The sequence below is a fragment of the Paroedura picta genome, chromosome 6, assembly GCF_049243985.1.
Source record: "Paroedura picta isolate Pp20150507F chromosome 6, Ppicta_v3.0, whole genome shotgun sequence".
Taxonomy (NCBI): Eukaryota; Metazoa; Chordata; class Lepidosauria; order Squamata; family Gekkonidae; genus Paroedura; species Paroedura picta.
Window position 1 is genome coordinate 21,634,746 of NC_135374.1, and position 72,089 is coordinate 21,706,834.

At 43.6% G+C, this 72,089-nt stretch overlaps 1 protein-coding gene across 2 annotated transcripts; it reads left to right on the forward strand.

Annotated features, from left to right (window-relative positions):
- The first annotated feature begins 8,182 nt into the window (after positions 1-8,182).
- On the forward strand, positions 8,183-49,686 carry FGF9 (fibroblast growth factor 9). 2 transcript variants are annotated; one of them, XM_077341694.1, is made up of 4 exons: positions 8,183-8,694; positions 9,164-10,077; positions 26,525-26,628; positions 45,189-49,686. In XM_077341694.1, exons 2-4 carry the CDS (start codon positions 9,801-9,803, stop codon positions 45,432-45,434), a joined length of 627 nt encoding a protein of 208 aa, XP_077197809.1. In that variant the 5' UTR covers positions 8,183-8,694; positions 9,164-9,800; the 3' UTR covers positions 45,435-49,686. The 2 variants fall into 2 exon arrangements, with proteins under 2 accessions (XP_077197809.1, XP_077197808.1); XM_077341693.1 differs by having other exon boundaries at positions 8,183-10,077.
- Positions 49,687-72,089: the final 22,403 nt, after the last annotated feature.

Genomic DNA, 72,089 nt, shown 5'->3' on the forward strand with positions numbered 1-72,089 from the left:
GCCCTGGTAGGGCCCCTCCGTTAGCTCCCCCTTCCCAAGGCAAGATTCCCTCAGTGGATCCGGGCATCCTATCTAGCCCCTATCTAACTGCACTAAGAAATTTTTACCCACTCCCCTCCCAACCCACTCCACCCACCCTACCCAGACCACCCACCCTACTCCACCCACCCTACCCAGACTACCCCCTCCCTTCCCAACTATACTATAGCCTAATTAATTAGTCCAGGGAGAACTGCTCCTAAGATCCCCCTCTCAGAGGTGCTGTCTCGGGATAGGTTTTCCCCTGGACCACCTCACGGCTATCTACCTACAGTACATTCTGCATCCAATTCGATCTTCATTGTGAAGCTTCATAGCCCACCAGGAGCCAGCCACTGTTCCTCCGCTCACCACTAGATGGCCATTTGGCTCCTCCAGTCAACACAACTTCCTTCCTCAGGAAATCCTGCAGTAATTCTTTGGGGGGGGGGGATAACCCTCTCTTATCTCAGGCATCCCTCTGGTGGGGGAATCCTCCCCCTCATCTCAATCCCTCCAACTCCTGATGGATGTTGTCCTGTGGGCATCCAACCCCGCCACCCCCCCACCTCGCCTCTCCAAGGTGATGTCAGCCAGTGATTCCTTGCTGGTACCACACTGCCATGAAAATATCCAGGACCCTCCTCTCCTACTCCTGGATTGCTGTTGTTAAATGCACATCAGTGGCTGGGCTCGCCGTGCTGCTCAATCCTCCCACGGGGGAGTGTTTTGTACTTTGAAATAATAACCAAGAAAACACAGGACATAATCCAACCTTCCATGTAATTCAATAAACCTTGGATACTCTTAACTTTAGTTGGGATCTACACACATCATATAAGCCAGGGATTCCCAGCTGGAAAACCCAGGGGTAACATGGCCTTTCCCAGAAGTTTGGGTGGTCGCTGAACTCAGTAGATATCACTGGAGCCCACTCGCCATTTCTCTACAGGTCTTTTCCCATAATGGCTGGTTCTCACATCTTACTTTTGTGCCCACTTCTCTGAAGGGGCTTGTCCCCACTTCCGGGGTTCCTCAAAACCTGAAAAATATTTCAGGGGTTCCTCCACAATCAAAAGGTTGAAAATGGTTGGTATAAACTAAGAATTATGGTCAACAACTTGACATTTCTTGCACTGAAGTATCCTTTGTTCCTCATCATAGTGCAAAATGTACAAAGTGAAGACAGATTCTTACGAAGTTCATAATTGGTGTTAATAAGTGGGATGTGTTGTCTAGTTTTCAAACACAATGGGCAATGGTGGAAGAAGAAATCAAAATCTAGACACAACATAAACCACAGATCCCTATATCATTATAGTGTCATGTACAACATGAAGGCACACAATAAAAGTGCATTCCTACATTGAGTTAATCTAGTCTAAATGCATACATTTTGTCTTGCAGTGTAGTGCTCTGCTATAATTGTGACAGGCACATTGAAAAATGCATTTTTCCCTCCCTGAGCCCCCAGGGAGGGCGGTATATAAATATAATAAATAAATAAATAAATAAATAAATAAATAATAGTATTTTAAAGGTACAATGTGTTAAGGTAGCTAGTATTTTTCTCAAGGCCCTAACTGAAGCTGCCAGGTCATTTAGGATCATCTACTCTTGATAGGGGTGTGCATTTTAAAAATAATTAAGATCTGACCCCAATCATGCCTTCTTTAAACAGTTAAAATAACTAATCCATTATTTTTTGCCACACTGAGTTTCAATTTCTTTCAGTGGGACGGACAGAATGGGGAATGAATGACTCAACGTATATGAGCCTGACAGGGATAATATCCAACCAGAACACTTTGCCAAAGTTCATGTTGAACAGGACAATCCCAATTGCTATTTCATAACAATTTTCCACCAGTCATTGCAGCTTCTCAGTCGCTTTCAGAGACCTTGCTGATTCTGTCTAAGCATAGTCTTCTCCTGGATTTCTGCTTGCTACGGAGTGGTGAAACTTTGCTTCTCTAACTTGTGACAGGCAGCATGGCTTTGCAGACTGCAGGAGAAAAGATGCAGTGGCTGAAAGGAATACAGGAAGAAACTTGTCTTTGCTCTTCCCAAGGATAAACATACTTTCAGCTGAATGAGATGCAGGATATTAGTGTTGAGGAAGGATCAGTTGTATTTTATATGAACGAGACCATTGAGTCACTATGAGATTTTTCAGCATCTTTATTACATATAAAATAAATTGTGCCTTTTGAAAAAATACAAATTGCCTCTCTCTGCAATTGGTTTGATTACGGTGAAGGACAGATATCCTCCTGTGAAAAGAAAACAGAGTGTAGTGAGGGTCTATTTCCAAATCAGAGGTAATGCTGGATAGTGGTTAGACTCAGACTAAGATGTGAATTTAGACCAAGGTGTGAATTTCTATTCTGCCATGGAAGCTTGCTGGGTGACCTTGGGTCAGTCACACACTGTCAGAGTAACCTACCGCACAGGACTGCTGTTGAGGATAAAATGGAAGAGTAAGTTGCTTTGGGGACATATACTTGAAATAATTTTTTTAAAGCACATATAAAGACTATTTTTTATTGGAAATCTGCCAGGCTGTTAGGAAAATCTTTAAATCTGTATAATGAAGGAGCGTATGAAAGTAGGCAGAATTCCCCTCCCCACAACCATGTCCTTAACTTTGTTTAAGAATATGCCAGTTAATGCCTCTTTGTGCTCAGTGTGCAAGAACTTCGTCGATTATAAAACAGGGATACAGTGTGGCATAGTGGTTAAAAGCAGTGGACTCTAATCTGGAGAACCAGTTTTGATTTCCTACTCCTCCACATGCAGCTGGGCTAGTCACAGTTCTCTCAGAGCTCTCTCAGCCTCACCTACCACACATGATGTCTATTGTGGGGAGAGGAAGGGAAGGGTGTTTGAAAGGCGCTTTGGGACTCCTTCAGGTAGTGAAAAGCAGGGTATAAAAAACAGCCCTTCTTCTCTTGTCTGCCTGGAAATGGGCAAAATTACCCCTTGGGTGACATGGAAATAAGAATTTCCTTTGACTTTGAAAGCAAAGGAAAAAAAGAAAGAAAAAAGCTATAGCTGCACATACATGCTCATGCTTTGATGTAATGAGATTTGTTTCATTCATATATGCATATCTAATGCATAGGAAAATGTAGCTGTTATTAAAAAATAGTCCATGCGTGTAACAAGTGGGCTGGTCAAACAGATAGGTATTTCTGAGAAGAAATAACTCTCGAAATAACACCCTTCCCCTCCCTGTTCCTCCCTATAGATTTTGCTTTGCTGTATTTTTTTTTTGTTCTTTACATCGCCATCTTACACGTTTTATCTCTCACTGCATGCCTTTCCTCCATATGTCTCTTTCCATTTGTATTGAATTGCATAACCATCTACAGCATTTACATGCATTATAATTAGGAAATGTCATTGCATTTGAATGCTACACGTGGGAAGCTTATGGGACGGGTGAAGCAGAGCCGAGGGAACCAAAGGGGCCTGGCTGGAAGACAAGTTTCTGCTGCTGACTCACTGTCGGTCCGAGTTAAGATTTCTATACAAGGGTGATAATTAAATTTTGATGACCCTGTTGCAAGAGACGCAGCTCTTAAATGGCGTTGCTGTTCAGAAAAGCACGCCACCCGTCTGATCAAAGGGAAACCCAGGTGGGAATAGGAAATGCTACAGGGTTGTGCTTCTGTTGCGAAACTCAGCTTTAATGGTTGCGAGACTGATCAAGGATGTGACAACTTAGAATGGCGGAAGGCCTGCTATTTTATAGAAAATGCTATTATATCGTTAACGTAGATTTTACACAAGCTTTGGCAGGAACGCTGCCCACTCGCAGATGATTAATGAGAGCTTCCCATTCCTTTTTGGAGCTTGAAATTCATGAGGAATGACAACATCAAAGTCCATGGTTAGTGGTGCTGAAGTGTCTTCATTTGAGAAGGGGGCAATAGAATTTTGTTTTCGTTTTGCGATCTGTGTATCTTCCTACTGACTTTGAATTAAGCTCCTTCTTAGCCCCTCTTGCCTCAGCCGAGGCTGCTGAACCACCCACAATGCATCTGACCTCTGCCAGTTTCTGAAATGACAGTAGTGTGATGCAGCCGATAAGTGTTTTGAATTTGAGATTAGGACAGAATCGCTTGACAGTTCCTGGGTGGTTGAGCAAATAATTAGGGAAATAGGGGTATAAATGATGTTTACTAATTTAAGATCTCATATGAACAGCAATGCCTAAATTGAACGTCTACATTCAAAAACAATCATTCCATGTAACATATTTCATGGGAACAAAAACGGAAGAATGTCCTCTTCTACATAAAAGACAGAGCAACTCAGAAAGCAAGGCAGGTCTGTTGGAATTACCTAATGCGCTTTGCCTTTGTTCAGGTGAATGCAACCATAGAGTCAGAAATAACCAGAGGGATCATCAGTCCAACCCCTTGCCCTGGGGCAGGAAAGTGGAGTTAAACGTCTTGACAGATGACTATCCAGCCACTTCTTACAAGTTTCCGGTTAGGGCAATGTCGTTTGAAAGAAGTCTATTATTTTTGTAGGTATACAGTGGGGGGTGGGGAGAAAGTCATGGGATCAAAACAGAACCTGGTCTTTAATAATTGAAGGCCATATAACAGTGCAATCCTAAGCAGAGCTACACTGTTCTAACTTCATTAAAGTCAGTGGGCTTGGAACAATGCAACTTTGGTAATGATTTGCTTGCTGTTGTTGCAGTTTTCCCCTTGAATATAATATGGAACAGGAACTTCTGCTGTAGAGATTCTGACTGGGTTGTTACAGAAGATTCAGTGCCAGGAACTGCCTTTGCTTGGTGCTGTGTTTTTTGTTTTTTTTTTGTCGTTTTGTTCAAATTAAATATAACCATTGCATATAGAATACATTTCCTAGTTGTATATATTTTTATTTGTCATTCATGTTTTTATTTTTGCTATTTTAGGATGCTTAGGGCTGATCCTGCGTTGACCAGGGGGTTGGACTAGATGGCCTGTATGGCCCCTTCCAACTCTATGATTCTATGATTTTCTGGGTTGTCCCTTGAGCTAGTGTGGTGTAGTTGTTAAGAGTATCAGGCTAGAATATGAGAGACCCCACTTCAGTTCCCTGGTCTGACACAGAAGCTTGCTGGGTTACTGTGGGCCAGTCACACACTCTTGGCTTAACCTACCTCACAGGGTTGTTGTGAGAATAAAATGGAGGAGAACCATGTAAGTTGCTTTTGGGTCCTGAATGGGGAGAAAGGTGGGGTATAAATGAAATAAAATTACATACATTTCTTAACTGTTTGTTCCAAATTAATAAATCAACATTAATAACAATATTCAGAAATGATATTGTTATGTGCATGCTTGTTTCCTCCCACTTAAGTGTGCAAACATATCTTGCACGTTTGTAACTCTACCTGGTATGTTGCTTGAGAAAAGCATCCCAGCATATCCTTTGTGAATGCTGCAGAAGGTAGAAAACAGGCATTGCTACTGTACTCTCTTAATCAGATTTACATACCACTATGAAATGCAAGCACCAGTATTAAGGGTCTTTTGAGAAAGTTGTCATCCTGCTAGTAAACTGGAGTTTAGGTTTAAACAGATGCCACACTGAAGCCTTCAATGTGCTGAAGCAGTGGTTCTCAACCTTCCTAATGCCGCGACCCTTTAATACACTTCCTCATGTTGTGGTGATCCCCAACCATACAATTATGCAAGTGTCCTTTCACAGCAATTAAACGGAAACTGAACAATGGTGCGAAGATCCATTGTTCATGATTGTATATAAATTGTTTTTTCCCCCGGGGTTTCTCAGTTCAGTTCTGCCTCTTGCCCCACCATGCCAATCTCGCTCTTTTCCGCTGCTCCAGACAAATGCTCTATCTCGATCTGCCCTGCAAGGCTGTTGTGTGAATGGCGCCCCCCCAGCCCAGCTGCTTGCCTTGCCGCAACCCCTGTGAAAGGGTTGTTTGACCCCCAAAGGGGTCCCGACCCCCAGGTTGAGAACCACTGTGCTAAGGGCTCTAAGCTGGAATCTTCAACTGTTGGTGGGGGACAGTCTAAAAGTGGTTTAACCATTGCTGGTAATTAACACAAAAAGAATGGGGTGCAGGCCAGTGGGCAGTTCAGAAAGTAGCAAATCGGGAGGCCCTGTCACTTACAATGCAATTCTAACTAGAGATAAACCTTTCTAAATTAATTTAGAAGGATTTAACTGCATTCAGGATTCGAATGTAAATCAGATGCATCTGTATTGTGATTATTTCATATTTATTTATTTAAAACATTTATTGGCTGCCTTTCTACCTTCCAGAAACTCAAGGCAGTTTACAATACAAACACAATAAAATATACAAAAATAAAATTTTAAAAATTAAAATCAACAATTAAAAACTGCCAGTTGGCAGAAAAACTAAAACAAATCATAAGACATCCTAAATAAAAATGTGTTCAGCTGCCTCCTAAAGTGCCACTGAAAAGGCCCTATCTAGTGTATCTCCCAGATGAGATTCTTTGGTTGAAGGGATAGTCAAGAGGGCCATCATCCCATGATCTTAGCTCCAGGGCAGGAATGTTTGGGAGAAGATGGTCCTTCAGATACTCCAGTCCCAAGGCATGTAAGGTGCAAACCAGCTGCTTTAAAATGACTCTGGAGCAAATTGGAAGCCAGTCTGTTGTGATATTGGGGTAAGGTGACCAGATTTTAACATTGGTAAAGCGGGACACCATTGCCCAGGGGGGTTCTTGAATAAAAATTTGGTCTATATGGAGCAACAAAAAGTTTCATAGAACGCAAAAATAGTATTGTAATATATATTTTTACATTCCAACATAAGTACAATTTGCCAGGTATCCCCAGATGTCCCTCTGAAAGTGGGACAATCTGGTCACCTTAGGTCACACGATCCTGGCAACTGGCCATGACCAGCAGTCTCGCCACAGTATTCTGCAGCAGCCGCAGCCTCCAAAATTCTTCAAGGGTGGAGTGCACTCCTGTTGTCCGTTCTAGATAGAACAAAGGTATGGATGGCAATGGCTAGATCAGACTGAGCCAGGAATGGGTGCAGCCAGCACACCAATCAAACCTCAGTGAAAGCATTTGCTGGCAGGGGCTCATGGGAATTGTAGTCCATGGACATCTGGAGGACCACAGGTTGACTACCCCTGCTCTAAACCACAAGAAACCATCTATTTAACTACAGTGACCTCTGTATCCATCAGCAACTGCAACCCTGACTGTCCCATCCAAGACAGGAGAGATCCCAAATCCTTGATCAGCCTTTCTGTTTACCCAGACCACCTCTGTATTGTCAGGGCTAAGCATTGAGGGCGAAGGGACCCTGCCTGTAAAAAGCCCTAGTAATCTTTGTCATTCACAATTTCATTCTGAAAAGGAGTATTGAAGGGGGTTCTGGGGCCCTTTTTCAAACACCCCCCCCTCCCAGATTCAGCCATGGGGTTGCAGTGGCATATGTGTAAACCACATCTCGTGCCCCCAGAGGGAGGCAGCAGCCATTTTTTCCCGCCCTTGCGCGAGGCGTAAATAAACCCCTCCCCCAACTCGGCAGCGCTGATCACGTGGCCTCAGGAAACCCGCGGGGACCGTCTGGCCACGTGCTGGCGCAACTGGGCCACGCCGACCTTGTTCCCAGTTGCTCGCCCTCTCGGCCCCGTTTCCATTCACCGCCGCAGAGGCGGCCCCAGGAAGAAAACTCGGCTGTCCGCCTGAACCTATTTGGGAGCCAGTCCCGTTGACTGCGAACGTGGCAACCCGGTCCCCTAGACCAGGGGTCGTCAACCTGTGGTCCTCCAGATGTTCATGGACTACAATTCCCATGAGCCCCTGCCAGCAAATGCTGGCAGGGGCTCATGGGAATTGTAGTCCATGAACATCTGGAGGACCACAGGTTGACGACCCCTGCCCTAGACCCCGGCAGACCTGCCCAGGGTGGGCTGAGGAACGGCGCCCTGCAGAATTCCCGCCACCCCTGGGCACCGCGCGCTCCTCCAAGCCCCGCCCGGGAGTTTGCTGGCCATGGCACTCCTGCAGCGGTCGGGTCCGAAAGGCTCCGACCCTTCCCACCGCACGCTGGAGCGCGCCGCGGGAATCCCTCGCCGTCAAGTGGGCCTGCCTCGCCAGCCAGCCCTCCCCCTCGGAGGCGCGAATCCCACTGAGCCCCGCGGGGCTGAGTTTTCGATGGCCAAGCTGTGAGCCCGCGAGTTCCGCGCCGCCTGAAGCTGGGCGGAGAAGCGCGCGGCGTCGAGCGCGGCGGCAGGAGCCAGTTTCGCCTCTGCCCAGGGGCCTGATTGGGACACGGACGCTGAAACGGCCGCCCGTGGCCAAGCACCAGATCCCCCGCATAAAAGCGGCCGGCCGCCACGCCACGCTGCCAGCCGCCGAGCCCTTTCGCTTTATGTAATCCCCGCCCCTCCAGCCCCCTTCCTCGGCGGCTGCTTCCGAGCGGGTCGCTTGCAGCCGCTGCCTCAAAGTTTCTGGTCCCCGCGATTTCTTCGGCGTCTCTGTCTTGCTCGCCGCCTGTGCGGGAGTGTCGCAGAGCAGTATATATATATATATATTTTAAAGAGGGGGTGCGGAGAAATCCTTGCTTCGCAGAGGCGATTCGATTGCCTGGAGGCCGGGATGAAAAGGCGCTTGGCTGCCGCTCTCGCCGCCGCTCCATTGCAGCAGGTAAGGATGAGCGCTAGGACCCGGGGGACTCCTCGCCGCCAGCCAACTGGACTACCTTAAACCCAGCCCAATGCCTCTTCCTGCGCCACTTTCCTTGCGTGCTGGATGGAAGAGCCACAGTCAAGAGCCGCAGCTCGGGGCTGGAGTACAACATTGCAACGGGAGTCCTGCGGGCGCAACACCTGTCTCGAGGCGAGCCAGCGAGGAGACCCCGGCAGCGCGCGGACGTTTCTGCTCTGCTCGCTGCAAGGGGTGGAACGGCAGCCGGGCTAAAGCCGGGGGCATCTGGGGAGCCTCCTAAGCATTCTGGATAATAGATCTGGACGCCAAAAGTTTTTTTTAGAAAAACATCCTTATTTTTTTTCTTTTTTTGGGGGGGGGATTTGTCTCAGCCTGCAAATGTGAGATTTTCCCTTTTTCTTTGTGTGTGTCTTCCCCCCCCCGCGACTCCCCCCCTCCCGCTTTGCAGGATTCATGCTGATGTATGCAGTCTGTTATAGAGTAAAAACAGCGCATGCCTTTCCAGAAATCCATAAAAACCCTGGCGTCGCCGTGCATCTTTAAATGTATATAACAATCTATATGTACCTACCGCCCTCGGCAATGGCGAGACAGTGAAGTTGCTATGGTCATTCTGCTCCGGAGCCCGATGGAGAAACTACGGATTTTTATCCTCATTACAGTCGGATGGGCAGAAGATCTCACCGCTTGCTAAGAGCCGGGGAATTATAGATGATCTCTCCCTTGATATACCTCTAGACCTCTCTCTCTGTCTCTCTCTCTCGTGCTTATAAAGATGTCAGTGTGTGAGTCCAACCTGGTGGTTTCTTAAGACTAACAGTGGTTTGACCTTGAACCTGAAGCTGTCAAAACAGATTACTTTATTATTATTATTATTGATGGATTAAAGCGAGGACCTCCCCCCCCTCCCCTCGATGTAAGTGGAACCGGGAGGGGAGCGTGGAGTGGCAACCCATTTTAAAAAAGGAAAAGGAGCCAGAGAGGGGGGAAAGAACAGCATATTGGGCTTGAGCACCGGCGTTACAGTCTTGCTGCAAGAGAAGCGAAGCTTCCCCCCTCCCTCCCTCCCTCCCCCCTCTCTCCTGATGGCTCCCTTAGGTGAAGTTGGGAACTATTTTGGCGTGCAAGATGCGGTGCCCTTTGGGAACGTGCCCGTGTTGCCGGCGGACAGCCCGGTGTTGTTAAGCGACCACCTGGGGCAGTCTGAAGCAGGTGGGCTCCCCAGGGGGCCTGCGGTGACGGACCTGGATCATTTAAAAGGGATCCTCAGGCGGAGGCAACTCTACTGCAGGACTGGATTTCATTTAGAAATTTTCCCCAATGGTACGATCCAAGGAACCAGGCAAGACCACAGCAGATTTGGTAGGTATGGGCAATTAACCCTTTGGTGGCTGTGGGATGGCAAAAAAAAAAAAGACAGTCGATGGGTTTACTTTTCCTTTTCTGGGGAGGGGGGATACAGGAGGGAGGAAGCTTGTTGTGGAACAATGGGATAGCTCAAAATGCCTCTGGAGTTTGCAGCCCCCCTTGCCCCCCCTGTTTTTGTGCAATTGCCCAAGTTGGGATTTTTTAAAAAAAACTCAGAAGCTGCAAGTACAGAAAGGTTAAGATGTGGAACAACCCCTCCCCCACTTTTGGTTGAGAGGAAAGTGCAGGTTTATCCCTGCCCCGAGTCCTTGAACCTGTTTCCCATATAGAAATACACTTTCCTGGAAAGAGTTCTAGAAGGCTAATAAAGGACACACCTTCCTCCTCTTCTGGTTCTTCCCTACCTGAACTGCAGAATTCACCAGGTTGAGGGGAATCCCCACCACCACCCCCAGCCAGTGGCTCCAGCCCTGCCCCAATAACTCCCAGCCCACAGCCCCTCTGGCTGTTGCTGCCAGCATCACCAACTTGATGAAATAATCTAGCCACTCTGGGAGAAGGACAAACCATCCTCATGCCATCCCTGCATGCCTCAGTGCAGGTATCTCAGGAAAGAACTGTTCCCCAGTGGCAGCATTCAGGTGTCCTTTCCTCACTCTATCAAAGCTCATTTTTAAGAGTCTTGCGTCTGTATTCCTGGGGATCCTATTTGTGACTCTGTGTCAAGGACTGGTGCCTAGAATAAGGTGACCAAATGTTAACATTGGTAAAGTGGGACTCCATTGGGGGGTTCTTGATTTTAAAATTTGGTCTATATGGAGCAACAAAAAGTTTCATAGAATGCAAAAATAGTATTGTAATATATATATATTTAAATTTCAACACAAGTCCAATTTGCCAGGTACCCCCAGATGTTCCTCCAAAAGTGGGACAATCTGGTCACCTTAGCCTAGAAAGGTTTATGGTTCAGGGTCCTCAGACCTGTAAGCTTTCAGCCACCCTCACCCCCCCCCCCAAAGTATGAAATGGGTCCACTAGTGCTCAAGATTGGGCTCCAGTACAACCCCCCCCCCCAGCTTTGGAATGGTGCAGTGTTAGCCACATAATTAGATTGAAAGATAGGATAAAAGAATGCCCCTTTAGGGAGCCAGGCACCGAGTGCTGCTGGGAGGAGTTAACTTCAGAGAATGCACCTGACAGCACTGAAGCAGAGTGCTAGGCTGAGCCTTTGCACATGCACACAATATGCCAGTCATGCTTCAGCACCAGATGTCCCACAAGCTCTACATTATTCTCTCCCCGCCCCCCTCCCCCCCCAAATTGCTGCAATACCAGTGCTGTAGGCAAGAGATGAGCTTCAAAGAATTCAGGACTGAAAGGGAAGGTCCCAACTGGGAATGACCGGGCAGAGTCATGCCTTGTCCAGTTTTTTTCGTCACGGCCTTGCAGTGCCATCCTAAGCAGTCACACCCTCCCACGGGTGCCAGCGATGGGGTGGACGCACATCCTCCTTGGTGCATCACCTTTGCAATGCCAGGCGAGGAATAATTGGGTCTCTGTGCCGATTTTGAAAAGGGGAGGCGGCCCTCTTTGGGCGCCCAAGCAGCGCGTCTTGAGAAGAGTACCGCGCGGAACATTGACTCGGCAATTCCCAAGCAGAGAAAGAAAGTTGGAGGCTTATTTTAAATATATATATATATATATATATATATATATATATATATATATATATATATATATATATATATATATATATATATATATATATATATATATACATATATTTCTTTAAAGAGTAGCTCTGGTTTATGCGGGTTTGTGTCACACGCCCCTCACTCCGGAGCGGCGCGAGGGCGCAATGCGATGCAGCGGGGTGGGCGCGCGCCGAAGGGCGGGCGTGCGGTTTTGACGGCGCATTTGGCCGGGCGAGATCAAAAGCCGGAAGCTCTGGCGCGTTAAGAGGCGAGATTTGCACGCTGCGGTGGAGCCCAGCGGCAGCCCGCGGGCTCACGCCGCTAGCAGGTGTACGGCGGCCCAGCGGCTGCTCCGGCTACCTCGCACATTGGCTCGGGCCTCTGCAGGGTCCTACGCTCCGCTCGTTCCTCTCCGCTACTCGCCTAAACTGGGCCGCACCAGCTGCTGCTGCTGCTGCCGCTTTTCAGCGATGGAGGAACCACAGACGGGGGCGGCGACTAATTTTATAACGGGCGAAGGGGCGGGAATGGATTTCCCAGTGTATTGATGGGGGCGGAGAGGAAAAGGAGCTGGCAGTACACTGCAGTATTTTTAAAAAATAAAAATCACTTTGCAGTTGGAAACAAAAGTGCGTTTGTTAAGGGCTGTCCCTCCCAAATTGTTTTAGAGAAGGAAGGGGGGAAGGAGGTCCCCTGATTGTGTAGCCCTTTGCACCTGCCAATCAACTCCTTGTGACTAGTCCCTTGGAAGATGGGGTTGGTTTTGGTCTGTAGGTGTGATTGCAAACCTAGGAATGCTAAGCCCCATTGACTACTGTGAAATTGACCTCTGAGTTTATATGAGTAGGTGCTTTATATATATATAAATTTGATTAAGCTGCATAGAAGCTACCTGTGCAGAATCAGTGGCTACCATCTGCTTTCATGTCAAACCTTCCTATGGGGCCTTGAATATCTCCTTTTGTGATTTATGCTTGTGTAAAGTGCTGTCAGGTTGCAGCTGCCTAGAGTGACCCCAGCAAAGGCGAGTGAAAAGCAGAGGTGGTTTGTGGTTTGCCTTCCTCTGCAGAGCCTCCCTTGGTGGTCTCCCTTCCAAGTATTGATCCTGCTTAGCTTCCAAGAGTTTGACGAGATTGGACTGTACCATGCTGCCTTCCCTCCCCCTTTCCAGATAGATGCCATTTTATTAATACAACTATAAGCTTGGAAAGGCCAAAAGATTTATAGCTTATAACTTCCCCTTGCCACATCCTCAGGACAATCCAGAGATCTGTAAGTTCTGACTCATGAAAGCTTATGTGGGAATGACTTATGTTAGTCTTCCAGGTGTCACTGGGTTCCTGTTTTATTTTGAGGCCCTGATATGGTGTCTGCAGGGAGCAAGTGAGCCAAACAGTGTTGCAGCCTAGGGACATCTTGTGTCATTTCCTTGCAGGCTTTAGGAAATGTCTGAATAGTTCTTACTTTGTACAGACTTTTTTACGGGAGGGGGCAGAGGGTTGCACCCTTCTAAAAATGTGTTTGGCCAAGTAATTCAGACCTTTGTCACCCAGAGACAGTTTAGCCATGTAAAATTCTCAAGTATGCTAGACTCTACTTCTTTAGGTGGAACTAATGTAGCCCCTCTTCCGAAAGGACACACCGTGTAAATTTCCCAAAAGGGGAACAGACAAGAACAGGTCTGTAATGAAGATGGTGGGAATAAGCAAAAGGCAGCAGTCTACAAATATGACTTTGGCATCTTAAAAAATTGGCATTTAGACTATTTCTAGCAGTGTTTCCATTTATTTCTACTTGATGATAATCACTTTATAATGGCTGAGCTTCGGATTGGGATAGAGGAGAGAGAAGAGAGAAAGGATTAGAGAGAGGCAACTTGATAGTTAGAAAGTACAACTCCAAAATGTTTCATTCTCTGGATGTGCAAACCTGTTGTGTAGTATATTGGTTTCCAGATGAGCAATTCACAAGTTCAGATAGTTAGGGAAACACTCTCTGGCCCTGGTCTGTGGGTTGATTGTGGTGGTAAAAAAACTTTTCTTCAGTATAATAAAGAAAAATTAGACAGTATAGTTACTGTTCTCACTGAGCAAAGTTAGCAGTTTTCCTCCAACTTAACTGGCTCTTCCTCCAGAGTAGTAGCTGGCCAGAAAGAATTCAGGGACTTGCAGTTGTGTGGTGACAATGGGAATCTCTAAGAGAGGCTCTTGGGCATCTCAGCACCCTCCCAGTCAGGGTTGGCCTAATCACATGGGCATCCCAGCAGCATTGCCAAGAGGCCTGGAGAAGCAGCTCCTGTTTCTTTAAGAGAGGCTTAGTGTACAGAAATAGGCAGGTGAAGCTTTTCATGGCATGAAGATAAAAAAAAAAGTACAACACAATATGTATCTCTTCCCATTAAGTCTGCATTAAAGGGATAGGACCCTTCCCCACCAGGTTTTTTGGTAACCCTATATAAGAGGCAGCTGTTGAAAGTGCCAGGTTTCAAGAAATACATAATTACAAGCAAATGTCTTTTAAAAAAGTAATTGTTACCAACAAATGGAAGGGGAGGGGACACTGTCATAGTTTGCCTAGGTCACTGGAAACACTTAGGCCGACCTTGCTCACAGTTGTAGTGCTTTGACAATCTCCTGGGCACGTTGATTTAGCCATAAGTTAGATTTACTTTTTAAAACCACTGGAAGCTTAATTTTAACTCCCAAGAATGTACAGAAGGGATTGTGGCATGGAAGTGTGCCTAATTGTGCCTAAGGCCCTGTGCCCTCCAGCTAACCTATCTTCACCTACCAGCTGCCTGAGGGATAAGCTGATGGGATCCTGCTTCCAAAAGAAGGGGAGCTGTCCATGCCTCTGAGTCCCAAGAAAGCCAGCCCACCATAACTCTGTTGCTCTTTAAGGCTGCCACACAACTACTTACCTACAGGAGGTCTTGGGGGTGGTGGTGGTTTAAAGCCAGACTCAGAGGACAAAATGAGTGGGGGAGCCGGCTGCGCAGTACCCTCCCTCCGAGGACACAAGGCAGCGCCCCCCCCCCCAAGCTCTGCACCTGCTCAGGAAGAATGTTAAGTTTCAGTTTTTGCAAAGAGCGTCTTTTACACGTGAACCCCCTTTCACGTGTCATCTTGTGATCTCAACCGGGCAGCGCGCCTGCCTTCTCTTTGTTGGGTCACGGGATTTTTTTTTAATTATTATTTTTTTTCATGCAGTCTCCTTTCCGCCGAGGACATTTGCTCAGACAGTAGAGTCATTGTGAATTCGGCCACTCCAGGAGAGTGGGGCCGAGGCGTGCCCCTTCTGCGCCAGCGATGCACGGACAGGCTTTTAAATTGCCGCTTCACATCGTAAAAGAAAGCCTAGAAGCTTGTCGGGGAAGGAGATTCCCCCCCCCCCCTGCTTAGACTCCCGCCAACGCCGGGAGAGAGCGGGCTGCATGTTGGCTTCCAGCACCGGCTCGCCGCGCACCCACCCCGGGCTCACGAGCGAGTGTGGCTGGCTTGGCTAGGAAAAGGGGGAGTGGGGTGGGATTTGCACCCGCTCTCTTCTGGGAGGAGAAACGAAACCAATCGGAACGCTCCGGAATCGAGGTGCGTTTGGAGGACCACGGCTTCCCAAGCGCCATCGGCGAGGGGGGAAGAGCCGCAAAGCGCTCCGTGCCTTTGAGCGTCCTAGAGCGGCGTGCTGCTGCAGAGGTCCTCGGCGCTCCCGGGTGGGTTGGGGGGCACGTGACCGAGCTGCAATCGCGAGCCCCCCTCCCCCCCGGCTGCAGAGGGGGGCTGGCCTGCGCGCGCAGGAGCGGCTTCGAGCGCCGCGCGTCGCCTGCCCTGCTTCGCCCGCTCGGGGCCATAAAGACGCGCTGCCGCATCTCGTGGCTGTGGCAAAGCGGGAGAGAAGTCCTGCAGTCTCCTGGGGCGGATGATGCAGGGGATGGGCCGGCCTTCCCGCTTGGCTCCGTGTTTCCTCTTCCCCACCTGGCCGCTGCCCTTGAAACAGCATCGCGTTGCCGTTTCGCTTTAGAGGGCGAGCCTAAACCAGTCATTCCCTCCCCCCTCGTTGATTTCAGTGGCACGAAAAGGGCATAAGGGTTTGGGATTGCGGTATAAAGGGCCGATCGGAAAGGAGGGCGAGGTGAAGGCAGGGGAGCCCCGCCCGCCCGCTGAAGAGCGACCACGCCTCATTGCACAATTCGATGGTCCCCTGAGAAGGCGCTGCACGCCCGGCACCTGGAGGCCTATTTTTGGGCTGCCTTGCCATCTTTAGAACACCCGCGGTGGAGGCATTGAAATGCACCTTGCACTCCTGGGCAGTGGCCTGGATAAGTTCGTGCAGAGTTTGCAGGTGTAGCATTGCCTCTCTTCCCTTCATACCGGGAGAGGGTTAAGCAGGATGGTTCTGCAGTTCTCTTGGTCCCCTGTGAGGCGAGATCAGAGCTGCCATTGGACGGGAGGCTTGCTCAGGATTCTGTGGCATTATATACCCCATTGAGGTTCCCTCCCCACATGCCATCTCTAGCAGGTAGGCACATACACAGGATGGCTCACTTCTTTGGGGGAGGGCCCTGTGGCAGTGAGGCAAACCCCTTCCTCTGTCATAGATTGATCGAGCGCTGAACACTGGGTTCGGGTGCATCTAGGTGCTCAGGCTAAGAGCCCTTGCCAGTTGCAAGTCTTTCCAGTTGTGTGTCCTAATGATGAGCACTTTAAAAGTCAGACATACCAGCTTTCCCCTTACAGAGTTTTGTATTTTTGGGAGACCCAGGTTCGAATCCCTATTCTGCCACGGAAGCTTACTTGGGCCAGTCTCTGCCCAGCCCACCTCACAGGGTGATGGTCATTAGGGTAAAATGGAGGAGGAGGGACAGCCATGCTACAGAGTGCTTTGACTCGCTGGGGGATGACAAGTAGGAACATAAATATATAAAGCTATCTGTTCTGTACTAAAGTTGAATCCTTTGGAATAGGTGTGCCAGCAGGTACGGCAGCTGTATCTCCCATCAGTTGCAGAGGCTAGTTTGCTTTACCTGCCTCTCCAGGCAAAGCCTCTGGCCCAGAGCTGACTAAGCCCAGAGAGTGGTAGAAAAGGAAAAGGGCACACACCCTGCCTCCCTCTCCCCCCCCCCCCCATTCTTCTGCAGTCCGTGACCTTCCGTGCATAGCTCGTGACTCCAGCTCTCTGTGCACGTAGGTGATGATGCAGCAGCAGAATCTTTGCAAAGGCTGAGAAAAAGGCCGGGAGTTGCTGCAACCCAGCTGGGCATCTCCAGAACTGCAGATGAATTGCAGTGGCTGCTCTATACCCTCAACCAATTTGCCAGCTGTTTCCTTGGAAGTGGGCAGGCGCTCTCTTAAACCAGGCAAAAAGTGCTGAGGAGGCAGAATTGATGACCCTTGTCAAGGACCGGCAGGGTATTTTTGGTTCAGCTGATTGAGTATGCCTGATTACTGATTTTCCTAAAAACTGGGCAGCAGAAGTGGCTTGATGCATGTAATACTTAAAAATTTCTTTAACGCTGTGCGAAATTATGGGAGTACGTGTGGTGTGGTACGGAAAAGTAGAAAATCAACGGTACCCTCTAGGCTTTTGAATGAGAAGTGGGAGAAATCACCAAATAATAGATTCACAATAGCGTTTGAAGGGCAGGTTTCCTGCATTGTGCCCCTTATTTTAGCAATTTAAGCAAAATGTGAAAATGACCTAGAATATAAGAGGGAAAGCGACTCGGTGACCATGATAATCAGAGACAGAAAAGGAAGGGGATTTGTGGCCTTTTGCCTTTCCTCCTTTCAATCTCTTGCTGAACAAGCTATCCTTGTGAGAGCTTCCAGACTTCTGTGACTACAGTGCCTGGAACTGCATTTATTTGACTTTGGTCTGTTCCTCCTATACCAGCAGGGATGGCTGTCTAATTTTGCATGCAAAAGGCATATGTGTGGAAAGCAGGGTCCAACACATTTAATAATATTCACCTGGCCAAAGCTCACATGACTGATGCCTAATTCTACATCGGCTCGTGCCTCTTGTACCTTTTCTCTCCTTCCCAGAAGACCTACGCTTGTTTTGTCTAGGTTTCCTGCAGCAAAAGTATTTTGTTTTTAAAAAGAATGGCAACAGATGCCCTTTCGGCCTAATGAGATCCCAGTGCCCAGCTCTTCCTGGCATCTCTTCTAGTCCCTGGAATATCATCCTGACAGGCTGGGAAGTGAATACTTAAAAAGTAAAATGCAGAAGGATTAAAAACAAATATTGCAAGAGTTCTCTAGAGAGTTTCAATCTAATGTTTCATAAGAGGAAAGTACATATAAGAAATACATTCTAAAAAAAATTACCGTTGTGCCCCACTGCCCTGCTTATAATATTTGTAATGAGACGTATTTAAACTGCATTGAGGAGGGGCCATGCTCAGTGGCAGAGCATCTGCTTGGCCTGAAGAAGGTCCCAGGTTTGATCCTTGGCATCTCCAGTTAAAGGATATGGCCATAGGTGATGTGAAACAGAGGTCCCCAACCCCCGGTTCGGGGACTGGTACCGGTCCGTGGATCAGTCGGTACCGGGCCGCGGCTCCTCCTTGTCCTCCTCCCTGGCTGCTGCTTCGGGGACTGCCCTGCCACTCTGCCACTGGCTCACCTTTGGTGCTCTCCAGCGGCCGCCATGGCTGGGGCTCCCCCTTGGCATGTCAGTGCGCAGCTGCTGCTGGCAACACCCCTCAGCAGGTGGCAAGAAGTCAGGGGCACCGGTGGGAAAGCAAGTGGAGCAGGGGCTCAGGCAGCGGCAGCGATGTCCCTTGGCAAAAAACTACTCCCCCCAGGCCTCAGTAAAATTGTCAAGCATTGACCAGTCCCCGGTGGTAAAAAGGTTGGGGACCACTCATGTGAAAGACTTCTGCCCAAGACCCAGAAGAACCTCAGACTGAGGAAGAGTGCACGCACTCAAAAACTCACGCCTTGAATAAATCTTTGCTGGTCTTAAAGGTGCTACTGGACTCTGATTTTGTTGTGCTACTTCAACATGGATACCTACTTGAATCTAGTTAGTTTACCCAAGTTGTCTTTAATCTTGCCTTTAACAGAAAGGAATGAGTTGGCCTCAAGCATGTTGGATTATCTTCAAGAGGTGTGTGTGCTAATATTTGAGTATCGGTGCATTTGCAGGAAACGTCACATAGATCACCAGTTTTAATCCACCTGTGTAACGTATGGTGGTCATCTCTCTAGGGTTCTGATTGGCTGGGGAGAAGCATCTATTGGTTGCATGTGGTTTCCTGGCCCAGTAAAAGTACAGGCTGGGCAGGGTGAAGGTAGAACTCTCTTTTCTTCCTAAGGGAACCCCACTATACATTTCAGGGAGGTACTGAAAGGCAGCAAAGCCACATTCTTTTAGTAAATTTTTGTTGTCTCACCAGTAATACCAGTGGGATCTTGGGAGATCAGTAGTCTACCCCAAAGATTTATCACAATTGGGTGCTTACAGAGTCCTGGGTTTCTTGTGCAGTGACCCCACTGGTTAGAACTGATGAGTGTTTGTCATTTTTGTTTAAGTTCTCATGCTTGTATTCAGGAAGTACAACTCTTCTGGCTTGGGACATTCCAGGATATATGGGGTCAGTGCTTGGAGAGGATGTTATTTGGGGAGAGGAGGAAACAAGGATGTAGTGCCACCCTCCAGAACTGCCATTTCTACCAGGGGAATTGTCTGGACAGCTGCTGTGGTTCTAAGAGAATTCCAGGCCCCACCTGGGGTCTGGTGACCCTACTACAGCTTCTCACACCATTCAGGGACCCAATACTGGCAGGTCCACTCTCCTCAATAGCCACTACAAGTGGTGTCAAGGGATTTATAGATGAACTCAACACAATTTTCATGGAGGAATAAACAATTAGACACCATTGTCTGGCCAGAGGTGTAATCCTGTGATCGTTGCCTGTCTTATTAAAGCAGGCTTTCTCAACCAGGTTTTTTTGACGGCCATGGAAGCATTTCCCAAATGGGTGGGAATTGATTCATTTTTAATATATTTTTGAAATTTGTTAAACATTTATCGGGTGGCATGACTATGTCCACCTGCCCTTCCCCCAATGGCCAGTGATGGGCCTTAAGGGGATGGGAATGGGAGGGGCCCCAGGTGGGCATGTACACAGCTATGCTTCTCAACTGTATTCTACACGATTCTCAAAGCCTGAAGAATGTTTCAGGGGTTTCTCAATGGTAAAAAAGTTGAGAAAGGCTGTATTAACGTGATAGTGAGTCATACTGGTATGCTCAAGTTAAATCATACCTATCTGCACCATATCATTACTAATATTTCAGGGAGTTGTTTAATTCCTGCTTTGCTTGACTGACTCTCCTTTGCTCATCCATCTTTTCCATTTGCTTGCTTTAGTTTTATCTCTGCCCCATTCGCTCACCTGTTGCTAAGGCACTCCAGTCTTGGCCATTACTACACATTCACATGTGTTTCACAGCTATGGAGGGAGCTGGCTGGGATGCTGTCTCAGTTTTGTCTTCAGGCAGCAGTATGCCTTTGGACACCCCCTGCACACATGCCATTAAGAGCCAGCAGAACATGGCTGCTTTTAACTGCACATGTGGATTGGGAAGTTTTGTTCCTTGGGTACTCACCCCAAAGTCCTTGTTACTCATCCCAGGAAAACAGACAAGCAAATTGCGATCCTTTGAGCTTTGCTTCTCTATTGCCCATACAGCCATTCCAGTGGAGATGAATCACAGAATCACAGAATCATAGAATTGGAAGGGGCCATACAGGCCATCTAGTCCAACCCCCTGCTCAATGCAGGATCAGCCCTAAGCATCCTAAAGCATCCAAGAAAAGTGTGTATCCAACCTTTGCTTGAAGACTGCCAGTGAGGGGGAGCTCACCACCTCCTTAGGCAGCCTATACCACTGCTGAACTACTCTGACTGTGAATTCCCCCCCACTGATATCTAGCCTATATCGTTTCCCCCCCTGATATCTAGCCTATATGTAGGCTATATTTGTAGCCTACAAATACTTGTAGTTTAAACCCATTACTGCGTGTCCTTTCCTCTGTAGCCAAAACTGCAAACTGCAGCTGTTCCTCTCATTCTGATGGGGAACATAGGAGTTTCTCCATATTGCCTTGTAGTGAATGATAGATTATGGAAGATGCTGCCTTTGGGGGGGGGGGAGGCACTTTACCTAATTATTTGTGTTTGAAATGGAAAAATTAGTTTGCCCTAACCCTTTCAACCATCCTTGCGGGAAATGGCAGCCAATTACCCGAATTTAATTCTGGAATACTATTAGTGAAATGCAAACCTTGGAGGGATAGTGACATCCAGCAAAAAAGATGGCCAATTCTGAACCTACCTACCCTCACCAGAAATGAAATAGCATTAATGGTATGATGACCCACCTTCTGATGTTGCAATTTTATGCTTGCTGATTTGAGACTAAGCTGTACTCGTGTGATGATGGGGCCAGGCTATAAAAACTCATCCAGACTAGGATTTGGGAGACTCTGGTTTGAATCTCTAGTTTACCATGATAGCTCACTGGGTGACCTTGGGCCAGTCACTCTCTCCCAACTGCACAGGGATGTTGTTCTGAGGATAAGATTGAGGAGAGAGTGATGATGTGAGCCACTTTTGGTGGGGAGGAAAGGGGGGGGGGGTAAGAAAAGCAAGGTATAAATGTCTAAATGAATACATGAAATAAAATAGAAGGATTTAAGTCTAGTAGCACTTACGAGTCCTTTCTCAGCCACCTGACCCGAAACTCTGAAAGGAAAATGTATCTCTGCCCAGGAAGACTCATTTTACTGATGCAAAACTGGATATGTATTCTAATAGCAACTCAGCAGGGTATAAAAGAACAGTAGCAATTTTATTCCCGCATACTACTTTGGATACTGGGAGTCATTCAGAGAGTAAGGTGTAAGCAAGCTGGTGTATTAATGTTTTGTTAGAAATAATGATGTCCGTTTGAGTAAATTCCTTGTTGCCTTGACCTCAATGCCCAAAGTTATCTTTGATCTCTGGAAAAGAGTGACCTCTGAAAACATCATCTAGAATCACATCATTGTAGATTTTGGGGAGTTTGCTATCGTTTTTTGAAATATATGGAATAATATCTTACGCTGTATGCATCCATTATTCTGACCGAGCAGTAATATCAGGGCTCTCTCAGCCTCACCCACCTCACAGGGTGTCTGTTGTGGGGAGAGGAAAGGGAAGGAGACCGTAAGCCGCTTTGAGACTCCTCCTGGTAGAGAAGAGCGGCATATAAGAACCAACCTCTCCTCCTCCTCCTATTGTGTTTGGGATATTTAATTTCCAGAATGAGGAGACGGGTTCTTTTTAAAGACTCTGATTTGCATGATACAGTTTTTAACCCAGAAATAACACCAATTGTTAAGAGTGAGCCTAGTCCTGCATCACTGAGGCGCACCTGTGCTTTGATTTCAATAGGGCACGAGTGTGTCTAACTTGCTCTGCATTATTTTGCCTGAGGAAAGAGTTGCAGCACAAATAGCAATATAACTGAAGAATTTTCCATTGTAATATATACGGTTTGCCATAAATGGATTTCACAGACTTTTCAGCCACACATAGTCAACTGACTTGAAAAATTTGTTATAGGGCTTCTGGTAACAATATGCTGCAGTGCTTTTTATATTCAGATAGTCAATTGTGTGCACCCAGCCACCTGAAATTAGACCAGCGATTTCACTCCCAATTTACTTTTACACCACCATGAGAGATACCAGGTTTATAAGCTTGGAGCTGCAACATTGGACAGTAGACACAATAGCCTAAGAATGGACCTTAGTTAAAACCGCTCAGTGACGTATGTACATATGGGTAATACGATAGTTTGGTGAAAGGTTTACGGAACAAGTCTCATTAACAAGATTTGGAACCACTTATTATGTAGCCCCAATCAAGGTTGGAGTTTAGATAGTTTAAATGGGTTGTTTGTATGAGGGATTCCACCGTAAATATTGCACCTAGTATAATTCTGACTCTTTTTTTACTGCTTGGGCAATATAATTCCATCATTACTCTATTCTCCCCATAATATTTATGAGTCTCTATCCTCTATATGTACCCATATGCAGAATAATTTAAAATGTATAGAGCTTAGTAGGTCAGGGTTATCAAAACAAAACATCTGGCTTTCATAGCACTGAATGGTATTTATGGTAGTAATCAAAAAAGTCTCCTACAGAAGGTACAGCAGTATTTGTCCCATCAATGTCACCTTGATTGCAGACTTTTCTGATTGTTCGGTTTCTGTTGCTCGGATTGACTCGTTTTTAGAGATGCAAAATTAATTGTTCCCCAAACTTTCGTGAGTTTTTAAAGGTTACATCAGACTCATTGGACATCACATCATCATTATTTTCTCTGTCAGTGAATATAATTCTTACCAACAGCCCCCTGCCCCAGCTTGTTCTCTTTGTGTTTAGTGTCATGATACTAATTATGGTATTTTAAACACGAACATTATCTTTCAAGAGAACTATAGTTTTGTGAGCTGGAGTTTCTGACAGAATTCACCCATCCCAGAATTTTTGTGGATTTGTAGAGCTAATTATGTCTGCCGCTGCATTAGCGGGTTTCATTTGCAAACATACCTGCTGACCAATTGGCTGATTTAGTGCATCTATGTATCAAGTACATCTATGGTGACAATCACACATGCACAATAAAGCCCAGGGAGTTTGGCATGCAGCTTGTGGCAAAGCCCTTAGTTGGTTCAGAATCTTGATAGCACATTGAAAATTGCCTCTGTATAGTTCACATATGCACAGCACCAGCCAGAGAGAGGCTGAAAAGCAGTTTGAGTGGCACATGTGTGTTCCCTCTGAGTATTTCATTTCCCATCTGAATGCTTCTTCCTCCTTTTCCCCCTTCCCTTATACTGGGCAGTTAAAAAGGCCCAGCTGAGCAGCTCCTGTAGCCCAAAGGGAGTCACTCAGTTGAGGACCAGCCAGCAGTGCTAAATATGCTCAACTGTGGTGGTGCTGGAGGAGGCAACTGGTGAACTGATGCCAATCTGTATTGGCACAGAAGGGTCTGAGCCAGGTGCCCAGCTGGCAGAGTTGCTGGTTCTCATTGGATCTCCAAGGCACTGGTCAACTGGAAACATCTCCTGTAAGTCAAAAAGCCAGTTCCCCTTCACTTGTATTCAATAATTGCAGTTTCTGATTCCACTTGGGCCAGTTATCTTCTCTCTCCTTTTTCAGAAGAGAAGCTTGCTCTCTTCCAGTCTAGTTTCTTGCCATTTTTTCATTTACAGTTTGTTAATATATCTAGAATTTGTATATTTCTTACCCAGGATGCTGCTAAAAATGCATTCTCTTGTAGATTCTCATGCACTGATTGTTTTAACTCTCTCCTACCTAATCTTCTTGTTTCAGTTTTGGAGTTCTTTTCTTCTGCTTTTCCTTCTCTTGTTCATTTAGGCTTCACTGTTCACCACCCTCTTCACCAAACTTCTTTCTTTCATTTTCACTATTGACTTCCTCTCTCTGCTTGAGTCTGTTCAAATTCCTTTTCATTTTAAAACATATCACTTCTTTATTCCCTTTTTATTGATTGGTCTCTGTGTCACGTCCTTTGGTCAAAACCTCCTTGTAAAGTCTAGAATTAATTTTTTAATCTCTCCGTTCTACCCTTTCCCTGCAACCGAGATGCCCTTCTTCCCTTCTGATTGCTATCTTTTCACTTATGCTCTGCTTAAACAATAGTAAAAATTCCATCTTTCCTATCCCTATTCCTCCTTATATCACTTGTGCATTCTTCTTATATAAACTTGTGAACTTGTGACCACTGGCTATGCTAAATTTTAGTGTTGGACAGCATCTATCCCATTAAATGTCACTCAGTGGCTCAGGAACCACATGAGGCTCTTCTTGAACACCATTCCCCATAGTATCCACCCCTTGTTCCAAGAAAGTAAGCAATTTCTTTAGAAATTGGAATAAGTTTATGGTTACTGTAGACCCAAGATGAGGGAAGGTGGCATGGTATAGCCTTTCATTAAATCTTGGAAGCAAAGCTGGGCTTATATTTGGATGGGAGACTAAGGAAGACTCTGCAGAGATGACAATAACAAACTACCTCTGGTTCTCACTTGCCTTGAAGGCCCTTTGCTGGGGTCACCATAAGTGTCTGCCCTTGACAGCACTTTACACAAATGTGGGCCCAAGATAAAACACAGCACAACTTGCCAGTCACTTATTTTTAAAACAAAGCACAACCTGCCAGTCACTATTTTACCAAGGTTGTGCAGACAGGCATGAATACAAACATATAGTATAACCCTTTTAATTACAGGAATACCTTTGAACATGTAGGCCTGTCTTTCCCCACTACTGGGAGTTGGGTTTTCTGAGTACTGCCTTTTCCAACAGTGCTGTGCTTTTCTACTGCCTCATTCTCCTGTGTACGTTGGCCTATTGAGGGAGAAAGTTTAGACATGTACAGTAATATTGAAAGAGTTCAGTTACTTGTGAGTGAAATGGATGATGGGTTTGATTAGAAGGGAAGGTGTCTAAGGTTGAGGACGATTGAAGAGATTGTGTGCTTTGGGGGTTTTTAAGAGAGGAGAGTCACAAAACACCTAGGAGTTAAAGTGAGAGGCAAAGAATGCTCTTCAGGGTAGGGAATACCGCACGTTGGACTTATGGTGAGATGAATGGTAAACTGAAGGCGAGCTCTGAAGGGAAGGTTTAGCAGGAAAAATAGGTCATGAGATAGAGGAAAGGTGAAAAAGGAGTGGGATTGGGAAGAGACTCAAAGAAGGCCTAGGACAAAACTGGCTGCTGTAGCCACTGAGAAACAGTAATCTGGGAACCTGAAGGCTGGTGAGATAGTAAACTGCCAAATTATGGAGTTTTGTTGGGAGCAGTTTTACTATTTGAATTTACTGACAACTACTATACTATGGTGAGATGGCTGAGTTTTTGAATGCAAAAGTATGAAATAAAATGGAGACGACTCTTTGTTTTCAGGCAGATACTTGGAAGGCGAGGGGCAATTTTGAGGGGGAAGCAGGGGGGAAGGGGGTGTTTAATCTTTCCCCTGCCTCCTGAGTGTCCATTCTAAATTACTGCTTCCCTTCCAACAGAGTTCCTAGCCCAGCCCAGTTTATCCTGACAAATAGTTTGGAAAACATCTGAAGGAAAAAAAGTGTATATTGGAGCTATGGGGAACGATAAAATATAGAGCAAGGAAAAGGTACCTTCTGTCCCTCTGTTATTTCTGCCTTCCAGATTTCCCGTTGTTGAAGTCCTGAAGAAAAAGGACTGAGGGCTACTGGTCTTTCATGACAAAACAGTTGTGTATCTATGAATTCAGTACTGTGCATGGCTTCAGGTTTCACTAGAATGAGAATAATCTTTTACTGCCTACTGCCTATCATATAAATACATCTTTTTTAAAACTTCCAAATCATGGTATCACTTTTCTACTGGCTCCACATGTGACAGGGTGGCTGGGGATATTCATTTTGGCAAGGTACTTATGGAAAATCTCTTTGAACAAGTGGCAGAGCTTTTTCAGCTTGCCAGTCTTCCGCTGTCCTGAAATGCATAATTTGAGGAGACAGCTCAGCACATTGAGGTTCATGTGCTGAGGATACATGCAGCCTTGGTAGGAAACCACTCCTCCTTTCATATTGCCTCTGAGTCAATTAAAAGTCAGTCTAAAATACTGTCTGTGTCAGTGAAAACAATGCACGTTTCCGTTTTATGTATTTTGTAGGTATCCTGGAATTTATCAGTATAGCAGTCGGCCTGGTCAGCATTCGAGGCGTAGACAGTGGACTTTATCTGGGAATGAATGAGAAAGGTGAACTGTACGGCTCGGTAAGTTCCTGTGTAATTTTTATGAATCCTGGCTTCTATGTTGGTGTTAAACTGTAGCTTTGAGTATGCCCATCCATCCATCCATCCATCCATCCATCCATCCATCCATCCATCCATCCATCCATCCTAGAGATTTATATACCGCCCCCTGAGTAATACCGGTTTGGGGTGGTTTGCGCAATATAAAATTCAATAAGACCGATAAATTTGGCAAATATAAAATTTAAATAATTTAAAATAGTTAAAAAACCACAATGATCACGGTTGCATCAGCAGAAGCAAAAAGTAACTCATAGCCAACTAGATGTCAGAATTGGAGGAACTGGGGTTCTTTTCCTTGCAAGAGCCTGTGTACCACCTTAATTCTCCCCAGCGTTCCCTGCTGCTTGTGCCTTTCATACTTCATCAAGTCTTTTGGAGTAGTTGTGTGGCACACCTCACCATTCTTCTTTCAGAGACTTTGCAAGCAAGACTAAGGTGACCAGATTTCAACATTGGTAAAGCAGGACACCATTGACTGGGGGGTGGGGGGTTCTTGATTAAAAATTTGGTCTACATGGAGCAACACAAATTTTCATAGAACGCATAGAACGCAAAAATAGTATTGTAATATATATATTTAATTTCAACATAGGTACAATTTGCCAGGGGTCCCCAGATGTCCCTCCAAAAGTGGGACAATCTGGTCACCTTAAGCAAGACTTGTCTGGTCAAAGGGCTTTTTCCTAAAGTGACCTGTGTTTGTGTATTGCTTGCAGACTTGGTGGTTATTGGTGATAATGGAAAACCTTTGTATTTGTATGTGGACTTTTTGGTAATTTTTAAAATAACGGAATAACTAATCTTTTGATAACTTGGGGGCAAGTAGCCTGTGTGGGAAAAGTGGGGGAAGTGGCTATCTTGGAAACAGACTGATTGTAGTGTCCACACGGGACACTAATGTCTTATGTACCCATTCTCTGTGAGGACAGCAGTTAAAGTACTTTACTTGTTTGTTAAACTGAAAATTGTTCATGGGAACATAGCCTAGTGGAAATATTTTACGAAATGTTTTAAAACAGGAATAGCACTAACACAGAGCAATGGCTTAGACTCGCACTAGAGCTTCCAAGTTCTTGTGCCTGCAGCGTGTGATTTGTTGCCTCCTTCCTCCCATGGCAGCCCAAAATATCCCCTCTCCAAATCCTGCTCCTGTGGATTCCCTGTCTCCAGGACAAGGATTTATTGCAGAGCTTTTGGGCTGCTGAGGCAGGAAAATCGCTCTCTGCCTCTGAGAACTGTGAAGTGATAACAGAAGTTCCTTCTGGTTTTGGGTTGGTGACAGCGGCTCACAAGTACAAGCTATCCCAGGCATGTGTGGACTGTGTATGAAAAAGGAAAAACAGTGCCTGCAATGTTTGCATGATCGCTAAAATGTTGTTGTTGAAACAGCAATCTTGAGAAACAATATGGAGAAGCCGTGGCTATCGATTTAAGGCTTAGTTTGAGGGATGAGAGCTATTATATCTATTTAATTGCTAAATTTGTATCCTGTCTTTCAAAAGTGCTACATGCACGCCTGGGACACGCTCCTCCCACAGAGCCGTTTCACAAATATATAGAGGAGCCATGGATACGATGTTGTAAACGGCCCTGATCCCACTAGGGAAGGATGTTATAGTGCAGCCTTTTTCAACTTCTTTACCATGTGTAACGTGTGAATACAAAGGATAATAAATGATGGAATTTAAGCAAGCACGCTATCTTAGCACGAAGTCTGAAGAGCAAAGAAAGGAAAACCCTGGAATATCAACAGATATTCTGGGATGCTTGAAAGACGTAGAATTACATGGCATGGATAAAAGTGAACAGATGATGCTACCTTTGGTTTGTCTAGGCCACAATTGCTTACTGGCAGTTGCTCCCCAATTCCTCTGGAAGGTTTCTTTCGAGTCTTGCTGTCTGAGTTCCTTTAAGATGTAGATTGCAAGGATTGAACCTGGGACCTTTGGCATGTAAAGCATGTACTCTACCACAGAATTATGACCCCTCCCAAAAATAAGGAATAACAAATGTTAAACAAACGTTTGGGATTGTGCGTGGTTATGGGGGAAAACAATGAGAAAAATCTGTGACTTGTTGAAAGGCTAAGTTATATCCCATTTTTCAGTCCAAAAGTCCTCATGGGTGATTGCACTTTGCAGATACAATTAGGATGAAGCCTTGGCATAATCTTCAGAACAGTTGTCAAAGGGTCTCACCCATTATAAAGAGTTGACTAGGATCAGTACTGGGGTAGGAGAGCTAAGGCACATCAGCACAAATTATGACCCATCAAACCAGCTGCAGCTGAGCTTGACAACATCCCTGTTTTTGCATCCCCAGGTAGACACCAAAAATTGGAGGTTTACTCAATGCCTTCTTGGCCACCATAACCTATTGTGAACTGTTTGGGCTTAAGATCAAATTATAATTTATAAGGCAGACAATTTTTGTATATGTGTGTGTATCTGTGTGCATGTGTGTTCCAATGTAAAGCAGTCAGGAAGGGCTGTGAATTTTGTTTGAGAAGAGGGGGGGGGGAGGAGAAGCTTAATTCTTATTGACAATTCTTATTGTTGTGATGGTAGCATGGCCTGATTTGTGTGAGTGTGTGAGAAACCCCTGAGGGACTATTATATTTTGGCGGGAATTTCTCACAATTAATACCCCTCCCCCCAGTTCCCGTTATGGCAGTGTGTTAGATTTGTGGGTATTTGAGGAATAACTCCCATGCCATACTACTCCATCAAAAGACAAGTTCAATAAACAACTGGTCAGAGAATTATTTAGGAACTGACCTAAAACTGACCTAGCCACCTGTGGTGCATTATACTACTATTTAAAGCAGCCTTTCTCAACTTTCTTTTACTGCTGAGAAACCCCAGAAATGGCATGATCCTACAGAATATAGGTGGGAAGCATAGCTGTGTACACACCCACCTGGGGCCCCTCCCCTTCTCACTCCCTTCAGGCCCCTTGTTGGCCATTTTGGAAGGGGGAGGGAGGTCAACATGACCATATATATTTTAAATTTTTATCTGTCTGTCTGTCTATCATCTATCCCATGACAGTAGAATAGGCAAGTTTTTTTCAGGTTATTTTGATTATTTATTAAGTTTCTATTCCACTCTCCCAGTATGGCTCAGGGTGGTATACGTGATAGGCTAAAATTAACAGTAAGTTAAAAACCAACACAATAACATTCATGCTCTTCCGCCAGGCATTTGGTTGAGGCCGACCAAAACAATGATATCTACTGGGTCCTCAGAAAACCCCCATCCATATACTGAACTCCACATCGGTCTTCCCATGGAATCACTGTTGTATAGTTAGCAAGTTATCTGGTTGTTATATACACCGTTATTACCAGTTAAAATCACTGTTATTATTGTTGACTTGAATTTATGAATTACCTTATACCTCAACTTGCAGATGGCCTTGAAGGTTCTCCAGACATTGGTGAAAGGCTACTTGAGCTTACACCGCACCAACCTCGGGCTGCCCCTTAGCTTTCCACTTAGGAAGACAGACTTTTAACCATCCTTGTGTGCCCCTCCTGGCAATCACAGTAAACTAGTCTATTTCTGCCTGAAGAAACTATGGCAGAACTATGCCTAACCAGCATGTAGGATTTCCAAACTCTGTCTGAAACAGTTAAACTGCTTCTTATTAATTCTCCAAGTCCCTTTCCCATCTCCCACTGAAGGGTCCTGATTGACTGCTTTTGACTTCTCCAGTATATAAACAGGGTAAAAAGATAAGGAAAAAAGGGATGGACTTTGCCCTGTCTGTCATAAGTACCTTTCATTTTTCTTCAAGGGTGAAAAAGTAGTGGGTGTGGGAGCAGAAAAATGATCTGCACTACAGTTCTTTTCCCATGCAATGCTTTTACTTTAATGTGACCTGCTTTTGTGGGACTTTTTAAAAGGAGACTTTTACAGGTGTGTGATGTGTAACCTCTCATTTTTCTCTAGTGTTATGCAAGCTTACATGAAGTATTCTTGTGATATTAAGCTTATAAAAACCATAAAGTGATCGCAGAGTTTATAGTGCTGGATTGTTGCAGGGGTGGCAAACTGTGGCTCTCTAGATGTCCATGGACTACAATTACCATAAGCCCCTGCCAGCACATGGAGAATAACAGTTTGGCCACCCCATGGAAATGCAACATGAGCTATGAGAGTGGTGGGAATTTAAAACAAACAAGGAATATTTTAATAGTATCATTTAAATAATCATGAGATCTTTTATGAAGGAGGAATTTGAAAGATGGGAGATTAAGGATTTTGCATGTCGTTTGTAGTTTCAGGTTATTAAAGCTTTGGAGACAGTTCAAAGTAGATGAAGGCTGCGGAAGACAAAAGAACTAGTTTTTTAAAAAACTTAAATGGCAAATGAACATAACAGGTTTGAAACACAGAAATGGGCTAGTAGTTAGTTGGTTTCTGAGACGTTTAGAGAGAAATGGTGGCAGTGAAAGGAGGTATACAATCTGTGGAAATATTAAGAACTCTTCACTCATAAGAATTCCCATATAAAAACATGTTTTGGATACAGATGTAATAATTGACAAGAGCATAAGTGTTAAGAACTCTGGAATCTTTAGATGAGGGGGACACATAGATGGCTCTGTATGATATTGAAGGTTCTAGGTTCAGTCCTTGGTAGCTTCACTATCAATAACATTAGACATAGAGGACAGCAAATGTGGTAAAGACTTCTGCTTGAGTCCTTGGAAGTCCTTTGCCACTTAAAGAAAACAAGTATGTCCTGGCATCTGTTAGGGAAGGAGGGACTTACCAGGAGCAGCAGGGAGGGCTCATCTAAGATACAATGATGTGTCTGCATCATATGAACTGGAAGTGACATCATCACATCCGGGATATCAGGATGACACTTTAGTATTTGAGCAAAAACTTAACGGTAAAATTGGTTTGTACAATGCAGTTTTTGCCCAAATGCCAGTGTCACCTCAATGTCCTAGATGTGATGTTTCCACTCCAGGATCACATAGGCAGTGAGTTAGACATGTTGCTGCATGTCAGATGGATCTCCCACTTTTTCAGGGTAAGTTCCCCCCTGCTGGCCAACTGATTGGACCCCTGACTCTAACGGGAGCCTGGTAACCCAAGATTAGACTTTGTGGATTCTCTTTATGGTGGCAGCACTCTGATCACATACACTCCCCATGATCACATACACTCAACTGATTGGCATGCATGTGTGAACCAGTCCTGTCATGGATAGGTTAAAAAGAAATTGTCCTAAAGACAACCAATCTTTGGTGCAACTGAGGATTCCAAATCCATCTGTAATGGGATAAATAAAAGTGAAGCAATAGAACTTAAGGCAATAATTTAAAAATGGAGAGCAAGAGAAGTATTCTGTGATGAAGAGGGTAGGAGGTGTGACCAAGAAGTATGCAGGGAACATGGATCATTCAGATACAAAGCTGGAACATGTATCATCTGGATGAAAGAAGGTAAATGCAGAGGGCAAAGCCTAACAGAGTGAGATTCTGAGTCTCAAAGGACTGTGAAATTGTATATAACTGAAAAAAGAGGATGGGTGTATGAAATAATTAAAATGGTTAAAAAGGCAGTAGAATTTTTACAGCACAATATTCAGTTGAAATGTGAGTACCACACAAAGAATAGAGGTAGGAACACTGAAAATAAATAATCACCTCTACAATTATATTAGCTTTACAATGTTCTTTTTGTGACTTTTTTTTTGGGGGGATAGGGTACTGAAAAGCAAATATTTAATGTTGTAGAGGAAGATGCTGGGGTTTTTTTTGGTCTGATGAAATGGAATAGGAAAGTTGTTAATGTTGAATATAAATTGGCATTTGTCCTTCCTGTGTTAATTTTGTAATTGGTGCTTATGAGAATTTTAATGTCACGCTGAACTACAGAAGCTATTTTTTGCTGAATATTTAATGAACGAGGAGCTAATGAATTCCTTGCCAGTTATACATCTGGGGCATAAGCTGTGCTTTTGTGCCATTCTCGTTTCCGCTGGCGAGGCTTGCGTAGGAGAAATTCCTGGTGGATTGTCCCCTTAGGCTGGCTGAGTTGGCTTTCAAAAACCGCCAGCAGAAGATAGGCCTCTTAGCTAGACTGCAGAGTGATGAAATGTGGCTGTGATCTAATTCCATTAGTTTCAATGAAACATAACATCTAATATTCATGATCCTTTAGGGCCTTGTTGACACTGGCAAAATTAGTACCCATATTTCAACAGCTGCCAACAGTAGCACAAACACTGTTGTGGCCTGGAATCAAAATGTAGTTTCCCATCCTTGTGGGTCTTGATGTGTGCGCTGGCAAATGTGCTGATCATATTAGGTTGTAACAACCATGGCACTGATGCCGTGTTGCAGGACTTAACAGCTAAAACGTAGGAAGGTTGCTAAGACAATAATGATAGTCTCTAGGAAAAAAGCGATAGCTACATGGAAGAACAGCACAGAACAGTAAAAATGTTGCCTGTAGTCTGATTCAACGGTGTTGCTTTCAGTGGTGGTATGCATTAAGCCCCTACCAGGTACATACAACAATCGTGAGCCAGCTTGGTGGAGTGGTTAAGAGCAGCAGTCTCTAATCTAGAGAACCATCTTTGATTTCCCACTCCACAACATGCAACCAGCTGGGTGACCTTGGTCCAGTCAGAGTCCTCTCAGAGCTCTTTCAGCCCCACCTACTTTCACAGGGTGTCTGTTGTAGGGAGAGGAAGGGTAGCAATTAGGCTTTGGCGAGGTTCGGCTGCCTTGGCAGTCACTGAAGCCCGAAGCGCGCGTAGAAGGCCAGCACTACTGAGAGGAGGGGAGGCGGCGGCCACCAGCTGGCGCCACCCCTTCTCTCCAGGTTGCAGCACTGGCCACCTCAGGCTTCAGTGATTGCTGAGGCAGCCGCACCGAAGCGCACAACCCTTGTAGCGATTGTATGGATAGTAAAAAACGGGGTACAAAAATCCAGCTCATCTTCTTCAATTATGATATCAAATGGTGTGCAGATACATCCTTTACAGCATATGTGATCTGTAGGAAGTCGTTTGCAGAAAATCTAGTTGTCAGTACACATGACGGTTTGCAAAGCAACCAGGAGTTCTAGGCTATCAGAATAGAGTGGCGACCTGCAGTACAACAGAGATGGACTGTGTTCCTGGTGTTTATACCCTCTCATGTCAGTTTATACCAGATGTTCTTAAGCTGTGATGTATGAACCCCTAGAGCAGGGATGGCCAAACTGTGGGTGGCCAAACTCCTCTCCAGCATCGAGGAGCAGGTCAGCCGAGCAAATCAGCACAAGGAGCAGCTGCTGGGCCTGAAGCAGCAGATCAAGAGTGAGGTTGCCAATCTGAAGAAGACCATCAAAGTGACGACAGTGGCGGCCGTGGACTACAGTTCCCAAGAGCCCCTGCCAACAATTGGGGGTCCCTGTGATAGGGGCAAAAAATTATTTTTCTTTAATTTCCTTTTATTCGTCTTTATGGGGAAAATAACTATTCTTTATGTCTAATTATGTTATCAAGGTGTTCTTATTCTAGCCAAATAGCAGCAGCTATCTCATTAAAATTTACTTTTGAGCAGAATTAAAGTTTACTCTTTGTTTTACTTGCACAATTTGAATTTATTTTGGAGATGGCGTGGGTGGTAAGTGGCTATTAATCAAAATAAATTGTTTCACATATATGTGCTTATGTGCATTTTTCTGGGGAGCCCAAAGCTTTCATCCAAGTCTCAAAAAAAAAAAAGTCTCAAAAATTAAGAAATCACTGATTTATGTATCAGTGTTGTACACTGTTATTCGTTTTGTACCCAAAGAGGATTCTGGGACCTGATTATAAATAATTATGGATAGTTCACAGACCAGGTTCCAGCATCAGATCATGAGATTCCCCTTTCATCCCCCAGATTTCAGAGTTAAACGGAAAGTTTCATATATTTGCCATAGATCCTTCCTTAGGTATCCCTTTGCTTAGACCTTCAGCCATGCCAATTTATTTGCCACATCCAGGAATAAACTGTGAAGGAAACAACAATATTCATATTCTGCACAGCCCAGTTTAAATGTTAGAGTTGTGTGGATGCTTCCTCTCAATACGCAACTACAGGATGCAATGTGATGCCTCTTCCCCAAAGAATTTGCTTCAGAACAAATTATAGTGACCTTCAATTTAAAACAATAGGGTGCCTGAAACAAGATATATGAGCCAGCATTGATAAATGCTTATTCTTATGAGAGGAAAGAACAAATCACTGTCTGGGGAACACTTTGGCTTCAGTGGAGTAGCATGTGAAAACAGATAGGAACCAAGCGATCACCTTGCAGTGTTGCAACTACTGACAAAACCATTTCTGTTGTCAAGCAGATCCTTGGGCCAGTCAGTTATTATGTAGCCCAATCTAACTCACAGGGCTGTTGTGAGGAGAAAGTTGAGGAGGGTATAATAGCCCCAACACTGATCTCTTTTCTATCTGTCCACCCCTGGGAAGATTCAGGGATGGCTTTACAGAGCTAGATTCCTTACGAAGAGAGCATACTTGAGATTTATGGCAACTAATATATGGTTAAATGCATGGAGGTTGCACACAGCAGTTTTAGGATAATCAGCCACAAGCCTTCTGGGAACTGGTCTGGTCTGACTCCTTGACCACATATATCTGCGCAAAACCATATGTCTTCTGTGGCTTTTTACCAGTTCTTTGCCTTTCTCCCTCCCATGACTGGATACTTTGCTTCCCTGTTCTTATATAATCTCCCTCTCCTGTTAGCATGCTTTGCACGACAAAACACCTGATGTTTTCTGGTTTCTTGTTCCCAGTGCTCCTGTTTTTAATTGCTTCTCTCCCTTGACCTGCTTCTGTCTTATATCTGACACCAGGAACTATGTTTCTCAGGTTCTTGAGTGTGATCTGTAAACAAAGAGTCATCCTTCAGGGAAAGAGAGGAGAGAGGCTGGACCAAGACAACACCAGTGAAATCAACTACATCCAATCAATCCAACTGAGATCCCTCTCCCAGCGCACAATATCACCTGACATATAACCAAACACACTCAACACACAACACACATCTGGGCAACCCTGAGATGCCGCAGCTGACAATCTGGGCCAACCCTCCAGAAACAAACATCACATAACAGATCATACACTACATCAGTGGTTCTCAACCTTGCGGTCGTGACCCACAACTTTGGGGTTGCGATCCCCTTCCCCGGGGTCACCTGGTTGCTGGCCGCTCCGCATGCCCACCCATGCATACGCTGCGCACGCTGCTGCTGGAGTTGGGGTCGCAGCACCAAAAGGATTGAGAACCACTGTCCTACATGTAACTAAGAACGGGAATGGGCAGCCCTGAGATGTCATAAGAAGCTATCCCTCCAGAGACACATAACCCCACCAAACACAAACCTGAAACCAATCACCTACCAAAGATAGAACCAGGGTTTGAGGAAGCCCTAGCACAATAGAGCAACCAAAGAAACATAAATAGAGCCAACAGCAACCCATAGGGAAATAGAACAGTCTAAACAAAACCAACTGCCAAACATGGATGTCTTACTTACACCAAGAGCAACTGAGGGAGGAACCAGGCATTTGGTTGAGGTTGACCGAAACTAAACAGCATTTACTCAGCCCAAACCTCCCTCTTTGAACCTATGCAATGGATCTGACCAACCATGGACCTCTTAGATTGTTTACCCTGTTAAAATGTCATCTCCTCTGTTTATTTTTATTATTATTACTGTTACCTTCATTTGTTATAATCACCAAGTTTGATGCATTGTTCCTGTTACATTCTATGTGAACCGCCCTGAGCCTTAGGGGAGGGAGGTGTACAAAAGTGATTGATGGATAGATAGAATGTGGTAGGGGGAAGAGCAAAAGAGATTGAGAGGGATGTGGCTTTGGAACAGATCTGTTAGTGGCAGCCTTAGTAAATGCTGAAACTAGAGTTACCAACCTCCAGGTGGTGGCTGGAGATGTCCTGCCATTACAACTGAACTCCAGGCAACAAATTCACCAAAATGGCTTCTTTGAAGGGTGGACTCTATGACATTATATCCTGTTGAAGTCTTTCCCTTCCCTAAACCTCACCCTCCTCAGGCTCCACTCCCCAATTCAGAGCTGGCAACCCTGAGACTAATGATTGATCCACAAATGGACTTTGCTAGGAAAGGCCTGTAGCGTCATGTATTAGTATAAACATGGGGTTTCTGGATTCATATTTTATCAATATTTCTTAATCTCGCCATTTCCCAGTCTTTTATTCTTGTATATAAAAGCATGACATTGGGGTCACTGACCTATGGTGACCCTGTTGGGTTTTCAAAGCAAGAACCAAGGAGTGTTAGTTTGCCATTGCCTGCCTCTCCATAATGACTCTGAAATTCCTTTGTGGTCTCCCATCCAAATTTTAACCAGGGCATCCATATAATGCTGTATGGTGAATCTCTAATCTCTGCATTGTAGGTGGAGAATGAAACTGAGAGAACAACCTAACTATGGTCTTAAAGGTGCTTTTGGACTCTAATTGTGTTGTGCTACTTCAGATGGGGAAGAAATGGAGATAGTGACAGATTTTATTTTCCTCGGCTCCAAGATCACTGCAGATGGGGACTGCAGCAAAGAAATTAAAAGACGCTTGCTCCTAGGGAGGAAAGCTATGGCAAATCTAGACAGCATCCTAAAAAGCAGAGACATCACCCTACCAACAAAAGTGCGTTTAGTCAAGGCTATGGTATTCCCAGTTGCAATGTATGGCTGCGAAAGTTGGACCATAAGGAAGGCCGAACGTCAAAGAATTGAGGCTTTTGAACTCTGGTGCTGGAGAAGACTCTTGCGAGTCCCTTGGACTGCAAGGCGAACAAACCGGTCAGTCCTAGAGGAGATCAGCCCTGACTGCTCTTTAGAAGGCCAGATCCTGAAGATGAAACTCAAATACTTTGGCCACCTCATGAGAAGGAAGGACTCCCTGGAGAAGAGCCTAATGCTGGGAGTGATCGAGGGCAAAAGAAGAAGGGGACGACAGAGAATGAGGTGGATGGATGGAGTCACTGAAGCAGTAGGTGCAAACTTAAAAGGACTCCAGGGAATGGTAGAGGACAGGAAGGCCTGGAGGATCATTGTCCATGGGGTCGCGATGGGTCGGACACGACTTCGCACATAACAACAACAACACTTCAGACCAACATGGCTACCCACTTGAATGTATGATTCCCAAGTGATTTGATGGCAAAAGTGAAATTCAAGCCAGAGACTTCCCATCCACAGTTTATAATCTACACCAGTGGTCTCTAACCTGCGGTCCGCGGCCCGGTGCCGGGCTGCGAAGGCCTTGGCGCCGGGCTGCGGCTTCTTCCCTCCCCTACCCGAAGCGAGAAGCTCGCCAGGCTGCGAGCAAATCGGCTGTCGAAGCGGCCGATTAGCTTGCGGCCCGGCAAGCTTCTTGTTTTGGGCGGGGGAGGGAAGAGAAGCTTGGCGGCTGATTTGCTGGCGGCCCGAAGGGGCCGGGAGGCGAAGCCGGCGGCGGCGCAAACGCTGGGGCGCGTGCGCTGTGGTCCGTGGCAGCCGAAAGGTTGCGGACCGCTGCTCTACACTACTTCTGTTTGCTTTTAAACTTGATGTGTATTTTTAGCCAATATATATTATCCTGAAGCTACAAATTGGAAATGCAAAATTTGATTTACATGTTCATTGTGAATCCACTTGCAGATCCAGTTTCACTAGTGATGCTCCATCTGTTGTGCACCTGGAAGATCCAAAGAAGCACATAGAATGAGAATGTATATTTGGCGGAGGCCTTGAATCTCCTTCATAAATCCTAGAAATAAGCATTACCTATGTTGCAGATTATTTTACAGTTAGAAACTGTATTGCGCTCCACATTGCACTTGCCTTTTTGTTCACCGATCATCTGGCAAAAAGACAGAATGGACACTCTTAGGTTGTTTTTGGAATGTTTCAGTCTTAGTATTCAGCAGACTTCGTATTCAGCGATTCCTGAGAGCGTGACATCACTTCCGGGTCTGCCCCCTTCTAATCTCCTTCTAGTCCAGTCTCATCTTGCTATGAAATAATAAATATAAATAAATGGCAAAATTCTTTAAATAGTAGAAGGGAAGTGGAAATCATGGATACAAAAGCAAATAGCAATTCTGTAGAAGAGACAGGTGATTTTGCCATATGCTCATTATAGCTGGTTAGTGTGAGGCATTTGTGCTTTTGGTCATTTGCATTAGCAACCATATGTTGCCTTGGTGGTTATTTTGGATTTTATGAAGAATTTTTATTGGAAAGAAATTATATCATTTTAGCTATTTTTAAAAAGGTACAGCGGTGTGGAAAACACATACACTTCTTTCCCCCTCCATTTTTTACAGGTTTTCAAAAATAGTAAAGTAACTCGACAAATATGTTTGTAATTGAGAGCTCAAGTGCTAGATATTTTTGTGCATGAGGAAGTTTCACATGATGTCTGGCAAGATGGCTGCCTGTTCTCTGACCTCTTCATTCATCAAGTTGACTGAAATTTTAATAAATATGTAATTAGCTATTAAGTAATTGACATAAAGTGTCATCAAAGTTGAAATTAACTGTGTGGATAAAATCCTGACAAATTACTAATGAATTCCAGTGCAGGAGATGGAGGCAACAAAAGACTGGAGTCTGGAGGCTTAGCTATCGGGTAATTGAAAGGTGAAACAGCTGCGTTCAACTTATTTTTGAGACAAAGCTGTATGGAAGATATTTCTTGCACTTCTAGAGAGATGTTTCTTAAAGTAAATTTTGTACAACACAAAGCAATGAACTCTCAAATGACAATCTAAAATAATTGTTTTGACCTTTCACGGAGATATAATCAAATTAAGGAAAAACAGAAAGAAATGAAAACTCATTTGAAAAATTATTGGGTTACATACAAAAGCCGATTTTTGACTGGTTATGTTATTTCTTGATACCGGAGAAGTCAGGCTTTTGTTTTCCCCCCTAAACATGGGCTGCAATACAAAAAAATTATTTGGGGTGGGGATAGAATTGCCTGTTTAGTAGAGCTGGTGCAGAGAAAGCTTGTAAGGAATCCCTTACTTTCTCAGTGTGTCCCTCACTTTCCTGTGGATCATAGTGACAGAAAGCAATAGGAGAAAATCCTGATGATTGAATAATTTAGAATAAGATGCAAAGTTAAATTATTTTTTCTGGAAATGGGGCAGGGAATGCAGGAAAGAATAACTGCAAACTTTAGATGCAGAGTCCTAATCAGGGAATTAGGTGTCAATTGCACCAGGTGTTTTCAATATATCCAAAGACATGTTCCAGGAAAGACAAGGTAGTGAAGAAATAAGCTTAATAATTATGGTCGTGAGTTTTTCCCCTTCTTCCAGAATCGAAACAGTTTTACCTCTAATGGATAGACCTTCACAAAAAAGAAGGGAGATGACGACTGATTTTTATATGTGAAAAATTCATTTACTTTTTTCATGTAGTGGAGCTAAATAAACTAATGTGAAATGCATTTCTAATCAAATTAAATGGAGCCTTAGGAATGAAGTAAATTACAAAATTTTGCCCATTTAGATTAATTATATTTATGTCCATACGTTTAAACTTGCCCCACAGGGATGTCATTTACAAAATCATTTACTGAAATATTCCTTGTGATGATGATGTCTTACAGTCCTTCATTTCACTAACACATAGTAACATCTTAATGGGGTAAGTTTATGTTTTGATGTTATAATTACTGTTTTGTTCAGCAGTAGACAAATTCAGGAATGGAAAAGGGTTTCATGATTAACTGTAAGTCAGTACACTGATTTAGCAGATTTCTAATATAAAACTGCCTTCAGTGACCAAATAAACTCTTCAGCTAACTAACTAACACACGTTGCCTTATTATATGGTATAGCCTGATCTAGTCAAATCTCAAAAGCTTAGCAGTGTTGGTACTTGGATGAGGGAAACCCTCCAAGGAAGACTCTGCTTCTGACTTACCCTGAAAGTCCTTTGTCAAGGTTGTCATAAGTCACTTGCAGATTGATGGCACATATGTATGTATGTAGATGACTTTAAAGTGACTTCGTACCACAGTATTTGTGCAGTACGATGCTGAGAAAACACCTGCATGACTTGAAAAAAGTGCTACAAATTTCCAGGCATAGACTCTTGCAGACACATATCAGGGACAGGAGGATTACACAACCACAAGATCCTTCAGCATACTAGACTTGAGGGAAGAATTTTGTTTTTGTCCCTGAGGGCCAAACTAAATGTAACTTTTTGTTAGTGAGTTGGATCTGGGTTCCTCTTAACTTGCTTTCTGTGCAGGGAACTAACTTTTCTTGTGTCTCAGGGCCCAACTCAGATTGGGACTGTGGTGGTAGGAGGGATGTTTTAACCTCCCTCTCCATGATTTGCCCAAACTGACCCCCTCCCCAGCCATTTCACGCTTAGAGAATGTTGTGGGGAAAACCCTTCTCCTCCCCATTGAAAAATGGGTTCCTCACTGCTGTTCAAATTCAAATTCAAAAACCTTTAATGGCTGTTGCGTGGCTGTGAGGAAAGTGAGTTGGCTGAGGGAACCCAGATCTGACATTAAAAATGATAATGCCTTGTCTGACCCTGAGCCCTTCTATTGTATGCCTCTTTTCAGGATCAGTCTCAATCATATGTGTGAGAAGAAAATCCTCATATTTTTAAGTCCTAAGAATACTGTAATATGAAACATTTATATTCACTGGATTTTGTTGTATGTGTTTAGAAAAATAAAGAAATTGAGTTTAGAAGAATAAATACCAAAGGTAGGAAGCATAACCAAACTCAATTAAGCTCATACTAAAAATGTGTATTTAATGGGTCCCATGTATCCCATGAGTCCCATTTTAATAACCAAACCATCACAATCCCAAAATGTTCCCCAAAATTCTCCTCTTGAAGCATAGTTAACCAGGCATTTTGAACTCAGACCTAAGTTCAGTGCTACGGCTGTAGGTCTCTACTTTTAAGTAGTTGATGGCCTTGGATAATGATCTGAAAATTCATAATGTAAAATCTCTCTTTGCTTAGCCAAGATCTGAAAATATTACTTCTATGTAAAACATCTATGCTCAGTTGGCAGTGTGTCTACTGGAGGTGCAGTCTTCTGTATGAGAGAACACATGGAAACTGCATGTATGTCACTGTGTAGTTGGAAGAAGGGATGAGACACAGAAGGCCCAATTCACAGTCCTGTTGCATTGTGCAGTGTTGATGTGCTCCAGTCCTGCCCGATCTGAGACTAAAGGCCATGCGATCTCCATTTGGCAATAATGTTATAGAATCATAGAATCATAGAGTTGGAAGGGGCCACATAGGCCATCTAGTCCAACCCCCTGCTCAACGCAGGATCAGCCCAAAGCATCCTAAAGTATCCAAGAAAAGTGTGTATCCAACCTTTGCTTGAAGACTGCCAGTGCGGGGGAGCTCACCACCTCCTTAGGCAGCCTATTCCACCGCTGAGCTACTCTGTGAAAATTTCTTTCCTGATATCTAGCCTATATCGTTTAAACCCATTTTAGTTTAAACCCATTACTGCGTGTCCTTTCCTCTGCAGCCAACAGAAACAGCATCCTGCCCTTATGGTGGGGAAGGGCCTTAGTGGTGCCCAGTTTTGGACCTAGCAACTGTTGCAGTTGTTCTAGCAAAATAGTCTAATCAGCAGTGCAGAACCTGCAGTAGCAATAGGTGGTAGGCTTGTGAGTAATATCTAGTGGTATGTCATAGGATTTGTAGTATGGCAACCCCTCCCCCAGACTGATAGAACTTTGGTAAACTTTATTTGTATGAAATGTTATGGAGTTGCATCGAATAACTAATGCAATACAAGGAACATTGGCTTCTTTGGTCCACTGATGTTGTACCTTCTTACAGTATGCTGTAATAAATTAAACTGTAATGCTTTATATGTAGCCCATGCATTCATTTTGGACCCCCCCTCCAAATAACTTTTCACTGTAGTCTGGTGATGTACTACAGCATTGTAGTAATTTATTTAAGCCTTTTAGAGGGAAAAAATTAAGTCGTGGTTTCTAATGATCCTTCGTGGTGTTTACAAAATGTTGATGAAGTGTATAATTAACCGATTCAGTAAAGAATAGCTTGACATTTTTAAGCAGAACTTTCTCTTTAGCAGCTAGCAGTCCTGCAGTGTGCATATGTGTCATTTGCCTGACGTTCAGAAAAACTTAATATAAATGAGTTTCTCGTCCCCCTTCTAAGCAAGAGCTCAGCATACAGCATTCAGCATCTGCTTTTGCGATTGAAAGAACACAAAGTATTTTTTGAAAAATGTTCAGAAAATGTTAAGACAACAAGAGCTGCATTTAAAGACTATTCAACAACTATAAAGAAAGCATTGATTACAAAGCTGCCTGTATTCTTCTCTGTAGATAAGCTAAAGAATGCTATTAGAATGCATTCAGCCCTAACTTCTTGGGGGAAGGGTTGAGTTCAGTAAAATTGTTTCACTCTCAATGTGCAAATCCATTGATATGGATTCTGCATGAGATTGTGGGCTGAAAGTGATGTGACGGTGGTCATGAATAAAGCACTTGCTGATCTAAGCAATCCACAAGCACCAAATCAGGTGGAACCACCCATATGAGCTGGATTATTTGCATAACAGAATCAGCCTACCAAGACCAATCCCTCCAAGGAGGGTTGCCAGGTCCCCGCTGGCCACAAGTGGGAGATGGGGGGTAGGGTTGCCAGATTTATGTAGGGGTGTTCCTGGAGCCTGAGAAGGACAGTGTTACAGAGTCCACCTATAAAAGCATATGTTTTGCCCAGGGAACTGATCTTTGTAGTCTGAAGATGATCTGTAATTCTGGGGAACCCCCAGGTCCCACCTCAAGGCCACTGTTAGCTCTTAGGCTAAATGAGCGATCAACATGACAAATGTGTTTATACATAGATGTGTTCACTCATACTGTGTGAACACAAATGTGTTCACACAGTATGAGCAGAATTAATTTTACCTGTAGTTGATGTCACATTTGTTTCATCCTTTAGCTGCATCACTCCCCAGCCATCCTAAGAAATAGTGCAGTATTACAGCCAGTCACATTTGAGAAGTTATTAAAAGCATTTTCCTCCTTTTCTTTTTTGAAATACTATCAATATTTTGCACTCAGAGGAAACCTAACGGTAGATTTCTTCCCAGGATGCATTTATTTGCCTCGTGTAGAATGCAACAGCATTTTTATACTCAAGATACAAACTCATGCCTTTCCTTCATTGAACCTTTGGCTGTGCAAGCATTTCCATCTTTGACAGAATTTAGTCTTAAATCTAATTATGCAGAATTGAGACAGAATATACTTTTTGAGCAGCTTTTCTCTTTGTTAAAAGGGTTGCTTTTTGAATTCTTCAGGAGCTTCAGTGGCTATTGCTTCATGATGCAAGGATTTCCTTGCAGTTTTACTTTAATAATTGATGCTTTAATGCTTTTTTGGTTTTAAGATGTTGTGTTAAAATAGACTGGATAACTAACAATGTAATCCTGTGCAGGGTTGCTCTAATCTAAACTCATTGAATCCGACAGGGGTAATCTGCAGTAACTCTGCATAGGATTGCGCTTCATACCTGTACTGCTGGTGGCTTCTAGGAAAATACAATATGGTTGTGCTTTATGTTTATAGTATCTGCAACACATATTAATACTACATTAATACTGCATTGTTTGAGATGCCTGTCTATTTTATATTAGTGTCTCTAGCTCTCATTTGTTACCTTTGTCACTCTGTTCACATGTGAAGCACCACTGCTTGGTACTATGGAAAGTAGTAATTTGCTTGCATGTTCTCTCTTCCCCTTGCATGGTCCAGTTCAATTAGTTCCTTTCTACTTAGTGCAAACCAAAGTTTGCAGTTACATCAAAACTAGAAACTACAGCTTGAACATGGTTCACATTCCTGGCAAGTTTAAACTATAGTTTACCAGTTTGGAAGCTATGGTTCCTCTTAAGATGAAGCAACTAATTGCTGCATATTAGGGGAAGAGAGAAGGGCCACAGAGTGTGCACCAGTACTGGGCTTGTTGTAGCATCAACTGTATTTTTGGCATTAAGTTTGTTGGGTACTATCAGGCAATCTGCAGGAAACTGGGTGAGTTGGAGTCATGTGGACGGGGGGGTTGCCACTGGCAACAGTGTGATGTTTTCCAGGAAAAACCAATTTCAACTCACACCTCTCTAGGAATTGTTGGAAGTGCTATGGTAAAACCATTAAGTTTCTGGTGATTCCTAGAGGGAACTAATGTCAGATTTCTGGGAAGTGGCATCATACTGTAGGGGATTTCCTGCTCCTATTACCATCATATATGAACCAGTCTAATCTGAGATAGAACTGGTGTTAACCAAAAAGAGGTGTTATTGATTATTAAATAAGGACTGCAACTAGGTGGCTAGAAACCCTAGTTTTACTTGTTGGTGCTTGGGAAAGAGTTTATTTTTAAGACTAGGTTCTAACTACTCCTTTTCTTTTTGTTTTCACAGGAAAAGTTAACCCAGGAGTGTGTGTTCAGAGAACAATTTGAAGAGAACTGGTATAACACATATTCATCGAACCTATATAAACACGTGGACACTGGAAGACGATATTACGTTGCATTAAATAAAGACGGGACTCCAAGAGAAGGGACTAGGACTAAACGGCATCAAAAGTTCACACATTTTTTACCTAGACCAGTGGACCCCGAGAAAGTCCCTGAACTATATAAGGATATTTTAAGCCAAAGTTGACAAAGACGTTTCCTTCACTTGAGCCCTTAAAAAAAAAATAACCACTATAAAGGTTTCATGCGGTGGGTTCTTAATTGATTAGCTGTGTCATCACATCAGCTCCACTGTTGCCAAACTTTGTCGCATGCATAATGTATGATGGAGGCTTGGATGGAAAATGCTGATTTTGCTCTGCACTTAAAAGGGTTTGTCTTCCTGGAGGAGAGCCTGTGCCCACTTGCTTGATTTTATTGTGAGAGAAGGAGGGAAGAGAGTGAGAATGTGTGAGAGTGAACGAAAGGATGAAAGAGAGCTGAAGCAAGAAGGAAGGGGGGGAAGGCCTGATGCATGCTGGGAAATAGAGACGCTTTTAAATTTTTTGATCCGTTGTACTTCATCCTATATCAGCATAGCTAACATACTTTGTCTCATCAGGAATTTTGGCTAGTGGCCTGCTCAAGTGTATGCTGCTTTTTTTTTTTTAAAAAAAGAAAAAGGCATGGAGGAGGGTACAGTCTTACTCATAACGACGACAACAACACGAAAAAGAGGGGCTTTTGGGGGTTCAGTTTGACCGCTCAAGTGGGAGTCGCCCCCCTCGCTGAGTTTAAAGCAAGGACCTCTTAGTAAAATAAGAAAAGAATTTTAAACAATAAAAATAAAAAATAAATAAAAGTTAAAATTTATTTATAGAAATTCCAAAGGCAACATTTTATTTATTTTATATATTTATTTATTATATAGAGTTTATTTTTAATGAAATACGTGTACAGGCCAGATAGGCAGTTTGGAAGCTTTAGGCCCTGCGATACATTTCAACGGCAAAGGCCACGATCAATCTGTGATAAGGAGGGGAAAAGAATCTCATGCAAGTCAAGCATTGAGGTGCGTAGAGACTGAGAAAAATCTGGTGATCCTAATGTACTAAAGGCGACAATCTCTTTTGTGCCCATATTATTGTAAAAATATGCACACCAATCACAACAATGAGTGCTCACTCTTCTGACTGCTTGTTTCATAGCTTAAACTCCCCCCCCCTCTTCCTCCCCTCCCCTCCCCGAGGATTAAAGATAAAACTGGGTCTTCAAAACTTTAAATCTGTGTCTGTAATATTTCCTCTTTGGTAAGTGACTTATTTCCGTCTTTGTAAGCTTCACGGTTGTGGAAGAAAAAAGAAGAAAACAGGGGTTGGTATATACTCTACTTGTTAAAACCTACTGCAGATTATACCAAAGCTACATGATAAATATGCTCTTTTTTATTTAAAGCAGAATGCCCGGAACATCCTAATATTGACATTTTGTACTAATTAAGGTTCTCACAACTAGAACAAGAGGCCAGGGTTCACTCTTGTAAACTTGTTTAATTGTGCACTTGACTATCTACTCTGAACTTATACCAGTTCCATAGGGGTTATTATTGTACCATCTTTTTATGAAAAGAAATCGCTTTCAATGTGAACTGTCATAATCCATATTAGCACCCTCCTTAAAGTAAGGCACTTGCAAAATGAAACTAATAAATCTCTATTGAGAATATCAATGAGGGGGAAAGTACTATAGTCGTTTTATTTCCAAGTATATATACTGCAGGCTCCACTGTACATTCTGTGTCGTTAGGATTTCATAATGTAGTAAATGCGAACACAAACTTGTCAGTCGTAGTTATAATTCTGGAACTTGCCCTTAGGAGACCTTCACAACCCCCTCAGAACAGCAGAGCAGGCAGAAATACTGACAGTGACTGTAGTCTGATGCACTTGGTGAGCTGTTTCAATTAAACTCTGTGGAATGGTCCGGAGGAAATGCATGAGATTGTGGTCTAATGCCATCTGTTCTACAGGGCTTTGGTTGTTACTTGGATTCTAATTTAGAATGTTGTGCTTAACTTCCTCCATGTTTAGCAATGTGCGATCCTTTGGTCTCCAGCCAGTCATTAAAACAACTGAAGGGATGGGTTTGGTGTCCATTATGTGGCACTGATAAGCCACTTTTTGTGGAGTTAGATGAGTTAGCAGTTAGGGGTCTCACGTGGAGAAAAAAAAAGCAGTTCTGATATTATTGTCATCAGTCCTTAAAAAACAAGAAATTTAAAGCTTGACCCTGTCTTGAGTAAGATTGGACCCCGATGCACAGGAAATGTATTCAAGTTCGAAATGAGTTCAGTACTCCTTTGGGTATGCAATTGTCCATTGGAAAGAAACACGATAGAATGTTTTGTAGGATGTTTTGTAGGATGCATTCACATAATTCACTTTTATGAGAGGATTCTATAGTCAATGTTCCACGCAGGGCTGATCCCAATAATAGCAGTCAGTGTTGCAGGGTGGAGTTAATGTGGTGACAGGAGAGAGCATGAACATGTTGAGAGAAGAGAACTCAACACACGGCTGCTGTTTTTAGTGGCAGCCCTGCGTCAAACATAATGTATAGTTCTGTGCTCAGTGCTAATTAATTCATAGTATGCACCTCTGGGTACTTTCTAAATGTGATAAGATAAAAACAACTATGTTACACTGCTGAGAATGGGCCACCCATCTGTAGCAGCTGAAATGACTGAGCATCATTATGTGTGAACTCCTCCTGAGAGAGCTCAGAACAAGTGTTAGAACTGAAAACTTCCCAGTTGGTCATATAAGCCAGACATTGTGAATATATGATAATTTATTGAATATTCAACTTTGACTAGAATGTTTAAAGTAAATAATGAACAGCTAGATTTATTCCATGGGAACATCTAATTGGCAGAACATTTCTGCCTTAAAAACAATATAAATGGGTTGAATTTAACTAGGTTAATTTTTGATCAAGGCTTTGCTATTGAGAGGTTTATCTGGCTTTATTAGAGCTTGTCCAAATGGCTAGTTGTTGATTTTTAACCTTTACACCACTATCAAAGTAGGCATGAGGGCTGGTAGCATTTTTACAGAACCATAGCATAAGACTGGACAAGTTGTTACCCACCCAACAAAGGCCAACTACCATGCCTGGTGGCCCAATGGCAGTTTGATAAGCCTCCCTTGTTTGCTGCATGTCTGTGACTGCAGATATAGGCAGTTGCTGGGGATCTGGTGGACCATGATCCATGGTGAGTACTCTGTCCAGCTTGGTCACAAGTTGTCCAGATCTGCTGCAGGACTATAATGGTTAAACCACTTTCACTGGAATAGGTCCATGCTCCTCCAAGGACTGCTTAAATGGCGAACCACTTTTTACAACTGTGTTTTTGATAATTTAGACCAGATGATTAATCCTCTCTGTTCTAAATGAAGAAATGATGTTAAAGGACTCGAAACGTGTTTCAATCTCAAACGGTAAAAACATGAATTAATATATAAATCATGTCGAGGTGGATTCAAGTAGCAATAAGTATCTGAATTTGCACTAAGTCCACAAAAATGTTAAGGACACTCGTAACCAAGGTCAACCTTGCCGTGAACTGACCAGACCATACTATTTAGCCTTAATGTGGAATTTGCTGGTATTTTTGATCATAGACAGATCATTAATATTAATGTGTTTTTTATTTAATTTATTTTTTTGTATTTTTTAAAGAAAGGACTAAAAATAAGCAAGAAAAATGTTATGAATTTATGGCAGTTGATACAATAAACTATAACCAATTTATTCAAACAACACATAGTGGTGTGTATATACCTACTGCATTTTTGTAGATAATGGAATTCTTGCAGACAACAGAATGATCACACACATCACCTGACAAACGATAGCCATCTACGGAACCATTCATATTGCTATCAAACAAAAATCCGGTCACTTCTATAAAATCCTCTTTTTTATATTGGGACTAAGTAATTTGCACATACCATTCTTTTGGTCATTTCACCATTTCCAGGGTCTTGATCAAGAGGAAGAAGATGTGGTTTGGAAGAAAGTTCCTCACTTAATGGAATTCCAGACGTGGATCCTTCCTAAAATTTCCTGGCACACAAGGCAGAGTAATTTTTACCAGTTCCCCTCCCCCATATAAACAAAGCAACTTCTTATACTATTGCATTTGAATTATGGGTATTGGAAGCTTTTATTGATGCTATTCCTTTGCTTTGGACCAGTAGAAGTTCTCCTACCTTCTGGCATTCAATCTGGCACCTTTCTAAAATCCATACAAATTGGTGTTTTATATTTGGTAATCTGTAACTATGTAAATACATATGGAAATCTGTACTTTGTCTAAATACATTATAATAGAATTTTCAAAATTGATATGATTTTCTTCAGTCAATTCCATCATTGTGCCTTCTTGGCAGCAGCAGAATTTGCCTTTGAGTTGCAAGTGACCAACAGGGAAGGTATCCATGCAAGAGACCATCAGGTGTTTTGCCATTGCCTTCATCCACCTCGCAACTACCATTATCCATGGTGGTCTCCCATCCATAGTCCACTCTGCTTAGCTTCCTAGATCAAATGAGCTCAGGCTAAACTGGGCTATTCAGGTTGCTGTTTTCTTGATATCTACCTGATAGCTCTTAAGGGAGTTGCGTGGTTATGGTGCAACAACAGGACTTCTGCTTTCAGCTTTTCATTGCAAAGAAGAGAGAATTTACATTTTAATTATTAAATCTTATGTGATAATTTAAAATGGAGTGGCTTCCAACTGCCCAGTATCCGTCAAACTGCACAAGCACTACAGCCGGCTTCATGGGCTGACAACAGCACAGTCTGAGATGCACACTTCACTTTATCTTAGAATCTTGGGCTGTACTGCAAGATTATCTAGAGTATACTTTCTGAGATTCATGTCCTGCTTGCTTATTTATTTATTTTATTACATTTGTATATTACCTTCCCCTAAGGCAGTGGTCCCCAACCTTTTTATCACTGGGGACCGATCAACGCTTGACAATTTTACTGAGGCCCGGGAGGGGGTAGTCTTTTGTTGAGGGATGTCGCCGCCACCGCCTGAGCCCCTGCTCCACTTGCTTTCCCGCCGGCGCCCCTGACTTCCCACCGCACACTGGGGGGCGCTGCCAGCAGCAGCTGCACAGTGCCACGGGAGCCCCAGCCATGGCAGCTGCCAGAGAGCACCAAAAGTGAACCGGCGACAGAGTGGCAGGGCAGCCCCTGAGGCAGCAGCTCGGCAGGAGGACGAGGAGGATCCGTGGCCCAGTACTGACTGATCCACGGACTTGTATCAGTCCCCAGACCGGGGGTTGGGGACAGCTGCCCTAAGACATAGCAAAGAATTTTGAGGGCCATATTATTATTATTATTATTATTATTATTATTATTATTATTATTATTATTATTATTATTATTATTATTATTATTATTATTATTATTATTATTATTATTATTATTATTATTATTTTTGCAGAAGCAATTTATCAGATTCAAACAGAGAGACTGAGAAGTCAAAGGGGGGGGGGGGAATACAGTTAAGACCAAGCATTGTTACCTTTTGAGAAAAGGCACAGTCTGTTACACTGAAATCAGTTTCCCATTTCTATTAATGGGACCAGGATTCTGGCCAAGGTTGATTTTACAGTCATTAAGCGAGTGAATTTAATGTTAACTTCCTGTACAACATATACAATGATAGCTTGTATTATTTCTGTTATCAGACCAATTGTATTTGACTGAAGTTTCTGTGTTGTGTTTGGATAGCGTAGGGTATGGGAGAGTCTGCCACCTGCTTTGATAAGTCCGTGGGGTATTGACTTTGCTAAGTGTTTTGGCGTTCATTATAGTGTGTTGGTTTTAACGTCAGTTGTAGCACACATGTTATTGATGGTTTTCATCTGTTGGACTCGGGAGAGTCCACAGCACTCAGGCTTATCTCCAATATTCCTCATCACCAAAACTCCTCCTGTCCTTCTATTCATTGATAGGGAGATTGCACTCTTTGAATGTGTTAAATTAAGGCTTGCTTCCCAGCCATCGCGTTCCTTTTGCGCAGCATCACCCTGTGTTATAAATATGGACACTCGTATTTAACACACTGTTCTAGTGGGCATCTACTAAAGAAATGTCCTTGGCACGGGGAAATGCTGCTGTTTGTGAAAAGAGAGAATCAGGACAAAATGGTCTTACATGATCTTGGTACAAATACGTTTTTTTAAAGGCCACAAAATTTCTTAGCGGTACGTTTAGCATTCATCTCATTCAAGCAATGGTGCTGTGATATCCAATGTGTACTTAGCCTTGCTTTGGGGGTTAGCTGCACTGGTGCTTCCTCGAAAGTAAATATCCACGGATTTTTAAGTGCTAAACTAAAAGAAATGTAATCAAATAGCAAAATATAGTTCCCAGACATATGGACACCCATGGACCATTTACGCACTGGAGGTTTCATGCCAGGCTGCAGGCTGGAGTTTTAGTCATGGGAGGTTGCCCCACCTCTTCCTGCACCCACACGGGGGAGCATTTGGCCTGGTGCATCTCATCTGCCCCCCGATTTGTGCTCCTGCACGGGAGCTGGGGCAGTGAAGTTCCCAGTGCGTAAACGGTCTTGGTGATGTCACGAACTGCATGTATTCTGCCTAGGGTTGTCAGGTTCCTCCTGGCAACTGGTAGGGGACAGGGAGAACTTACTGGGAGCAGCAAGGAGGTCCATCCGGCATACAGTGGTGTGTCTACATCTCTGTCCACATGCCCCAGAGATGATGTCATCACGCCTGCCATGTCGAGGTGGCACTCTGCTGTTTGGGCAGAAGCCCTGTGGTAAATTTGGCTCCTATCATAGAGTTTTCGCCAAATACCAGAGCATCATCCCAACTTCCTAGCTGTGATGATACCACTTCCTGGTCATGTGGGCAGGGACATAGATATGTTGCTGCATGTTGGTTGGATCCGCCTCTTTTTCAGGGTAAGCTCCTCCTGCCGGCCAGTTTATCGGCAGGGAGGTGGGGCCTATCAGCAGGGGACCCCCATCTCCTAGTTCTGCCTTGTTTTGTCAGTCAGTACAGGGGGGTACTTAAAGTATCTTTTGTTCCATTTAATTCTTAAAGTATTAACAAGCTGGTACAGGCTGATATTCCTGACATAATAAATCAATAAATCTTTATTTTGATATCTCGTCCTTCTTGCGGGTAGCAACATGGGATAACATCAATAAAATATAAAATTACACAATATACAACATGCTATGATGCAATTTGCTCCCAACCAGTTTTAAATTGGGGGGTAGCTCCTTGGAGGGCAGCCCTTCCCTCATTTTCCAATGGTGAGGCCAGCATTTCTTGGTGGCCCATCAGTGTCAACCAAGCTGCTACTACCTTGAAGATGGCCAACCACACATGATTAGCAAGGGAACATTTATTGTGCAGTAAATCTACCATCTGAACAACCTTCCCCTAAGTGTCACTACCGGAAATACAATGTTGTTTTGTCTCCTAAATTCTTATTTATTTTGGTGTTTCAATTTTTAATTGGTCCAATCCCAAAATATGAGGGCAAGGGGCCATAAAGGTGCACAAAAACCCAAGAAAATGAATCCGAGGAACACGTAGGCAAACTTTGGATTGAGGTGCACAGGTTGAATAACCAAAAGAATTGTCTAAGAGCCAAACTATGCAGGAATGGTCATCCACCTGTATTTATTACTTTCTGTTTTTGGGTAAAGTGTGGGGTTGAAGAGTCTATATCTGCCTGCCTGTCTTTTACAGACAGTGGAATGTAGGTCTGTGAAGGGTAAATCATGCCAGCAGGGTTTCTTCCTCTTCATTTTCCTGTTTGAAAAACCTGAACCCTGAATTCTTGCTTTAGATACATACAAATGATTATATGTGATCCTCCACATGACATCTGCTTTTGGGGCCCTGCTGGTATAGATGCAGATTTTAAACACATAAGATTAATTAACAATTTGATATCATGGGACGTCTTGGGACTGGATTAACAAAGATGATTTGGAAGAATATATTACTGTCAACTATCCTTAGAATATCTCAGGCAAACATCCTTGATCATGTCTTCCTTCTACACGCTATTTTGGCATTTAACAAGGCGTGGGAATGTAATATTGGCATCATCACTCCCCTACCCCTGTGGGGATACTCTCATGGCTATTTTCTTCTTCCTTGAGTGCGTAGATTTCTGGGAGGGAGCAGGATCTTTAGACTACGGAGCTCTGTCAACAGCTACACATTATAGTACTTTGGTTTCTTATTCTGTTGCCATTATGATCCTTGAAAATTCTGCTCATCCTAAAATCAAGATTAGTTTTCCCATCTGGGAATAGGACATTTGCCTAGACAGGGTTGAGCTTGTCAGATTCCTGGAGTACAGTGTGCAGTTCTGGAGGCCTCACTTCAAAAAGGATGGGGACAAAACTGAGAGGGTGCAGAGGAGAACGCCGAAGATGATCCAGGGCCTGGGGACCAAGCCCTGCGAAGAAAGACTGGGGGACTTGGGAATGTTCACCCTGGAGAAGAGCGGGTTGAGAGGGGACATGATTGCTGTCTTTAAGTAGTTGAAAGATTGTCACTTAAAGGAAGACAGGGAGCCATTCCTGTTGGCAGCAGAGGACAGGACCCACAGTAATGGCTTTAAACTACATATAGAATGGTACTGGGAAGATATCAGGAAAAAAAAATTAACAATAGAGTAGTTAAGTAGTGGAACAGGCTGACTAAGGAGGTGCTGAGATCTCACTGCCAATCTTTAAGCAGCGGCTGGACAGCTACTTATCATAGATGCTTTAGGCTGATGTTATATCGAGCAGGGGGCTGGACTAGATGGCCTGTATGGACCCTTTTAACTCTGATTCTACGATTCCAGGCAGATCTGGGGTACACTTGGCTGCCTTACAGAGCTTTTAAAAATTATTTGATCGTGAAGATGCTGAAAGGCTGAGACTGATATTTGGGCATTTAAAACATACCTTAAGAAGTTTCTCCTTATTCACATTTATATTCAATTAAAAAAATTAAATATGCTCCAGAGATCTTGTCACCATTAGACTGATCAAAATTTATCCTGTATTTATAGAGACTGCATTTGGATGGCAAACTTATCTGCAGTTAAATTTACACCAACAGAGCTCATTGCTAGGTTCACAAATACAAAGCTCACCCCATTCCTATTTTTTTCTGTGGGAATCCCAGTTAGTCACCAACTTAACCCACCTGTATGGATGTCAGGCTCAGTGGCAGAGAATCAACTTTGCATGCAAAAAGTCCCAGGTTCAGCTTGTAGTAACTTCAGTTAAAAGGGCCAAGTAATGAAATACTTCTATGATACTAGAAAGCTGCATCCAGTTGGAATAGGAAAAGGCTCTTGGTAGATGAAGGGTCTGGCTCAATATAAAAAGAAACGGTGTTGGGTTTTATACCCCACTTTACCAGAAGGAGTCTCAAAGTGGCTTACAATCACTTTCCCTTCCTTTTCCTACAACAGAAACCCTTTCAGGTAGTTGGGGTGAGAGAGCTCTGAGAGAACTGTAACTCACCTAAAGCCCATCCAGCTGGCTGCCTGTGGAGGAGGAGTGGAGAATCAAACCTGGTTCTCGAGATCAAATTACGCTGCTATTAACCACTACACCGAGGCAGCTTTCTTTATGTACAGGCACACGGAAGAGATGAAAGCGATTGTTACATTCCTGCACAAAGCTCAAAGGTGCTTAGAAAATATAAAACATCCAAATAATGCCTTAAAGCCTACAATAATGACATTGTCATAACCCTAATAATAACGCTTCTAATAAAACACACATATTCAACATAAGATCACATGTCCTTCAAGAAACAACCAGTAAACAAGTAGCTAAAACCTTGCCTAAAAGTTAAGAAGACTGATATTGCTTTTGAAAGGATTGGAGTTTTGGATTCAGAAGGTATGCTGTAAAGACAACAATTCATCAGATAGTGAAATCCATTCAGTGTTATTTCTTTGTAAATGGCAGGGAAAACCTCAGCAGTAGTATCACCAGTTCTGTGGCATGAAGCCAGGGCAGAACCCAGCTGTTTCTAGTGGGCCCAGGGACAAATTTTGGACGGGTTTGGGGGCAGAACTGTTTAATTATCTCAGGTAGTGGCTGCAGGACTCTGACTGGGCTGAAGTTTTAAGAGTTTAGCTTCTTTCTCTTCGTCTCTGGAGAAAAGATTTAAATCTCAGTGTGAGGCACTGAAGTAATGGAGGCTGCTAGTTTTCCACAGGCCAATTCTTCCATTCAAAATTTTAACCACCCTCTTTTTCTTGGCACATCGGTCTAGTCTTCTTAAATATTTTTTTTCCTGTAGAAGTGACACCAATAAAGGTGTATTTTGAAATCACATATGAAGTACAGCAATGATTCTGAGCTCGTGATTAGGCTCTGTTCCATTCCCCAGAAGACACCTTATAGTTTCTGGTCTCCTCTCCTAAGGGCCTAGCTGTACATTTTTTACTCATATCCTCCCTGGATCCTCATGACCAGATGTAAGTTCCAGGCTCAGTCAGAACTCAATTATTCCCAGACACTCAGAGAGTGAGTTGGGTTGGGCCATTGTAAATTGGGGGAGTGGGGAGGCCTAATTGTTTCCTCCACGTGCCATTTTCCCAACAGTTCTGGGGCTGCTATTTGCCCCATTGGTTAAAAGATTGGTTAAAAGAAGGGACCAAGCCCTATGAAGATAGGTTGAGGGACTTGGGAATGTTCAGCCTGGAGAAAAGGAGGTTGAGAGGGGACATGATAGCCCTCTTTAAGTATTTGAAAGGGTATCACTTGGAGGAGGGCAGGATGCTGTTTCTGTTGGCTGCAGAGGAGAGGACACGCAGTAATGGGTTTAAACTTCAAGTACAATGATATAGGCTAGATATCAGGAAAAAGGTTTTCACAGTCAGAGTAGTTCAGCAGTGGAATAGGCTGCCTAAGGAGGTGGTGAGCTCCCCCTCACTGGCAGTCTTCAAGCAAAGGTTGGATACACACTTTTCTTGGATGCTTTAGGATGCTTTGGGCTGATCCTGCGTTGAGCAGGGGGTTGGACTAGATGGCCTGTATGGCCCCTTCCAACTCTATGATTCTATGATTCTATGATTCTATGTGAACAGATGAGCTGCTGGTCAGAAAAATGGTGTATGGGGAACGCTTAAGCCTCTTCTACTTGTATGCTGCAATTCCAAAATAAGTTGGCTCACAGGTTAGTCCTCCCATTAACCTGTCCTGGCTGGGGAATTACCTTCACTTGCCCCAATTTCTTACTGAGGAATGGAAGAAAAAATGGCCACACAGTGATGCTCTAGAGACCAAACAATAAAGATCATAGAGACTACAGTATCATCTAGAGGCATTATTACTTCCTTCCCAAAGTGATGTCCCTTGACACTGCCCCCCCCCCCAGGGCAACCTTATTGAATAGAATTTCTTCTTTTGATTCTAATGTAATACATTGTCTTGATCCTTTCCCATGCAAAATGGAATAGCTTTGAAAGGATAGTAGTACTAAAATGGCATTAAATTCATTTTGTACAATATATACAAAATATACATCAGTTTGGTGTAGCGGTTAGGAGTGCGGACTTCTAATCTGGCATGCCGGGTTCGATTCTGCACTCCCCCACATGCAGCCAGCTGGGTGACCTTGGGCTCGCCACGGCACTGATAAAACTGTTCTGACCGAGCAGTGATATCAGGGCTCTCTCAGCCTCACCCACCTCACAGGGGGTCTGTTGTGGGGAGAGGAAGGGGAAGGCCACTTTGAGCCTCCTTTAGGTAGAGAAAAGTGGCATATAAGAACCAACTCTTCTTCTTACACTGAATCAGAACTTTGGTCCATTGAGGTCAGAACTGTTTACTTGAACTGGCAGAAACTCTCTAGGATCTCAGGCAGGCGTCTTCCCCATCACCTTCTAGCTGGAGATGCCAGGGATTGAAACTGGGATCTTTTGCATGCCAGGCAGATCCTCTACTACCACTGAGCCACAGCCCGTCCCCATATCCCCTCATGGGATAACCTGCTCACAACAATATGCTTCATATAGCTTTTCACTGCAGAAACATATCCTAAGGGGTAAAAATGGTAAAGGTCCAAGGTTTATTTTAAGATTATGCACTGCCATTCAGCTAAATGCTCCAGGTGGTCCATTTATAGCATGGTGCATCTGAATACGGTGGTAAGACAACATTGTCGTTCTCTGCTGCAAGAGGAGGCAATGAGGGGTGGAATATCGCTGTTTCATTACTGCTATCAAAAGGCTCAACAAATTAAAGAACGAAAGGCAGAACAGTCCTAGGTCATATCTGACGTTCAGGAGGCTACAAATGACGCACGGCTTTGTAGAATGAAGGGTCAATTTTGAACCTTGCAGTACTGAAGACCTGGCACAGAAGCTTCATGTTTGAAAGAGCTGACTCACCGATCCAGCTGGCAGACCTTGAGTCTTGCCGAGTGTCTTCCCCCCTTCCCGATCAATGCTGCAGTGAATCAGCAAAAGCACAGGAGAATCCTGCAGTAGAATTTGTCAGTATTCAGCAGAGAGGATTTCCCACTCTTATGTAAGCGACTGTTCCTTCAAGGATCCTGTGTCTTCTTTGCTGACTTCAGAACAAATGAAAACGACAGTAATGCATACATTTTGTATATATTTTATGTAGTGGTTAGGAGTGCGGACTTCTTACCTGGAGAACCGGGTTTGATTCTGTGCTCCCCCACATACAACCAGCTGGGTGACCTTGGGCTCACCACAGCACTGAGAAAAACTGCTCTGACCGAGCCGTAATATCAGGGCTCTCTCAGCCTCACCCACCTCACAGGGTGTCTGTTGTGGGGAGAGGAAAGGGAAGGCAAATGTAAGCTGCTTTGAGCAGGGGTAGTCAAAGTGTGGCCCTCCAGATGTCCATGGACTACAATTCCCATGCAGAATTGTAACTTCCCCTTCCTGTTCCAGCCCCAAATGCTCCCCAAAATCTTATTCTTAAGGACTCCACAGGAATAGGTTTTTTTTGGGGGGGGAATGGTGGTCTATTGTATGTGTGTGTGTGTGTGTGTGTGTGTGGGGGGAATTGGCACGCATTGCATCCCCACCTTATACAGGCATATATTTTAGGTGGGATTTAACCCAGTGAGTGGCTATCACATTGGCATCATGTTTGCTGGCTTCACCCTAAATGCTTACATATCAATAGGACTTTGCACATAAAAAACTTCACGCACAGAATTGTTATGCCCAAATTCTGATCAAAACATGGAGACTGAAGGTAGAGCCTGCTTCCATAGTTCCAGTCCCTCTTCCTTGCATTGCTTAAAAATATTTGCACAAGGACACCCACACAGATTCCTGAGAGACTGCTGAACATATGTATGTGAAACACACACTTGTGTATTAAGTTGACAAGACATGCATCGTCCAACTGCTTTCCTATATGAGTCCAAAGGACGGCAAACCAATTAGACTACTGTGTGCAGAGGGAGATTCTAGGTTGCAGGAATGCTTTTGGACAGGTGATGGCAGCACTGAGTACTTATTGCACTTGTAGCACCGTGTCCTATTGGTCCTAGCCAATAAACTAAGGGATTGTGTAAGCAGCAAAGTTGAAGATTAACTCTCCATCTCAAACATAGCCCCTGATATTTATTTATTTACTCTCAGAGTTGGATGGGACCATCTGGGTCATCTGGTTCAACCCCCATCAACACAGGAACTACAACTATAATATCCCCAACAAGTAGATATTCAACTGATATTTAAAGACCTCAAGTGACAAAGAATCCACCATGTCACGAGGGAGAGTGCTCTAGTGCTCAAGCAACTTCACTGTCAGGAAATTCTTCCTCAACTGAACCTCCTTGGTTTATATCTATTCATTTGAGTCCTGTCATCCAACACAACTGAAAGCATAGGCACCCCAACCCCCACATGGCAACCCTTCAGGTATCAGAAGGTGGGAATCATATCACCTCACACCTATCTATTCTCCAAATACTAACCATGGGACATCCCACTTAGCTTCTGAGAGCAGATTTGATCTGGCCTGGGCCACCAGGTCCGGACGCAAGCTCAGTTGCCCCGTGGAAAACCTCCCGTCTTCAAGACCACTCTTGGCAAGTGTTTTGTCCAGTTCCTTCCAAACAACATGAAAAAACAGAGAAGCAAACTGAAATGAACAAATGAGGGCAAATGTGACTAGCAAAACACTGGCATTCCTTGATCTTAGTGAAGAATTCCTAAGTATTACTAGAAGTTGCGTGTATTGAGTCTTTATCTCACCCTTCTGTGTTGCTCAGGGTGAGTAACAACATTAAAACTCATACTAAATTAAGTTTAAAGCATTTACATTTGCTAAGTGCCCCCAGTTAAAATTCCCAGACAGCGGGTTTTTGATGAAGGAGTCGATCTTCCTATTCTTCTCCTTCCCTAGTGGTGAGGCCAGTCTTATTTGTGGATGTTATTAATCTAGGCCTCGAACATATGCCCGGTGCCTTTGACATGCACGAGAAAAGCCCTTTCCAGCATTTCTTTACTTTCTGGGTGTCAAGGGGGTTAGGATTAGGGTGGTTGTTATATATGTGAACTTCATAGGCTAATGTCAACCACTATGCTAACGAAGGGTTGCAATTCAGCCAATCACAGACAATCTTAACATGAATGTATGGACCAATGAATTGCTTCCATTAAGGACCACTCAGGTTCCTTGGTGGGCTTGTACACATGTATATAAGTTGTCATGTTCTGGGGTTCAGTGTTTGGTTGGTGTTTGGATTCAATAAAGAGCTGTGCTTTTGAAGAATTTGGCATTTGTGTCTACTGAAACACAGAGTTCGGTAGCCCTAGCTAGGAACACTAGCAGGATGAGGAGCCATACAGCACAAGGTCTTCCCACATGACTCAGGGCCATTTCGCACGGCTTCAAAGTAGCAGAATGGTTGCTATTTGGAAACGCTACTAATTTGCCATAACCCACGACGTCGTAGACAATCTGCAACAATCCTGAAACCAATCAGCAAAAAGCGCTTCGTTGTGGCGCTTTCAGGGGAATCCAGAAAAGTGGATTCACCCTCCGGATAGCGATACACTCCTGCAACCAATCTGCAACAGTAGCGCTAAAGACCTGTGCGTTACCATTGTTGCTGGTTCTTCAAAGTCCCTCCCCTTGGCTCTCTCCTCCAAACTTCCGGCGAAGCGATCGCCATTTTTTTTTCTCCGAGCGAGCGGGGATAAACGCACCGGCGAGCCTCTTTCTGTTTAGAGGCTTCCCTGGCTTCAGTCCTTCACCTTTAGTCACTAAGCACAAACCACTGAAAAGCCCGTTTGCTGAAATAAAGTCCCTTTATTTTTTACAAATAAATTCAGCCGAAAATCGGGCCCGTGAGAGGGGGGGGGATTTTTGTTTTATCACTCGAGGCAGCGTGCAAACGATCATACAATCAAACGAAAGCTCACATTAGGCAGCTGGATGGGTCTCTCCGTAGCAACGAATCTACCTAGATTCGTTGCTATGGGTCGTTTTTTTTTTTTTTAAACCTTTCTTAAAGGGAAAGGGGCTGTTAGGGAGCATGCTAACGGCTGCCCATTGGCTGCTTGACGGCCAGGGGCGGGACGAGCTTGGCAATAGCGCTTCCTTTCTAGCGATTTCTGCCGAGACCGGAAGCCTGTGGGAAACGCTAAAAAACGCAACTGATTCCACTACAAAGGCAGGTATGCATAACGACGAATTCCACTATTTTAAATGGCGATTTTTCATTCCGCAAACAATTTGCAACAAAGATCCCTGTGCGAAAAGGCCCTCAGTACTTCTAATGTTGCTTTGGTGGCCTGTGAAGCAACTGCAATATCCATTACACCTGCAGGCTTGGTAAACCCAGACCCAGCTCTCTGAAAACAATCAGCTCTTTATTAACTCCAACCAGAAACACCAAGCATTCTACATAGGAACACCACAAAATTATATACAGTCAAACCAGCCCTGATCAGTCCTTAACAGATGGTTCCCATTGGTCCTTCGGCCAAGGCAGACTCTGATAGGGTGAATTATGATCCTTCATTTGCATGAGTCCCTGTAGCATCACATTGACTACATCCATAACAACACCTTAGCTCTGATGCAATGAATTTGGCCTCAAGGTGGGATCATATTTTAGAATGATCTTAACTGAAAGATTCCTTCTTGAAGTAACTTGACATAAGGAGAGGGCTACAGTAAAAATAACTTTTTTATTATGCTACTTGTCAAGACACAAGAGGCTTTCTTAAAACATCTCAAATATGAGTAAATCAGACCAGTCCTGTCTCCATCCTGCAAGATTTAGGGGCACGATACAAAAAGCCACTTATACACATTCATGATGAGAAACTGAAGGTGCAACCTGCAAGTTCTGTGGGACATTTCTGAGTAAACTTGCACAAAATACATCTGTTGAGAAGGCTGAAGCTCCTTATCATCAAGGAGCCGTCTTGGCCTGCAACCATCTCTAGTTCCTCTGGCAGTAAGCCCCACTTTTTAATCACTTATGGAGTAAAGAAGTACAGATGGTGCCCCTGGATCAGTCTCATGGTAGTGGTACCAGCTGTGATCTGACTGCCACTTTTTATGTATGTCAGTAGCGACTGGTGCAGGACTGGGAATGACAACATGTGTTATGGGGTTCCCAGGACAGGGTCAAGCCCAGGGTAGCAAGAAAGTAAGTTCAGTTAATAAGGACCACATGATATGAAAGACCTCCAACACGGAGATTGGCTGTTTCTAATTAAGATGTAAACTTTGATATCAAAGTGACACAGAATCCCCAATTTGCTCAAACATAACTTTTATACCACTTAAAGGAATTTTACAACTTGGGATAAATAGTCTGTTTGGCTTCGCAGCATATTGGATTAATTGTATGGCTTTCAGGAATTTGGCGGGAACAAGCCATTAATAATTCCAGCTCATGGCTTTCCTTATTAAATGTATCTCCATGAGTTTTTTTTTAAACTCTAGTGCAAAAAATAATATGTAATCAAACATCTATGGTGAGCAGTAGCTTTATTTAGACTAGAATTAGTGGTTGGCTGCCTGGGACACCACAAACTGGTATCTGATGTTCCTATAAGAAAAAGAAACAGAGCATTTCATTAAAGGTTCATATACATTCAGGGGCTTGTAGACAGGTTACAATGTTAAAACTGTGTCTTGAAAATTAATTCAGAAAAAGAAAGAGTAGCAGTCTTAATTCATAGGAACAAATAATTAGAAATGTTGGGTGGATTATGCATAATCCAATTAGAAATTTAATATCTTTTTAAAGTATCTTTAAGATATGGGTGGTATTTATAAAACTAGTATTTCCTTTCCTTTTCCTTTTCCTTTCATCTAATAAAAGCTCTGTGATATATAGATCTTGAGCAGTGAATAGTTAATACTAATAATTTGTTATTCAATAGATAAAAGGCGACATTTTGCTTTGCAACTGCAAGATGTAACTATCTCATGTAAGCAGAACAGGATGATATAAAGAAATATAGAATCCTAAGGTTAATATACATAGTGAAATATAGCATCCCCTGTTAATACACAAAGGAGAATCTGTGGAATGGTGTCAATCTTGACTAAAGAACAAGAGCAAATTAATTCTGAATAAGATGACAGAAACCTAACCTGCATGTGTACCAGTGGGCATTTAATCTGGCCAGAACAAAGGCTCTTAAAAGACTTGAAAAGGTCAGCAGACAAGTATTATTATTATTATTATTATTATTATTATTATTATTATTATTATTATTATTATTATTATTATATTTATATCCTGCCACTCCCTTGCGGCTCGTGGCGGGTAACAATATCACATGAATGTATGAGGGAAGAGATATAAGAGGGAAGAGATTTCAAAGGAAGAATAAAACTAGAATTTCCATTCACCTTTAGAAAAAATGTTGATTCCCAAGGAAAATAAAGATTATGAATCACACTTTCCCAAAATTACAAGCATTCCCTGTCCTCCAGGGACAGCTCTGGGTTTTGGGAGGCCCTCAGGAAGATTCCCCCAGTGGCCCCCAGGACAAACTCCCCCCCCCATGATACACACATGCAAAAGCACACATGGTTGCATCCAGGTTCCATGGGGTTCCCTATCCTTCAGGAATTGGATTTTATGGAGATCAGTGTGCTGTAGAGGGAGGAGAAGCAAAAAAAATGTTTTAATCTGTACCCAGTTCACATAAATAGTCATCCTGGAGGAGGGAGGTGAATGCAAGTCTTCTGCACTCCTGGAAACCCTTTAGATCTTGGCAAAGCTAAAAACCTTGTGAAATAAATGTGTGCTGCTCCGCTCAGGTATCTTTCCCAGCATTAAATGGGAGATTTCCCCTTAGGTCCCTGCAACATCCAGGGATCACTGGTGTGATCTCCTATTGATGGTTGTGAGCAGATGAAACAAGCATCTCTGGTCAGCAGAGGGTTCCCCATCTGTGTGGGGGACTCCCAAAATGCCTTGCTATGCCTGTCATTCACTTTGGGTTTGGTCTGGTTCTTTACTCCTGCACATGATCGATCTTCAAGCTCCAACCATCTCCTCCTTTCTCATAGGATCCTCTGAAGAAGAAGAGTTGGTTCTTATATGCCGCTTTTCTCTACCTGAAGGAGTCTCAAAGCGGCTTCCCTTTCCTCTCCCCACAACAGACACCCTGTGAGGGAGGTGAGGCTGAGAGAGCCCTGATATTTCTGCTCGGTCAGAACAGCTTTATCAGTGCTGTGGCGAGCCCAAAGTCACCCAACTGGCTGCATGTGGGGGAGTGCAGAATTGAACCCGGCTTGCTAGATCACAAGTCCGCACTCCTAAACACTACACCAAACTGGCTCTGTACAGAAGCAAAGAATTGTTCACAGTGCACAGGATCAAAAGGCCTTTTGAGAGCCTTGGGTGCGTCCATCAGTATTTTTCAGAAAAGAACCAATGATCTGTCCATGGCTAATATCTATTTATGCAATGAAGCATTAGTAATAAAAAGTCTTGTTTATTTCCTGTTTAAATCTTGATATGGAATGAGATCCAGAGGACAGATGCACTATTGGCAGAAGTACCTCAGTTTGGTTGCTTTAGTAGGGAAGAATCAAAATACAGCCAATTCAGCTTGGTCTCGTTTCAGAGCTGGAAATTCTTTATATTGCTTAGGCTCTGCTGTTTAAAAAACCTCCTGTGAAACGAGGGAATACCAGAACTTGTCCAGCACAGCTTGGGTGATATACTTGCGCAGCATTATTTGTTGGAAACATTTTTCTCTGAATACTTTTGTCTGGATCGTTCTCATTCCATATCAAGATTTAAACAGGAAATAAATAAGACTTTTAAAAATTACTTACGATTTATTGCATAGATAGAATACATTGGACATCTTTGGTTCTTTTCAGTCATATATTGTTTTTGTGCACTTTTGTATTGTTCTCCTATTTTTAAAGTTTTTAAGGTTTTGCAAAAAAGAATGGTAGATCTTTGAATGGCTTGGGGTTGCCACCCTATGGGGAGTGGTCGGGAAGCTCCTGGCTCAGAAGGGCTGCCATTTGCCTGCTGGGAGCTGATCCTCTCCTGCTCCAGCACTCTAGCGGCCAGTAGGAGAATTTTTTTAATTAAAAGAAATTAAATGGTTAGCCATCCCTTCTGGGGAAAAACTCAAAAGTGACACCAGTCCTCTCTAGGAATAATTAGAAACTCTATGGTAAAACCATACTTTCCACGGGTAGAAGATGTCAAAAGAACGGGACAGATGAATCTACTAGGGAAGAGTTCCAGAGCTGTGGCACTCAAAAAGGCCCTTTCCCAGGTTGCTGTCTGCCTAATCTTAGAAGGTGGGAGCATTTGAGTCAGAGCCACAGAAGTTGAACACAGTGGTCATGCAGATTAAAAGGGTGTAGGTGGTCCTTTATGTATGCTGTTCCTAAACTGTATAGAGTAGGGGTAGTCAACCTGTGGTCCTCCAGATGATCATGGACTACAATTCCCATGAGCCCCTACCAGCAAACGCTGGGAATTGTAGTCCATGGACATCTGGAGGACCACAGGTTGACTACCCTGGTATAGAGTCTTGAAGGACAGCACCAGCACCTTGAATTGTGCCCATAAGCAAATGGAGAACCATGTAGATCAGTGGTCCCCAACCTTTTTATCACCGGGGACCACTCAATGCCGGGGACCACTCACCGGGGACCACTCAACGCCTTTTACTGAGGCCCGGTGGGGGGGGGGTAGTTTACTCCTCTACTCTCAACCACTGCCCTAGCGCTCTCTGATCGCTATGGTAATGTTTAAACATCCCTTCAAAATAAGATACAGACACGCCACAACAATGAAGTGTGTTGTAAAGGGCTGGGGGGGATGAAGTAAAGGGCCGGGGGTGGGGGAGAAGGCATCTTTCGGGGCCCACCTCCAATTAGTCGAATGACCACATGTGTTCCACGGCCCACAGGTTGGGAATCGCTAATGTAGATGAGCCATGACTAGAATAATATGTTCCCTTTGACCTCCTCGAGTTAACATCCAGGTTATACCATTCTGTCCCAGTTGGAGTTTCTGAACATGTTTCAAGCTCAGCTCCATGAAGAGTGCCTTGCAGCTTTCCCAGAGGTCAGAAGAATAAAAACCCTTCACATTCCTTAATCAGAGAGAGAATGCTTCAGAGGCAAGATGGTGACTCCTTTCAGAACTGATACTTTCAGAGGATAATCATTGCTCAGAAACACCAATTACCCAGAATCCTGTCACGTCACTCATTCACTCTTGAGGGGATGTAAGGAGTATCCACACCTCTACCTTAGGGCCTGTCATAAAAATGTGCATTTTCCAGTCTTAAATTTAGCTTCTTAGAAATGACTGTGACTTCCCTGTCTTAAACAATAAATAAATGAATACATGATATAAAGAACTTTTCTGGCATTTGAAACTGCTGACTGAATTCCTGCAGCTGTTGACAATCCATAAACTGCTAAGAATCTAACTGGACAAGCTCTTGGTGAGCAAAGAGAACTTTAAAAACTGCCTTCTGAAGCAACTATAATTATGGAATTATACATAAACAGTAGGAAAGTGTCTCATGGAGCTATTTTCTGTTGAAAACTGTATTGCTGTATAATATTGCTAAACACAGCAACGTGAACAGAGAAACCAGCCGTGAATGTTTGGTTTGTTACAGTATTTAAAGTAATTACTTCAAAGCTTGTCAGATTCCTCCATGCAATTGTGTATCTTTCCTGGTAGATAAAACAACCACACATTAGGTACATCTGGTCCCCAAAGAACTGTATGTAGGTATTTGTTGGCATAACAGATGTAATTACAGTGCAAGTAGACAGACACTTAATGTACGCATTACTGAAGAATTGATGGTTTGGTAATTGGCTCCCTTCCACTATTATACGCCTCAATCTAGAAAGAAGGTATGAGAGAGGCAAAATTATTGCCCAGTGCCTGTGGCTACACAAGGCAGAATCTTGAAATTTTCAGGAACACCAAATCAGTAACTACCATGTCTATGTAATTTCTTTTAATGGTTCAGTGGAAGGAAATTAGTAGGCTCGCTGTGGCAAATTGCCAGATTAGCTGTTAAAGACGTTGACTGCTATGAATGTCTGCAGGACCAAGGCTGTTCTGGAAGAAACCAGCTAGTTGCCCAACTGGGAAGGAGGTGTGAGATGGATGCAGCTAGTTTGTTGTTGTTGCCTGCCTTGGTGGCTTGACAAGCGAGCCAAGAGAAAGAATGCTGAGAGCAATGGAAAGCAGAGAGGCAAGAGGGGATTAGGGTTTACTTCCTTTCGCCTAGAGACCACACATCCTGTTTTACACATGAAATGGGGGATATACTTGAATCTCGCCACACGTGTAATCTCTATAATCTGCCCCCTAGTCTATGAGGCAAACAGCATTTCTGGAGTTATTCGGTACTCCTTGTTTGATAGGGAAACCTTTATTATTCACAAGAAAGTGACTGTCTAAGCAAAGAATGAGTCAGCTGAAATGAGAAGAGATTGCATCTTGAATGGTAGAAATCAGTGGGGTGGGTCTTCTGACCCTGTGCTATAGGCACGGGCCTGTTTGTTCCAGAGAAAGAAGTCCCACTGTTGCAAGAGGCGAAGTGATTTGACTTGGGTCTTCTTCCTCACCTCAGTCAACCATGTTGCATGGATGGATTTTAACCTGTCTTGGTCCTTCAGACTCTGATATGCCATTTTGGTACATTCATAGAATCATACAATCTTAGAATCATAGAGTTGGAAGGGGCCATACAGGCCATCTAGTCCAACCCCCTGCTCAACACAGGATCAGCACAAAGCATCCTAAGGCATCCAAGAAAAGTGTGTATCCAACCTTTGCTTGAAGACTGCCAGTGAGGAAGGGGGAAGGCAGAACTCTCCCCACTTTTTGTGAGTACCATGTAATTACGGGATCCAACTAGGGGTCTCCTGACTGGGTCCCCTATTCCCCACTGCTACTCAACAGGTCGGTTGGAGGAAAATGGATGGGAATTTGGCATTCCTCTTGGTGCTGTGACATCACTTCCAGGACAAACCGCATTCAAATTGTTGCCCCATATGCGTCGATATCTCGTACTAGAACCAACATTGTGATGCTGGGGGTGCTGAAAATAGCAGGCTGTTGTCCCTCAATATTTTCTGCTGCTTGATTCAACCCAAAGGTTTCTTGATTCGTTTTTCTCATTCCCACCCTTATTTTTCTTCTGCCTCGTGGCCTGAAAAATGGCCCAACAAAGAATCAACAAACTGAAATAAAACCACCAATTAAAACAAATCTTTAGAAATAATTCATAAAAGATTCTTATAATAAAAATAATATCGAACTATATAATGCTTGCCCTGACCAGCGCCCATTCCGCACACATAGGATAACACACTTTCAATGTGCTTTGGCAGCTGCATTTTCCTGTGCGGAACAGGAAAATCTACTTCTAAAGTGCATTGAAAGTGCATTATCTATTGTGTGCAGAATAAGCCCTGGATGGGCCAGACTAGCCCAATTTTATACAACCCTGAAGTCCCTCCCCATCCCAAATCCTGCCCACTCCTGGATCCACCCCCAAGGTCTCCAGGTATCTCCCAACCCAGAACTGGCCACCCTAATTATAAAACTAGAAGCCAGTGCATTAATAGCAAGATAATACATGCAGTAAGTGGTGGAATAGACTATGACCCTTTATCCAAGCTCCCTCTCGAACCATTCCATTATACCACAGGTATATACCACAGGTATAAAGGACTGCCAAGTCACAGCTGACTTGTGGTAACCCTGTAGGGTTTTCAAGGCAAGAGATATTCAGAGGTGGCTTTCCATTGCCTGCCTCTGCATAGAAACTCTGGACTTCCATACAAGTACTAAGCAGGATCAACTCAAGATATGATGAGATCACGCTAGCCTGGGCTCTGCAGGTCAGGGCACTACTGGCATACCTCCTTCATAAAAATGCCCTCCTGTTTTATATAACCTGTGGGGGGGGCCTTCCTGACCTTCTGAGTAGAGTTGCTAACTTCAGCATGGAACATTTCTGGAGATCTGGAGTTGGTGCTTAAGGAGGGAGCTCAGGAGGGATGTGATGTCATAGAATTCACACCCAACCACTCACTCAGCAGTCATTTCCTTTATGGGAACTGATTTCTTGCCATCTGGAGATCAACTGTAATTCCAGGAATGCTCCAGGTCCCACTCAGAGGTTGGGAACTGTATTCCTTAGGTAGGCCATTCCTCAAGATGGGAACGACAACCCAAAATGCAGAGAGCAGGGGCAGTGGTTGACCTTACCCATTTACATGTTGGCATCTTCAGAGGGTTTTATTCAAAAAGAATTTCTGCTTTCTCTGTACTGATTTCTGAATGAGAAAAATCTGGCACTACCTCTGGGTTTAAGTCTTAATTAATAAATACAGTTAATCTCACTGAGTTTATAATTGTTCTCTTATGAATTACCTCTTTTGGGGAACTTTTAGATATTTAAAAATGTAAAGGTAAAGGTATCCCCTGTGCAAGCACTGGGTCATGTCTGACCCTTGGGGTGACGCTGGGTACTCATTTTACCGACCTCGGAAGGATGGAAGGCTGTCAACCTTGAGCCGGCTGCTGGGATTGAACTCCCAGCCTCATGGGCAGAGCTTTCAGACTGCATGTCTGCTGCCTTACCACTCTGCGCCACAAGAGGCTCTTTTAGATATTTATGTGGGTTAAATTGAATAATACTAGTTATTATCTCTGGATTCTTACAGATGACAAGAAAATTCAACCCTAGTTGTAGAAAAAATGGCACCTAGAAAGAAAAAAGCAAGTTGCTTTTAAAAATTGTGTTAAATTAGTTTTTGTAATTTTATCTTGACCTTGACTCTACATGTCTCCACTCTACATGTCTTCCACTATGTACCAAGTATAGTCTTATTCTGGTTTCCATTTCAAGCCAATATATTCTATTAAAATTTTCATTTTAAAACAAAACAAGTTGTTATATCAACAACATGGACACAATCCCATTGCAAAACCAAACAGAACAACCTCTTCATTTCTTCATCCTTAAAAAAACAACAACAAGAAACAGTGTAGAAAAATTAGGGGGAAATAATCCAGTTTATAGATCAGGAAGATATGTTTTATGCATGCAGTTTAATTTGTCATGCTTTTTGCCACAATTGCCACACATTTGTATTTTCCAAGAAACGTAATTAGAAACATATTTGTTTACTGTATTACAAAGATTTAATCATCTCTCCCCTTCATTTTAATATCTGGAATTAGATACAAACCCTGGTTCTTCAGATTCCTTTGTCCAAAGAAAATGCCCCAGCAAGATGTTTGCCAGGGTTCCAAACAGGGTCCAACATCATCCCTTCTGCTCCTGGAAAAATGAAAGTAATTCCAGCTATTTCTGTTTCGTGGGCTCCAAGTGAAAATTTGCTCCCAGTGCTACCTGAGGTTCTTTCTGCATAACATTTAGGGTCAACTATGTGATTCTCATATTTAATATATAATTCAAATAAAGTACTGGTTGGCTGTGAACCTGGTAGGGGGTTAAGGATGCCAGTCTCCTGGTGTGGACTGGGGATCTCCTGGAATTACAACTCACTTCCAGACCACGGTTCTCTTAGAGGATGGATGGTTTGAAGGGTAGATTCTATGGCATTGTACCCCACTGAGGTCCCTGCCCTTCACACGTGCCATCTCCAACCTGGATCTGGTAATCCCATCTCCCCACTTCATACCAGTGGGCAGGGGGAACCTGGCAACCCCATCAGATATGCCCTGAGGTATTAATTTAGGGGCTATGGTCAAAGATTACCTGCTCCATTTTCCAAGAAGCTCATGTGGTGGGCTTTGTTACTCACCCTGTGGTAGCAGCATGGAATGTTTTTCAGACTCATGTCTATTTTCATAGTTTGTATGATTCAGGTTGAGCTGAATTATCACAAGTTTCAGTTTTTATGTCAAAATGTGTACTTTCGGGATGCAAACTGCATGAAAACTGAAAACATTTCTCTGTTTCTCATCCAAGTTCTGGCTACAAAATAGTCCTTGGGGCTGCGCAGGGTGGGGGAGCTGTTAAGCAACTTGAAAACACTAATTTTTAAGATTTATGTATGCACAGTAATGCAAGCAGAAGTGCTAAAGTTACTTCTCTCTGTTTCTGCTAAGTGAAAGCTATTTTTTTTTATTTACTATCTTTTTCGGCATGTGCAAGACATCACGCAGGTATTTCTTCTGATACAATGTCAAAACTAAATTAAATGAAATCCTGCAAACCATCTGTGGTACATTCCATTGCTTCTTATGGACATTGTTGTTTTGTTAAAATTTATATTAAAGCCGCTTGAGCAACTGGAACTGCACAAAGCACGTTCTCCTTTCTGATCATGCATTATTGGACCCAGTCCTGAATCTTGTATCCCCTCAGGTTGGACACTGGGCAGAGGTCAGGGAATTTCCTAAATCTTGAGAAAAAGGTGGCTGGGAAGTGCCTCAGCCGGACCTCAAGTACTATGCTGAGGAAGAAGTGAAGGCAAAAGGAGAAAAAAAAAGATCAGAGTCCCTCAGTCAAACCGCTGATGTCTTACAAGCTGCCAGATTGGCTGGTTGGAGCAGGCTTTTATTTCAATTGCCGTATATACCTGTGTATAAGTCGAGGAGAGCTTCTTCAGTGTGAAAAAAGGTGCTGAAAAACTAGGCTTATATGTGAGTATATAGGGTATATAAAGCCCCCAAACAGATTTCCTCATAGAAAGGCCACAAAGATTAAAAATGGCAATTTACTGCTTAAGGGAGGAGAAACAGGGTAGAATTTAGACATGCACCAAAGCTTGTTTAATTTTCTCTTTGCTGTGGTCACTTACCTAGAACTTTACTCTCCTCTGCTCTTTAAACACAGATAATTACCATGGTAACCCTTGTATTTCAAGGCTCATACGCATAGGCTCACACCTTTCTTAAAGAAACACAAAGCAAGACAACGTGGGTCTAAACCTGTAAATCATTCGAGTGAGTTGGTTTTTATTATTTCTTGCTGTTTTTCTGTCAGAATTTAACACCAGGCTGCCAACATGCAGCCAGAATAAACTTTCCTCCCTTCAGAAAACCATTTCTTGATGTTTAAACATACACCTTGACATGTTTCGTATTGGAAAAGAAAGTGGATGTCACTTTGAAATCGGGTTGAAATGACCAATGATTCCCTGTCCCATCAGGAGAGGAGAGATTCTTTACAGACAATAAAATATTACGAAACCAATACCTCTGGAGAAATCTGGAGCTCCTCTTGAACTTCAAAGAGGACCATTTACGAAGGCAGC

Excerpts from the sequence above, each read along its gene's own strand:
- FGF9 (XM_077341693.1), top strand. The coding sequence starts at position 9,801 with ATGGCTCCCTTAGGTGAAGTTGGGAACTATTTTGGCGTGCAAGATGCG. Across the intron at positions 10,078-26,524 it reads GCAAGACCACAGCAGATTTG|GTATCCTGGAATTTATCAGT; the intron begins GTAGGTATGGGC and ends TGTATTTTGTAG. Across the intron at positions 26,629-45,188 it reads AAGGTGAACTGTACGGCTCG|GAAAAGTTAACCCAGGAGTG; the intron begins GTAAGTTCCTGT and ends TTGTTTTCACAG.